Source organism: Euprymna scolopes, chromosome 9 (assembly GCF_053919585.1).
Source record: "Euprymna scolopes isolate OS-2025 chromosome 9, ASM5391958v1, whole genome shotgun sequence".
In the NCBI taxonomy this organism is placed as follows: Eukaryota; Metazoa; Mollusca; class Cephalopoda; order Sepiida; family Sepiolidae; genus Euprymna; species Euprymna scolopes.
The window spans coordinates 146,890,358-146,962,446 of record NC_136490.1 but is presented as its reverse complement, the minus strand read 5'-3'; positions in this window follow the sequence as shown (position 1 = coordinate 146,962,446).

Sequence of the window (72,089 nt, the reverse complement as noted above, 5' to 3'; positions counted from 1 at the left end):
TGTCTGTGTATATTTCCCTACGCAATAACTCTGTCAATTTTAGTCTACAGACTCGAAATTTGATATACAAGGTACTGAGATTTGGAGAAATCAATGTGATCGGTTTTTGGCCAGAAATTTGGCGATTAAGGGGTCAAGGTTCAACGATTTGATCTTTGAGAACTCTACCAAACTCCTCCGACAATTTTGGGTCTACGCACTTGAAATTTTAGATATAGGTTCCTTGGACATGGATGTAACTTAATAATATGATTTGAGCACAAAACAATACATTTTAAGGGGTCATAATAGGGGTCAAAGTTAAAAATAATTGACCTCTGCGGTCTCTTCTAAATTACTCAGACAATTTCTGGTCTAAACATTTGAAATTTTACATAAAGGGTATTCAGAGACAGGGCAAGCTTTTTCATCAGTTTGAGTCGAAAATTTTTAGTTACCAATATATAAATGTATGTATGTATGTATGTATGTATGTTTGCATGTCTGCCTTAAACTTTGAATAGAGGCGACGGATTTTACCAAGATCAGTATCGTTTTAAAGTTCGACCTTTCATACAAAAAATATCGAAATATTGGCTAAAAACATTAATATCTTCCCCTTCAACTAGGCACTTTTCTACAGGGAGGGGGTCACTTTTTCGCCGATATTTTTTAAAGTTATTCTCTCCTTTAGATTGTCTAGCCTTAATTTTAAAAAAAATGTCGCTTCCGGTTTGGCGGTAGTCGTAACAGCATAAACGTTAAGTTTTACCCCGTTCTTTTCCTCCTTTGCGGTACGGGTTCGAGCCTGCCTTCCTACTACCACTTTTTTTTTTTTTTTTGCTCAACATACACATCCAAACATCCGGGCAACGCCGGGCTGAAATGCTAGTAAATAATATAAGTTGTAGTTACAAAGTTATATTGTCACGGATTAAAGAACTCTAAATTGTCATATAATATTAGACACGGGCGTTAGTAGCTATTTGCCCATGTGATGACTAACTCAGATATAAAAACAAATTACTCTCTATTTGTGACGTTTCATGTTTGAAATGGTAACGATTAGCATTAATGATAATTTAGATAAAAAAGCAAGCTTCCTGTCTTCATAACATAAGATAAAAACATTTTAAGTAAACTAATTAAATACTTAATGTCGTTGACATCCATGGTTTGTATAAGCTACGGCGTTGTCTGATTGTGGAAATAATTGTGTTACGTTGTGGGGTACCAAATACTAAAGCGACGAACATTTTGGATAGTGAGGGTTTATATATATATATATATATATATATATATATATATATATATATATATATATATACTAGCAAAAGTACAGTCGTTGACTGGGTTCAAAAGCAGCCTACAGAAAATGGACTCTGATTTATGAAAGTATGACAGGTTATGAAAAGGAAGGGTTGTAAACAGATAGCTTCGAATTTTGGGGGTATCAAAACCAAAGCAAAATATGATGAAAGTAAAAATAAAATAGATAAACCCCATAATTTATTATACCATACCTGTTCACACTGAAACACTTATCACAATATTCTGTGGATCTATATTAAAAAACCTTGTTAAACTTTGTGACATATTTCCATTCTATGGCGGTTAGGCGCGAACGAACACCCCATAATTTTATTATACCATATTTCTTCAAACTGAAACATAGTTATCAAAGTATACTTACGCAGATAGATATGAAAAGTCTTTATTAAAGTTTGTGCCTATTTCTATTCTATGGAGGCCAGGCGCGAACACAGACCTCACAATTTTATTATGCCATCCCTATTTAAGTTGAAACATACTTATCAAAGTATTATGATGTACATCTACATCAAAAAACACTTGTAAACGTTTTTTCTTTTAATTTTAAAATTTTTTATTTCCATACTTTGTGGACAAGGCGCGTACGCAGACCCTACAATTTTAATGAATCATCATTATGCCAGAACAAGCATACCCATTCCTGTGTCTCGATACATCTTCTATCATTATATGTAATCAGTTTTCTACAATAGTCAACCATATAGGAACCTATTCGTGACCAGACACACACACACAGACGTTCAGCTTTATATCATAGATATATATATATCGTGAATCATTTCATAATATATATATATATATATATATATATATATATATATATATATATCGTGAATCATTTAGTAGATCGCTTAGAGTGTGTATTTTATATTTAATCAACAGTTCTACATGAATCGATTGACGTAGACGTATCGAAATAGTTGTAGACAAAATAGTTCTTTTCAACAATTGTAGATAAACACATCACGTACATGATTTATATATGAAACATTTATTCCCTAGACTCCGGTCGGCATCTTCAGAGATGATAACGTCTTCACATCTTGGTTGCCTCGGAAGACGCCGCTCCCCACGTAATGGGGAGAGTCTAACTCCTATTGAGTCGTCCGTTCTCCCCGGCGTTCAGCTAACGATTGATTAAAACTACTCAAATCTCCGTATCATTACGCTGACGTAAACCTAAATCTAATTATTTGTTTACGCAAACCAAAAATTCCTCCAGAACTCTGGTTACCTTTATTTTCTAAATTCACATTCCTTTGTAACCTTTGATTATTCCAGCTGTCACTCACGTTTTTCCAATCTAATTGTTTTTATTTTTCTAATCATAATATCTGACCCAGTGACCCGCCGTCGCTCGAATTAATAATAATAATAATGTTTTTACTCTTGGCACTGCCTCCCATGGTTAACACAGACACTACACTGTGATCACAGCCAAATGGTCACAGAATTAGAATTGCATAATATCTCACATTGAAAATCTAATATCAATTTGCTCGCCGTGTTATCTTCTGTGGTAGCATTTAATTATTACATTGTGTCTTCTCCCACAGAAACAACACAGTAGCCCACAAAAAGGATAGCCCGAAAGACCTAGACTTAAGCGTTGTTCTTCTTAGATATATCCTCACTTATGATTGGAAACTCGAGTTACTCCTATGCTAGCGGATACTGCGTCACATAATCACACCACACAATTCTTACAAGTATCGCAGTTCATGGAACCTCTAGAACAATTCGTCTGTGGTTTTCGTGTTTTGAGTGAAAATAATTGTCTCACATTCAATTTAATATAAGGTTTGCTCACTTGTTTCTTTAACCGAAGGCATTGGCATAGCGAGTATAATTCCTACTTATGAGATATCAGTATGGGTATTTTGTTGTAGCTAGATTTTTTTTACATAAGCATCACCACTTATCAAGACCCAGAGGCCACTCGAGGATAAGTGCGATAAGAGTGTACAGTAGATTATTACACTCTTAGTTGAGAAAAGAAGGTACATTCCCTAGTGGTCCATTCAGCGTAGATTGCATAGTATGTGTAAGCTAATAGAATTTATCGCAGATGCCGTGATGGTTTAGTTGCCAGAGTTCTCACTTCATGTACAAGTGCCTCTGGTTTCAAATCCTGAGTCTAGATGTGTGCTACTCGGGAACCCACAAATACGGCAAAAGTCGAGCTTCCTAGTCTGTGGCTTTCATGATTTGTGTAGGCTGCGGCTTTTTCTTTTGTGGAATTAAATATCTATATATAATCTCTCGTCTAAAATACCCTATAGTTTAGATAATAAAAACAAAATAAATAAAAGATATGAGTTGCATTTAAATATCTGACGCTGTAATTAATCGAAAATTGTGATTTTAAACATAAGCGTGTATAGCTATTTTATAATGTCCATATCCCTGTAACATTTTAAATGATTACTAGTTTAGACAGAAAAACATATAACGAAACTGAAAAAAAAAAACAAAAAAAAAAAAAAACGAAATAAATTCTACTCATTATCCGGGAACTTTCATATTTTAAACAGGAACACGCAGTATTTAGATAAAAATGACCAACCCTGTAATTTATTCAATGTAAGAATTCATGCATTTCAAATTCAATCTCTCTCTCTCTATTTCTACTATTATATAAAAGTCACTTTGTGTGTGTGTGTGTGTGTTCCTTGCTCATAGGTTCCAAAACGACTGAGCCTATATTTTGAAAATTTCACACAAAGCTAATTTATATGTCTGGCAGTGTTCTTAGATATGTTTTGCATAGAAATTCATTCGATAAGTATCGAAAAATTGAAAAAATCCGATACTAAACATAGTGTTTCTTTCTTATAGATAAAAAAGAAAATCTTTTACAGGGGAATATTTTATGTATCACTGGCCAAGGGAGATAATAAAATTTCAGCAAATCATTTCTTCTTAAAAAACAGATTTCTTGTCATCTGGAGATACATTAGAGTGGTAGAACATTCGACTACAGATCGAATGATTCTCTGTTCACGCTCGAATGTACCTCATCATTTATTTTTTTATTATTATTAATGAGTTTAATTTATGATAAAAGAAGAGATATTATTTAAAATAACCGCAAATCATTTCTTCACTTGCATATTTTAAATCTAACCATTGATCAGAAGCGACTTTTCCAGAGCATTCATCGCCAAGCCCAAATATCAGCTGACGTAATGTTGTAAACACAGACGGAATTTGATGAACGACATTATCATTAATATTTCTTTTCTTCTTTTTGCGAATTAGTCCACCGGGTAAATTATTCTTCGCAATATATAATATTCAATAGAGGATTGATTCTATAATAATACATACACAATCTGCATAAATTAAATTAAAATATCATGTTTAAGCGTATTATTACGACCGAGTTTAAGAATAATTTTGGGCCGCAAGTGTAGATTTTTCCGTGATGAAACGTAATGCCAAATATGTTTGCAACAAAATATTTGATTTGCATTGAAAAGTATACATACTCGTCGAATTATATTTCTTTTAATCTATCTGTTTATCTGTCTGTCAGTTTTACTTTTTCTCAGAAACTACAGACCGATCTTGTTGATATTTTGTATCGATCTTTGTTATGAAGCGGATTAAGTATCATGGCACCGTTATGAATTAATAGGGATTAATCACCAGTTATTATGAGTATAGAGGCTTTTTCGGAAACTACAGGATCGATCTGGTTGCAAATTTTATGGGTCTTTAGATAATCCTAATATTCTACTCTAACTCGGGGGGTGATGGTACCTGTTATGGTCCTACCTATTGAGTAAATATATTGTGTATGCTAAGAAATGAAACTATAGTTGCCTACTTGACTGGAATGTAAGGGAGGGCGTCACTACTGTCTATAGATTACTCTAATTGCCTAAATTCTTATAATGCTTATTTACCAAGGAGGCATCACTTATAGAATGAACTGGTAACCAGTTAATACGATGAATCAATATTTGATGATATTAACACTTGACGCATAAATTATTCAATTTGGCCTTAAATAGTACGAAAGGGTTGATATGCCATAAATTGAAACGAAAGTTATGTCGAGTTGAATCATCATTTTCACTATTTTTACAGGGCCATAAGATCAATGGAGTTTTGTTAATTTGTGTAAGCCAATCCTATTACAGATCCTGGTTTGAACGAAATCCTTAATTAGCGTCGATAAGTAAACACTATATATATATATATATATATATATATATATATATATATATATAAAATCGTTTTTTTTCTTATTGTTATAATGATACTTCTAATGTGTTTATAATCAAAGAAGTGTACTGTTACAGCTGAGACAGCATCCTGTATATGTCTGTAAACAGGACTGATAAAATGTCCTATTCCGTGTAAGTGTAAGTTCCGTGTGCCCCCATCCCTATTATCAAATTTCCTGAACGTAGTTGACATTAACTGACTCATAGTGTATCCTTAAAGTTTATCAGATGTAGAATGCTAAATATTCATTACGCTCGTCAAAAAAATTGAGTCTACTGAAAAGAGTATTGCTTTTTTTTTTATTAATGCTGAACTTCCACAAAAATTTAGAGTGGCGAATGTCAGAATCTTTGTTTAGTTTTGAATATTTCTTAACAGTGATTATTCTCGTCATTCAAGGTTGCAACCTCTTAACTGTTATTGATCTCGTTTTTCAAGGTAACGGGTTTTTAGCAGTTATTAGTTTTGCTATTAAAGAGTGAAACTTCTTAACAGTTACTGATCTCGTTTTTAAAGGTTGCAGACTTTTAGCAGTTATTAATCTCATCATTAAAGGTTGCAACTTCATTACAGTTATTGATTTTGTAATTAAAGGGTGAAATTTCCTAACAGTTATTGATCTCATCATTTAAGGCTGTGACTTCTTAGCAGTTATTAATCTCGTTATTATTGGTGTCAATTATTTAACAGTTATTGATTTCGTCAGTTAAGGTTTTAAATTCTTAACAGTTTGTTATATCCTTACTTTAAATAAGAATACAGCAAGAAACACGGGGTGATGGGTGAAAGACAAAGGAATTTATTTACAGGGAATACATGTGACATAAGAGTTACTCGACATATTTTCTTATTCTCTTCCTGTCTTTTTTCCTTCTGCCTCAGTCACGTGAGAGGGTCAATATACCCATAGTTCATTTCATCTATGAAGGGATGTTAGGTTATTCCATTATATCACCTTCCTCTCAAGCTAAATTCTTCCATAGAATTTTGCTTCTACCATTTTTTCCTTTTTAAACTTTGTCCAAAAAATTTGGTCCTTTTCCTTTTCCTTTCACTTCTCCTCACTATTTGTATTTTCCGATTTTTTACTTTTGGAGAGTGACTGGATTTCTGAGTTACTAGTACTTCCTTGTTTGGAGGTTGCATATAGAAAGTGTCATATAGCACTTCCATTGGTAACTCTTTGTTTCTGACTGTTTCTATGTATCGGAGTCTCAGGTGGTTAATATGTAATGTTTTATGGTCCGTTTCCAAGACGAAAGATCTTCCATGAATGAATCAATGAAACTTTCTCACGGCATACACAATCGCCAGACCCTCTTTTTTTCGATCTGACTACTTTCGTTAAGCGGGTAATAAAACCCTCGAGGCGTGAGAAATTGGTTTAGTAGAGCCATCTTCCGTTCTGTGTAGAAGCACCGCTCCTAAACCGTATTCGCTCGCATCTGCCGCTACAATTAAATCCTTTTTCGGATTGTAATGTGCTAACGCTAGATTCGATAACAAACATCTTTCAATTTTTTGGAATGCTTCCTCACATTCTTTTGTCCAGAGCCATTTCTTATTCTCCTTCAATAATTCATTTAATGGGGCTCTTAGGTCGTGCATATTTGGGATTTAAGAATTATAGTAGTTTGCTAGACCCAAGAATGACTGTAACTTAACTACATTGTCTGATCTAGGCATGTCTCTAATTGCTTCTGCCCTATTTGAGTTAGGTCTTCTACCTTTCAAATCAACTATTTTTCCCAAATATTCAATCTTGGCCATACCAAAATTACATTTTTCGAGAGCCACTTTAAATCCGTAGTATTCTATTTTCTCGAATATCTTCCGAATATGGTTTTTATGTTCTTCAACATTTTTGCTTCTTATCAAAATGTCGTCTAAATAAGCCATTGCAAAATCCAAGCCTGCTAGCATGGCATCCATAGTTTGTTGGACTAAATTTGGTGTTACTCACAACCCAAACGGCAATCGTTTTAGGGAAAATAATCCTTTATGAGTATTCATTGTCAGGTATTTAGAACAATCTTCGACGACTTTGACCTGCAAATATGCTTCTGATAAGTCAATTTTCGTGAAAACTTTTCCTCCATTAAACTTTTAACTTAGAAAATATTTCATCAGGGGTAGGGAGTGGATAGTTATGATCCTTTAAGCAATCATTCAGTCCCATCGAAAAATCCCCACAATTTAATTTTTCGCATAAACTGTGTGTGATACCAATTCAGAGTAGTCCACTTTTTTATTACTCCGATTTCTTCGAGTCTATTTAATTCTTTCTCGATTGTTTCTAATGCTGAATATGGAACCTTCCTTTTGGGTTTAAACACCGGTTTCGCTTCATCTTTCAGTTCAATTTTCACTTCCGTTTTAGTGCAGCAACTCAGACCTTCAGAAAATACATTTTTAAAACCCTTTTTCAAATCTCCAACAAATCTTCTTGGCAGTTTGGGACTTTCAGATCCTGTCAAATTTACTCTTTTGCAAAATGAGTTCATTGGTTTCTCCTATAAATTGAAAAGTATCATCAAATCTATACCGAATAGATTAGCATTTTTTCCGGGTATCACATAAATTTTAGTTTTTACAGTATTTTCATTCAGGGTCACATTAGCATAAAATTCACCCTTAAATTTTAATCTATTTCCAGACATTTCTCTGGCAACTTTCTTTGTATTTTGCAGTTTTGGAGAACCAATTTTCTTCCATGTTGTTTCATTAATTAAAGATATGTCACTTCCAGTATCCAAAATACAGTTTACATTCCGGCCATTAATTCTAACTTCAATATATTTCCTTTTTTTACCATACATGGACTCTTTTTTTAAAATCAATGGTATTTATTTCAGGCTTACAGTATTTTGCATACTGTTGACTTGTGTCCTTTACGCCAGCACTTATAGCATATTTTGCTTTTGAAGTAGCACTCTTTTGTGAAGTAATTATTTCCTCCACACGTCTTACAGTATTCTTTTACATAGTGGTCACCTTGCTTTACCCTTTGTATTTTGTCAACATTTTTCTCTTCGATACTAGTATTATCATGTTTTAAATTTAACAGTTTCTGGCATTCTTCAGTAAATTTCTGTAAGATTATTTCTATGTCTTGGTTCATAATGGATAATATCCTAGAAAGAATCTCTTTATCCCTCGAGGATGTTAACCCTTGCACAAATATCAAGCATTTAAACATGTCCTCTTTTAGGTCTTTCAACTTAAATAACTCGCATTGGGCATTTACTCTCCCACCATACGCGATAAAGTCTTCATCATCTCGCTCCAAAATATTTAAACACCTATAACGAGTATAAAATAAGCTATTCCACCGCCCCATAAAATGTTCAATAAAATTTCTATAGTCTCTTTTTGCAACAGTAAAATAATTTTTTCTTCATCCGACCAGGCCTGACATCGTTTGGAAAAAATATTTTCGTATCTACGATAATATGCTTGAAACGTTAAGCCATTAGTTGGTTCATATGAAAATTCTGTCAGGGAATTTGCAATTCCTTCCGGAGTTAACCGACAATCCTTTTTTTCTTCTTGTTTCATTAATATACTAATATACTTAATAATACTTCATTGTGTTTTAACTGTCCTTTTTGTAAAAATCCCATCTAGCTTTGTTGGGCCGCCAGTGATAATTGTATAGTTTTTGTAAACTCGGCTAATTGTTCCATGTTGAAGATTTTTTCTTTTTTTAACACAGTAATAAAACAAAAGGTTAACAGTACCTGCACAAAGCATTAAATAAATTCACTGAATTGTTTTTTTTAACCACAAAAAATTTTCTTTTGTAGACAAGGTTTTTGGCGGGGGTTACACACACAAAATTGACACGGAACCAACACCGTTCCTTTCCGCCGTATTTTTTTCTTCTTATGAAACAAAACAAACATTGAAATGGACAAATTTCTTCCGTTCCGAGCAAAATTGTTCTTTTCAATGCTTCTTAAAATTTCAATTTCTCTCTTTTTTTTTTCAGTATTCAGGCTGAATTAAAAAAAAACTTATTTTTTGTGTGTGTCTTAGCTTTTTTTTTTTTCAGTAGTTGAATTTTTCCGTGCAGTATTTTTTCCATTCGTTGTCCAATATCTTTTTGGCTTAAAGTTTCCTTTTTATGAATTCGAATCCTGTCGCCATTTGTTATATGCTTACTTTAAATAAAAATACAGCAAGAAACACGAGGTTATGGGTGAAAGACAAAGGGGTTTACTTACGAGGGAATACATGTGACATAAGCGTTACCCGACATATTTTCTTATTCTCTTCCTTTTTTTTCCTTCTACCTCAGTCACTTAAGAGGGTCAATATATCCATAGTTGATTTCATATATGAAGGAATGTTAGGTTATTCCATTACATCACAGTTATTGTCTCGTTTTTAAAGGTTAAAACTTCTTAAACGTTACTGATATCGTCATTAAAGATTACAACTACTTTGCAGTTATTGCTGTCGTCATTAAAGGATGCAACTTTTTAACAGATATTGATTTCGTCAGTCGAGAATGCAACTTCATGTCAGTTATTGCTGTCGTCATTCATACTTTAAACCTTTTTCCAGTTCATGTTGTTGTTATTAACTAATGTAACTTCTTATCAGTTATCTTTGTCGTCATTAAAGAATGCATCTATTTATCATTTGTTGCTTTCATCGTTTAAGTATGCAACTATTAAGAAATTATTGCGGTCGTGATTCAAGAATGCAAATCCATAGTACGTGATGCTATCGTCATAATAGTTATTGCTGACATCATTCAAAGACGCAACATTTTAATAATCATTTTATCGTCAATAAAGCATGCATAATTCCTAACAGTTATTGCTTTCATCATTCAAGTATTACGGGTGTAACTTTTTAGCAGTTATTGCTGTCATAATTCAATAATTAAACTTTTTAACAATTATTTCTGTCACAATTCAATAATGTAACTTTTTAGCAGTTATTTCTGTCATAATTCAATAATGTAACTTTTTAGCAGTTATTTCTGTCATAATTCAATAATGCAACTTTTAGCAATTGTTACTGTATCGAATTCAACTTCAATCGCAACCAACGCTCGCAATAGTAACACAATAACCTTGTGACTGTAAACGATACTATCCCTTCCTCTCAGTCAAGCCTGCTTTTTATGCAGTTTTTTACCCTGTCTCCTTTGCATGTGATACCCTCTGTTTTCTCGTGATCTCTCGATCTCGCGAGAACACAGTTTATAAAACACCAGGCGCCATCTTTTTTTTCTATTTTCCCACACAACACTTCCCTGCGGCAAGTCCGCCTTTCCTCCGTCACGCCACCGCTCGCACGCACATCCACACAATGCACAAATACGTGGACGCTTGCTACTCTGGTGAGTATTACAGTTACTGTAACCATTCAAGTAAGTAACATCCTAGTAGTTGTCGCAGGCGTAATTCAATGATACAACTTTATGGCAGTTATTTGGATGTCATTAAAGAATGCTCATTCTTTGCAGTTTTTATATCGTCATTCAAGGATGCAACTTATTAGCAGTTATTACTGTCATTGATAAATATATTAGCAGTTATTTCTGTCAGCATTTAAGAATGGAGCATTTTAAAAGTTATTGTTGTCGTAATTAAATGATGCTATTTCTTAGCAGTTGCTGTAATTATTCACGTATTCAAATTATTATCATTTATTGCTGTCAGTATTCAATGATGGAATGTTTTAGTAGTTATTACTGTCGTCATTAAAGAATGCAACTTCTTAAGAGTTGTCGGAGTTGTCATTCAATGTGCAGCATCTTAGCATTAATTTTCGTCATTCATGAGTATATAATTTTAGCAGTTATTGCTGTCGCCGTTGTAGAAGGTATTGTTCTCATAACTCAAGGTTGTAAATTTTTAACAGTTGTCAATTAAGCATATAAATGAGCAGTTATTCTCTCAATATTTAAGAATGAAACTTTTTCATCATTATTGCTTTCGTAATTCAAGAATACAACTTTCTACCAGCTATTACTATTTATATTTAAAAATGCGTCTTCTTAATAGTTGGCGCTGTTTTTTTTCTGAGGTTTTATCGTTGTCATTCACAAACTGTAATGTCTTAGTAGTTGTCGCTGTTGTACTTCAAGGACACACTTTTAGTAGCATTATTGCTTTCGTCATTCAAGTTGCAACTGCTTAGCAGTTATTTCTGTTAATGTAAGATGCAGCCTTTTAGCCGTTATTACTATCTTCATTTATTTTATCAGTTATTGTTTTCTTTTTTAGTAGTTATTGCTTTAGTCATTTAAGTTGCAACTTAACAACAGTTATTGTCATTCGAAGACGCGTAGACGGATTGAGCCTCCAGGTAACATTCCGTTTAGATTATTTCTACATCGCATCAGAGAGACTGATAAAAAACCTGTATTTGTCTTGTTCGAAAACGTGACGTCATGTCATATTGTGATCGTTCGACTTTTGTTTTTCTACGGAATTTGACCTCATGCACGCTTCAGCTTTGCGTCACCTGTCTCTGGGTACCGTTTTGTTTGCAGCCAGGTTAATGGTGTGTCGTGGAACAACAATGTAAATAACAATCAAGTCGAGGTTCGGTTAAGGAACAAATGTATTAACAATAATGTACAAAGATAGGAAAGCGTGTATATCTGCTGGGCACTCGGCTAGCAGTTAAAGTGCAGTCGAATCTCTCTCACCGGTGTTGGAATTACTAGCGCTATTTATAGCGCTAATCGGTGTAAATTCCTCTGTTCAAGGAAAGCCAGTATAACCCCCCTGAAAATATCCCGTCTGGGATTAATAACGTTTTTATTTTGGTTCACCCTAATCAATTCTGTTGATTTCCGTTTTCTGTTTGATCTTCTGTTCTCCGGAGCTGTCTCTGGTATGGGCACCTGAAAAGTATCAAACACTGTGTCCATGATGTCCTCCTCGGGCGATCTGGTCACCTCACTCTTCGAGTATCTTTTCCGAATTTGGTTAGTGTGACGCTTGTGCACGAAGTCTGGTCCCTTAATCATGTAGACCATGTTGCCTATTTGTTTCTCAACAATGCCGGACTCTCAGAAAGTCTTATTATTTTTGTGAATCTTGTAGAAGACTCTATCGCCAACTTTATACCGTTTTTTTGTTATCGTTTTTTTTTTTTAGATTTGGCCTATCCTGGTTTGGTAACAACTTAAATCGATCTAACCTTGCTTCCGAACATAACCTCATCAGGTGTCTTCGACATTTCGATGTTTGCATTCGAAGTGACTCTGTAGACTTGTAAAAACTCTTGGATTGACTCATCCGTCGGCGACCCACTAACTTTTTTCAGAGCTCTCTTGAATGTGCAAACGAATTTCTCTGCTTGTCCATTACTTCTTGGGTGGTATGACGGAATGGTAATATGCTCGATTAGATGATCCTCTCAAAAATGTTTAAATTCGGTAGACGTAAATTGCGTTCCATTGTCTGTAACAATGCAGTCTACTACTCCAAATCTAGCGAATAGTTCATACAGGAAGTTGATAGTTACTTCGGATGTGGAATTCTTACATTTTAATACTTCCCGCAATTTAGATAGGCTGTCTACAACAATGAGATAGTAGAACCCATCTAGCGGTCCTGCAAAATCTAAATGAATCCTAGACCAAGGTCGGTCCGGTTTTGCCCACGATCCGAATTAAGTCGGAGAAGGTTTAATAGCTAATGCGTATCCTCTACACACCCTGATTTTTCCTTCTATATATCCTTATCTATGTTTGGCCAATAAACGAAAGAGCGCATAAGGCTTTTCATTCTTGCTATACCTGGATGTCCTACATGCAATTCCTTGAGCATTCTTTTCTGTAATGTCGCAGGAATTACGACCCTGTGGCTATATAACAGGACGTTATCGCAAATTGAATAAATTTCTTCATCCAGTTCGTTATTATTGATCCTTTCGTGCGTATAATAAATTCGTCCACCTCTACCTTACTCTTAATCTCATCAAGGGTTACTGAAAGTTCTCTTATTGTGTTACATAACGCATTTTTTACTTCAACTTCTGCTTGAATGGCTGCTATTACCATATCCTCCAATGGTTCTTTCTGCTTAGGTATTAACCTCGATAACCCGTCTGCATGACCAAATTTTTTTAGATGATACATACTCCATTTGAAAATTGTAATTCAGAAGTATGGTACCCCATCTTTGGAGTCTATTCGCCGTATGTTGTGGTAGTCCCTTTTTCGATCCGAAAATCGTTAATAATGGGTTGTGGTCTGTTTGTAACAGAAATTACCTACCGTGCAGTAAACGATGAAATTTCTTTACCGCGAATATAATGCTTAGCGCCTCTTTTTCAATTTGTAAGTAGTTCTTTTCGGCTGTCGGCTGGCAAAAGTGATCGAAATGAATGTGCTGTGGGTTTCACTTTTCCATCATCCATTTTGTGTAAAATGCATGCTCCTATGCCATAGGAGCTGGCATCGCTTGCAACTATAATTTCACGCTTGGGATTATAATGTGCCAGAAACAAGTCCGACGTAAAAGTCTCTTTAATTTCCCGAAATGCTTCTTCGCACTCTTGCGTCCAGACCCATTTTTTGTCTTTCCTTAACAGTTCATTTAAAGGCGAACTTAGTTTATGCATATTTGTCGCAAATACATTGTAGTAATTTGCCAAATATAAGAAACTTTGTAAAGACGCAATATTTTCTGGAGCAGCCATATTCTTTATTGCACTCGATCTATCTGGATCCGGCCTTCTTCCATGTTTATCGATGATTTGCCCCAAGTATTTTATTTTCTCCATGAAAGATGTACATTTTTCTGTTTTACTTTAAATCCATAATCCTGGAACCTTTTGAATACTTGGTTTACATGAGCTTTGTGTTATTCTTTGCTATCGCTTTTCATTAACACATCGTCCAGGTACCATACTGCGAAATCCAACCCATTTAAGATAATGTCCATAATTTGCTGAAAAATCGCAGGGGCGACTTTGACCCCAAAAGGAAGTCTGTTAAAATTGTACAATCTCTTATGGGTATTAATACATAGCAACTTTGAACACTCCTCATCGACTGGAACTTGTAAGTACGCGTCACTGAGGTCGATTTTAGAAAAATATTTCCCTCCACTCAGTTTCGCAAATATCTTTTCAGGGCTCGGAACAGGATAATGGTGATCTTGTAATACCCTGTTTAAGCCTGTCGCAAAGTCGGCGCAAAACCGAATCTCCTTACTCTTCTTTTTGATGTTAACCGTTGGTGCAGCCCACTCACTGTGATCAATTTTTCCAATGAAACCCATGTTTAGGAGTCTTTCTAATTCATTGTCTATCTGTTCTATAGCGGCGTATGGAACATTTTTCTTTCTGAACACTGGCTGTTCATTTACTTTTACATCAAATTTTGCTACCGCTTTTATACACCTTCCACAACCGCCTGAAAATACGACTGGGAAATTCTCTTTTTACTCCCTCTTAAGCTTTTCAGCCTCCACATTCGAATCCTCAACCTTTTCGCAAAATGAGCTTAAAGGCAGATCCCATAGTCTAAACTTTTCGAACAAATCAGTTCCAAAGAGGTTGTTTGATTTTCGCATGACAAAAATTCTTGCTTTTTCGGCCCTGTTCTGGAAAAAAATATTCAATAATTCTTCTTCGAAGGTATTTTTTTCGCCACTGATGCTTCTCGCCGTTTTATGTGATTTAATCATAGTGGGTCTCCCAAGCCTCTTCCATGTATGTACATTAATAATGGAAATGTCAGACCCACTATCAAGCTGCAGCCTTACTTTTTTTTAAAAACATTTAGACCTGTACATATTTTCGGATATTTTGTTCCTCAGGTTCAAATTTCGTAAGTTTAATGGATGTCTTTCTACCAGATTTTTTTCTACAATGCGGTGCTTTATGCCCTTTCTGGTGGCAGTTGTCACATTGTTGTTTTTTTTTTTTTTTTTTTTTTTTTACAAGGGTGTCACCACTTATCAAGGCCCAGAGGCCACTCGAGGATAAGGGTTAATAGGTATACATTAGTCATTGTGATTTTAGCATAGTAAACAGTGGGAATTTTGTAACTTGAATTACTTAGGGGGACGATTCAATTAGAACTTGTTCACATTGGACATTTTCTTTTTTTTTTCATAGGTATCAACTCATTATCAAGGCCAAGAGGCCACTCAAGGATAAGGGTTAAAGAGTGTACAGTAGAAATTGGACAATATAATAATCATTAGTAATGAAAATTTGTTAAATTTGATAACTTATATGGAACGGCCCATCAAGAACTTATTTACGTTAGACTTGAAAACAACCATATTGTAGTCAGCCGGAAAGCAGGAAAACGGAAGACAATTCCACAGGCGTGCAGTTCTAATAAAAAAGCTTTGTTCATGGAATCTACGTTTAGGTTTAGGCACAGATAAAGAGTGGGGGGGAATTATTGATAGTGTTTACAGCTAGACGAGTGTTTCTTGTGAAAGTTTGGCGAGGGGGGACCATAGATTGAAGCTCAGTCGAACACTTTCCATGAAAATAACGATACATCAGAGACAAACTCGCAACATCTCTTCTGTGAGATAGAGGTTGCAAGGAAGAGAAAAGGACATCTCCTACGAGGCTACGAAGTCTATTTTGAACTCTATCAAGGCAGGACAAGTCCTTTCTAGCAGCTCCTGCCCAGATGTGGCAACAGTATTCCATCCTTGGACGTACCTGGCTCTTATATAGATAGAGAATTGCATCAGCAGTGAGATATCTACTGGATCGATAGAAAGATCCCACCATTTTTCCAGCGGCCTTGGCAACAGATTTGATGTACGTGTTCCATTTAAGATCAGGAGTAATGGTCAAGCCCAGAAGCTTGTCAAAACTTGAGGCCTCCTGAAGACGAGAGCCATTCATTTCAATTGATGCCAGATGTGGATCAGAATGTTGATGATGTAAAGAGAGAAGCTTGGTTTTAGATGCATTAAAAGTAACCAGCCACCCCTTTCCCCATTGTACTACATGCTCAAGATCAGAGGAGAGAGAATTGGAGAGAACTTGGTCGTTTACTGTCTTAGATGTGCTACCATAAATGGTAGTGTCGTCAGCATAAATGTCTACAAATGATTTAAGGAGGTGATTTGGAAGATCATTAATGTAGATCAGGAAAAGAGTTGGGCCCAGGATGGACCCCTGAGGGACACCGGCATTAATACTGTGGGCTTCTGATTTTTGCTCCTCAACTACTACTCTTATGAACCTATCAGAAAGAAATGATTTAATAATTGAGAAGACATTTCCAGCTATACCATAGCTAGAGATCTTATGAAGTAAACCTTTATGCCATACCCTATCAAAGGCCTTAGATATGTCAAGAGCAATTGCCCTAGAAAGGTTGCCTCCGTCGAGAGATTTGCTAATCCTATGAGATATAACTGTAAGCACATCTGCTGTAGATCTAGCAGAACGGAAACCATATTGAGTGTCACTAAGAAGGTTATTTTTGTTGAGATGGTTGATTACTTCTGTAATGTTTGAGTTTGTAGGGACACTCATTGTACAATGTTTATTTCCACACCTCCAACATGGTCCAGGTGGATCTTTTCCTGTTTCTTTATCGGATTATTTTTTGAAGTCGAATTCTTCTTTTGATGGATCTTTTTAATATGCGACAGTCCGGTTTCCTCTATGTCACGACTGTCTTGTTTCAACGCAATAAACCGTTAACAGTCTTCCGCTAAGTTTTGTAGTTTTAAATTCGGTTGGTTTTCAAGTTAATTTAAAACACGACGCCTGATTTCAGCGTTTTATTTAAGACCACCCCTTGCACAAATATTAAACATTTAAAATTATCTGATGATAATTCCTCCCGTTTAAAATCGTCGCAATGCTTATTCACTATAATTGCATAAGTAGTGTAGTCGTCTTTCTCTCTTCTAGTAACATTCAGACATTTATATCGCCTATGGAAAAAAGACATTTTTGCAGAAAACAATTCTGTAAGTAGCGTAACTGTTTCTTGGACGCTCAACTCACTGGTCTTTTCTGGCAGAATAAAATTCACGAACTTTGTATGCTCGGCTGTTCCCAATTTTTTTGGCAAAAGCCTAACTGTTTTCGCGTCTGACCAGATACTACAATCCGATATAAAAATATCCTCATATAATCTCCCTTAAAAAAACAAAACAAAACAAAATAAATAACAAATAAAAGATATCAGTTGCATTTAAATATCTAACGCTGTAGTTAATTGAAAATTGTGATTTTAAACATAAGCGTGTATAGCTATTTTGTAATGTCCATATCTATGTAATATTTGAATGTTAAGATAGAAAAAAAATACATAACGAAACTGAAAAAAAAACGAATAAAATTTACTCTTTATTCGTGAAATTTCATATTTTAAGCAGGAACACGCAATATTTAGATAAAAATGAACAACCCTGTAATTTATTCAATGTAAGAATTCATGCATTTCAAATTTAATCATGAATTTCTGTTTCTACTATTATATAAAAGTCACTTTGTGTGTGTGTGTGCGTGAATGTGTGTGTGTGTGTGTGCGCGTGAGTTCCTTGCTCATACGTTTCAAACTGACTGAGACTATATTTTGCAATTTTCACACAAAGCTAATTTATATGTCTGGCAGTGTTCTTAGATATGTTTTGTATAGAAATTTATTCGATAAGTATCGAAAATTGAAAAGAAAATCCGATCCTTAAATTTCTTTCTTATAGATAAAAAAAAACCCACATTTTTTACAGGGAATATTTTACGTTATACTGGTCAAGAGAGATAATAAAATCTCAGCAAATCATTTCTTAAAAAAAACAGATTTCTTGTCATATGGAGATATAGCTGAGTGGTAGAGCATTCGACTACAGAATGATTCAAGCGTGGATGTACCTCACTATTTTATTTTAATTTTTTATCAATGAGTTAAATTTATGATAAAAGAAGAATACTATTTAAAATAGCCGCAAATCATTTCTCCGTTTGCATATTTTAATTCCAGACATTAATCAGAAGTAACTTTGCCAGGGCATTCATCGTCAAGCTCACATATCGGCTGACGTGATATTGTAAACAAACACAGACGGAATATAATGAACGACATTATCATTATTATTTAAAAAAATTTTTTTCGAATTAATCCACCGGGCAAATTATTCCTCGTAATATATACTATTCAATAGAGGATTGCATCTATAATAATACATACGCGATCTGCATAAATTAAAATATCATGTTTAAGCGTATTATACGATCGGACAACGACGGGTGTCCAGCGCGTTTAAGAATAATTTTAAGCCGTGTAATTTTGATGTATTTGAAATATATTGTGTGTGCTAGGAAATGAAACAATAGTTGCCTACTATACTGAAATGTAGGGGAGGGAGCCACCACTGTGTATAGATTACTCTAATTGCTTGAATTCTTATAATGCTGAGTTTTAAGCAAGGAGGCATCACTTACAGAATGACCTGGTTAATACTAACCAGTTAATACGATAAATCTATATTTGATGATATTAAGAACTTGACGCATAAATTACCCATTTTGGCCTTAAATAATTAATGACGCATAACTTACCCAATTTGGCCTTAAATAATTAATGACGCATAAATTCACCAATTTGGCCCTAAATAATTAATGACGCATAAATTCACCAATTTGGCCTAAAATAATTAATGACGCATACATTACCCAATTTGGCCTTAAATAATTAATGACGCATAAATTAACCAATTTGGCCTTAAATAATTAATGGCGCATAAATTACCCAATTTGGCATTAAATAATTAATGACGCATAAATGCACCAATTTGGCCCTAAATAATTAATGACGCATAAATTACCCAATTTGGCCTTAAATAATTAATGACGCATAAATTACCAAATTTGGCCTTAAATAATTAATGACGCATAAATTAATTAATTGGGCCTTAAATAATTAATGACGCATAAATTAACCAATTTGGCCTTAAATAATTAATGACGCATAAATTAACCAATTTGGCCTTAAATAATTAATGACGCATAAATTAACTAATTGGGCCTTAAATAATTAATGACGCATAAATTAACTAATTGGGCCTTAAATAATTAATGACGCATAAATTAACCAATTTGGCCTTAAATAATTAATGACGCATAAATTAACTAATTGGGCCTTAAATAATTAATGACGCATAAATTAACTAATTGGGCCTTAAATAATTAATGACGCATAAATTAACCAATTTGGCCTTAAATAATTAATGACGCATAAATTAACTAATTGGGCCTTAAATAATTAATGACGCATAAATTTACCAATTTGGCCTTAAATAATTAATGACGCATAAATTAACCAATTTGGCCTTAAATAATTAATGACGCATAACTTACCCAATTTGGCCTTAAATAATTAATGACGCATAAATAACCCAATTTGGCTTTAAATAATTAATGACGCATAAATGAACCAATTTGGCCTTAAATAGCATTAAAGGGTTGATATGCCGTAAATTGAACCTAAGTTATGTCAAGTTGAATCATCATTTTCATTATTTTTACAGGACCATAAGATCAGTTGAGCTTTTTTAACTTGTGTAAGCCAATCTTATTACAGATCCTGGTTTGAACGAAATCCTTAATGTGCGTCAATTCGTCGATTATATATATATATATATATATATATATATATATATATATATATATATATATATATATATATATATATATATATATATATAATGTTTTTCCTTACTGTTATAATGATACTTCTAATGTGTCTAAAATCAAAGAAATGTACTGTTACAGCTGAGACAGTATTTTGTATTCGTCTGTAAACAGGACTGATAAAATGTCCTATTCCGTGTAAGTATAAGTTCCGTGTGCTCTCATCCTCTATTATTCAATTCCCTGAACCTAGTTGACATTAACTGACTCATTGTAGTATACACTTAAAATCTATTAGATGTAGAATTCTTAATATTCAGTACGCTCGATAAAATAATTGAGTCTACTGAAAAGAGAATTTTATTAATGCTGAACTTCCACAAAAATTTAGAGTGGCGAATGTCAGAATCTCTGTTTAGTTTTGAATACTTCTTAACAGTGATTATTCTCGTCATTCAAGGTTGCAACCTCTTAACTGTTATTGATCTTGTTATTAAAGGTAACAGCTTTTTAGCAGTTATTAGTTTTGCTATAAAGAGGTGAAACTTCTTAACAGTTACTGATCTCGTTATTAAAAGTTGCAGTTGCTTAGCAGTTATTAGTTTTGCTATTAAAGAGTGAAACTTCTAACCAGTTTCTGATCTCGTTTTTAAAGTTTGACGATTTTTAGCAATTATTGATCTCGTCAATAAAGTTTGCAACTTCTCAGCAGTTATTGATTTTGCAATTAAAGGGTGAAATTTCTTAACAGTTATTGATCTCGACTTCTTAGCAGTTATTCATCTCGTTTTTATTGGTGTCAATTACGTAACAGTTATTGATCTCGACATAAAGGCTTCCAGCTTCTCAGCAGTTATTGATTTCGTCAGTTAAGGTTTTAACTTCGTAACAGTTATTATCGCGTTTTTAAAGATCGTTATTAAAGATTACAACTACTTTGCAGTTATTGCTGTCGTCATTAAAGGATGCAACTTTTTAACAGGTATCGATCTCATCAGTCGAGAATGCAACTTCATGTCAGTTATTGCTGTCGTCATTCATACTTTAAACTTTTTTCCAGTTCATGTTGTTGTTATTAACAAATGCAACTTCTTATCAGTTATCTCTGTCGTCATTAAAGAATGCATCTATTAATCATTTGTTGCTTTCATCGTTTAAGTATGCAACTATTTAGAAATAATTGCGACCGTGATTCAAGAATGTAAATCCATAGTACGTGATGCTATCGTCATAATAGTTATTGCTGACATCATTCAAAGACGCAACATTTTAATAATCATATTATAGCCAATAAAGCATGTATAATTCCTTGCAGTTGTTGCTTTCATCATTCAAGTATTACGGGTGTAAACTTTTAGCAGTTATTTTTGTCATAATTCTATAATGTAACTTTTCAGCAGTTATTGTTGTCATAATTCAATAATGTAACTTTTTAGCAGTTATTTTGTCATAATTCAATAATGTAACTTTTTAGCAGTTATTTCTGTCATAATTCAATGATGTAACTTTTTAGCAGTTATTGCTGTCATAATTCCATAATGAAACTTTTTCGCAGTTATTTCTATCATAATTCAATAATGTAACTTTTTAGCAGTTATTTCTGTCATAATTCAATAATTTAATATTTTAGCAGTTATTGCTGTCATAATTCAATAATGTAACTTTTTAGAAGTTGTTTCTGTCATAATTCAATAATGAAACTTTTTAGCAGTTATTTCTATCATAATTCAATAATGTAACATTTTAGCAGTTATCTCTGTCATAATTCAATAATTTAATATTTTAGCAGTTATTTCTGTCATAAATCAATAATGTAACTTTTTAGAAGTTATTTCTGTCATAATTCAATAATGTAACTTTTTAGTAGTTGTTACTGTAACCATTCAAGTAAGTAACATCTTAGCAGTTGTCGCAGGCGTAATTCAATGATTCAACTTCATGGCAGTTATTTTTATGTCATTAAAGAATGCTCATTCTTTGCAGTTTTGATATCGTTATTCAAGGACGCAACTTCTTCGCAGTTATTACTGTCATTAATAAATATATTAGCAGTTATTTCTGTCAGCATTTAAGAATGGAGCATTTTAAAAGGGCTTGCTGTCGTAATAAAACGATGCTATTTCTTAGCAGTTCCTGTTATTATTCACGTATTCAAATTATTATCATTTATTGCTGTCAGTATTCAATGATGGAATGTTTTAGTAGTTATTACTGTCGTTATTTAAAAATGCAACTTCTTAAGAGTTGTCGGAGTTGTCATTCAATGTGCAGCATCTTAGCATTAATTTTCGTCATTCATGAGTATATAATTTTAGCAATTATTACTGTCACCGTTGTAGAAGGTATTGTTCTCATAACTCAAGGTTATAAATTTTTAACAGTTGTCAATTAAGCATACAAATGAGCAGTTATTCTCTTGATATTTAAGAATGAAACTTTTTCATCATTATTGTTTTCGTAATTCAAGAATCCAACCTTTTACCAGCTAGTACTATTTACATTTAAAAATGCGTCTTCTTAATAGTTGACGCTGTTTTTTTTCTGAGGTTTTATCGTTGTCATTCACAAACTGTAATGTCTTAGTAGTTGTCGCTGTTGTACTTCAAGGACACACTTTTAATAAAATGCTTTCGTCATTCAAGTTGCAACTGCTTAGCAGTTATTGCTGTTAATGTAAGATGCAGCCTTTTAGCCGTTATTACTATCTTCATTTATTTTAGCAGTTATTGCTGTTGTCTTTTTAGTAGTTATTGCTTTAGTCATTTAAGTTGCAGCTTCTGAACAGTTATTTTCGGCATTCTGAGATGTACGTTTTTAGCAGTTACTGTTACATCATTTATTTTAGCAGTTATTGGGATAATCTTTTTAGCAATTATTGCGGTAGTAATTTGAGAATTCAGCTTTTTATCAGTTTTCATTGTAGTCATTCATGTATACAACTTCTTAGCAGTTGTCTCTGTCGTCATTTACGCATGCTATTTTTGGCCAGTTGTTTTTATCATTCAAGACTGCAGTTTTGCCGTCATTCAAATATTTCTCAGCATTTGTCACTAATGTCATTTAAGGATGCCACTTAACAGTGATTACTGTTAGAAGTCGGGAGTGCAATTTCTTAACAGTTTTTGCTGTCGTCATTCAATGATGCAACTTAACACTTGTTATATTCGTTTACGATGAAAAAGACTCCATGTGGAAATTTTACAATTGCAAATGTATTTAAAAACAATGATTTAAATTTTAATCGCCATCAACAATTCATTGTTACTGATTAAATTATTGTACCAACTGGGGCATTTTGTTTATTTTTACTAATAAGTAACTTTTTATTAAAGCAAAAAGCCGATTGAACACAAAAGTTGAGATGGATGAATTGTTATGTGAATGATGAAGAATATTATGATAAGACTGAAAATATCTAATAGAGAGAACGAAGATTATTTACTGATGGGCGTGATTTATGACAAGCATTTATTGACATTGTATTTGAAGACGGGCATATTTTAGTCTTCAGGAACGCAACATTATCGCAATGTGTTAAACAGATAAGACGTTCTTAATAACAAATTATATTCATGGAAATTCTGCCTAATGCTAGGTGCATGGAAGAAGAATGAAGTATTATTTTTAGTTGTGGTTTGTGGTGGAAGACTAGTTTTTGTTGCGAATATCTTATGGCAAAAAACAAACAAACAAACAAAAAACAAACAAAAAAAACAGAAATTAGAGTCCAGTCGAGCACTTTATATGGAAATAATGACAGAATAGAGGAGGACTAGCAGCGACGTTTTTTTGAGAGAGAGATTATAGAGAACAGAATAATTTTGTTTGCATTCATTATTTATAAAAATATTTTACACATATTATATGCATATATTTTTGTGAAAACAAGTCTACCATTTCAATGAATTACTGCTATTGAATTCATATTTACAAACAATTACTTATTCTCAAAACTAATATAGCGATAACATTAGATCCACTATTCAGTCTTTTCAATGAATCATTCGAAAAATAAAAAAGGCTTATTTATTAAAAATTATAATAAAATCTTATTTAATTTACAATACAATTGTTCACCATAATCTTTGTGTAGATCAATTGATCTCTCAAGCAGTTGACAATGTTAACATTGAGATTAAGCTTATTTTCAGCAGATGCCGTGGTTATAAGCGTCAACTATCGTTTAGACGGCTGAGGTTTCACCTACGAATAACCAATAAACTAAATAAAAGTCTTTATACATATATGTTCGAAGTGTCTATCCGTGTTGCTTTTTTATTCCCTGCATTGCCGCTGTTTCTTTACAGTTTCATGAGTGACTGTTTTCTTCTAGTGGCTCTTCATCATCTCGTCTGTTAAACTGAGACGAATAAAATTCTCATGACATAAAGACGAATAAACAAACATAAAACTAAGACGAATAAATTTTTCATGGCATACGGAGACTTTTGCTGAATTTTCTTCAAGATTTTATTAGAGAAAATGGACATGAAAGGAAGAGAGACTGAATAACTAAAATTATTTACTTCTTAATTTCCTAACTTACTAACATAAGAAGTGTGTGAAGCACAGACGGATTGAGCCTCGAGGTAACATTCAGTTTATATTATTTTACATCGCGTCAGAGAGACTGATTAGAAAACCTGTGTTTATCTCGTTCGAAAACGTGACACCATGTCATATCGTGATCGTTCGACTTTTGTTTTTTTACGGAATTTGCCCTCATGCACGCTTCAACTTTGCGTCACCTGTCTCTGGGTACCGTTCTGCTTGCAACTAGGTTAATCTGACATGTACTAATATGATCCTTGTCAGAATTTACACTCGCTACTTACTGGTGTAAGGCCCCCCACTATGTGACACCATAAGTATCTTATGAGGAAAATATACTCCAATACTAGATTGCAGGAATAAATCTTCACTTTTAATGTTGGCATGGATTTCATCGAAACTTTGTCCATAAAACCGACATTTGAGTCTCTGGCTGCGTTTACATAATTTGTCTTTTCGTGTCCAAATTTTAACCAAAAATATTCTGCATCTGTAAAAAAAAGCAAACAAAAACAGTTTTCTATTTTTCATTATAATTGGCTTTTATCCGCCACTGTTAAACTGACAAAAAATCCTCAATCCCAAACATCGAGCAAAATCTTCATTAATTACCGTAACGGTCTCTAAATGCCAGAAGATATGTTTTTTTACTCTAATAACTTCTTTTCTCGGGCCACTTCCTGCTGTAATGCCCTCTTTGGTCCCAGTTTTCCTGACTGTATCAGCATGCATAAAGTTGAATTAGGAAACATCTAGCTGCTCAACTCCCCAACCAGGTTGCTGCTATAAATCTATTCCTTATCATAGTAGTCATTTATGCTTCACTGACAATATGTCTTGTCAATATATGGGATGATTAAATGTAAAAAAACATCGCGTGTACATTTTCTCAACTATGAACAGAAGATGCTCGGTAAAAATGGCAATGAATAAATCAGACATGAACTCCGTACAGTTAAGCGGTCGTTTATTTCCCTTATGTGATAAATGCAGTTTTTAAACATTGAAAACAAGCAAACAAACAAAACGCAACAACAAAAACAAAGCAAAATACAATAAACTTTTAAGCAGTTTTAACGCGTTAAAAGTATCCGCGTCAGTAGATAATTAAAATCTACTGCGTTTGTTATAAAATATTTGCAATTTTTTGTTTAGGATTTTTCCAATGTTAACTATTCTGCATTTTTCACTATTTACTCTGTTGTTCCTATTTATGTGTCTTCCCTAAAATAGTATAGTTATACACGATGTCGAGTGTTAATGTGGGGAATATCCGACTTTCTCAAATTAGATTGGGAATAACATTAAAAGTTTAGAAGAATTTTTCTTTTGCTGGCTGATGAGAGAAAATACGAAATATAGTATCTGAACAGGTACTACATTTTAAGGTGAACGTTGAAATTCGCACCGCGAACAATTTATGCTAAAAAAATTGTTTATAGGCGATATTCTTATTTTTATCAATTATGGCACGTTGAAAGCTTTTAAATAAAAATCTATTTAATATTACACATAGCAACGATAATCACGTTGACACTCCAGTTATCGTGCGATTAACGAAGTTAAACAACGTTGATCCTGATCAGTACCAGATGGGTGACCATTTAAGAATATCAAGCGTTGTATGTAGAAGAATATCGACGCCGCTCTGCAAGAACTACACAAATATAACACCGTCATCTCTCCTAACCAGGATATACAGGGTGGAACGATAAAATTGTCGCCCTAGAAAAGACGATACGATTCTATTTCCGTTTAATGAAAACCGTTATTCTTTTTTTGTTGCTGACCATCTACTAGCTGGCCAGTTGTGTACAAATCTCCAAAGCAATAGGAGCCTTCTATCATGTCTGAAAGTGACACAATGTTTAAGGAACGAGATCGGAGATGCGCATCTGTGCAACTCATGCTGTCTACCGAGCCAAGTTATGACAACGGCACCATTGCCAGCGCCCTAAAAATGCATTGCTAGATTGCCACGAACAGCGGGAATGTACCCAGGATGATAAAAACAGTTTCCGGCCACGGTTATGATCTTTGGTGTGGTTACAAGTGAGGGCCATAGTATGCCACTTCACACCTTCGAAGTCGACTTAAAAGTCAACACTAAAGTGTACCTCGATGTGCTGAAGGGTGTGAGTTATCCCCTGATGCAATCACAAGTCCAAAGAGACCCAGACTTGGCTTCAGAAGGAGTGTTACGACTTTGTACCCTTCTCTCACTGACCCCCTCCTCCATCGACCTGAACCCGCTGGACAACTTCGTTTAGTCATATGTCAAGAACATCACCAACATGACCTCCCAGACACTAAAGCCAGCCTGATCGCCGGCATCCGCTGAGTATTCGCCGAGCTCCCGTCAGCGCTTGTGGAAAAGGCATGTTCTCAGTTCCGGAACCGTATCGAAGCGGTGATCGAAACTGAAAGCGGCTACATTGAATAGGTGTCAGCTCTACTAGAATTGATGTTTTCAATAAAAGTTTTAAAATAAAGCTGTAGTGTTGTTTTCTTTAGGGCGACACTTTTATCGTTCTACTCTATATAAGACTGGCGGCTGCTTGGATAATCCCTTAGACACTTCCATCTTCCGGAGAAGCCGACTCAACCTACCTAGAGTCAATACTGCTTGATAACGACGACAATAGACGTTTTCTTTTTAATTTAAATAAGAGAAACGTAAATAGCACTTTATGATTATAGTGTTTAATGATCTGTCTTTAGATAAGTTGAACACCTTGTCATGGGTTCTGTGTCGCCATCTCAACCGAAGAAAGGCAGTATTCTCCATCCGTGTTTCTTCTCCATGGAACGGCCTACCAGAGGAGCTCGTGATGATGCAAAAAATATTCATGTTTAAATTGCATTCGTCAATTCTCCTTCTCTCCATCTGAAGTTTTTTTTTCCAGAACTGTCCGCCCCTGGAACTCTGTACAGCAGCTTTGCTTACCAGCTGGCTATAACATTCAAGCTCAATGTAAACAAGTTCTTATTGAGCCCCTATCTATAATGATCAAATTGCCCCCAATTCCACCACTAGCGAACTTTACGCCGTTGCCTCACAAGCCACCTCATACTCATTAACCTTTATCCTCGAGTGAACTCCAGGGCTTGATAAGTGGTGACTCCCTTGCAGAAAACACTTTCAAACGGTATATAAATTCAGTATCTTCTAATTGTATTTTTTATATTGCATACTGAACTTTTGCTATTTTTCCCAATAAAATTGATTGATTAGTTTGAAAGAAAGGTTAAAGAATGAAGTTTTAGCTTAAGTGATGGCTTAGAAAAATAAAATTTATACGTAAACATATTGTTTTTGCCTTTTTATTTATAGATGGCCGTGTGCTGTACAGTGATTACATAAACTAGTGTTAATATTGACAACGGTCGAATAAAGTACACGTCGAAATAACACGAAGTTTAGGAAATGAACCAATTCCCGCGGAAGATGAACAAGAAAAAAAAGTCGTGTAAGTCTAGACCAGATCCAACAGGCTCAAATAAAATAAAAACAAAGGATGTCAGTCGACATATCATGGCATCAGGGATATCGGGGTTGACAGAGAAAGAGAAGTTCCAGTATAGTTTGCCTCTAAAACGAGCGCGAAACATATCGAGAATAATGCTTTAATAACGAAAGGAAAACTTTAGTAATCAAAATGTAAAGTGCAAAAAGCTCAACCCCAAGATTTCGATTCTCTCTATCCAACTATTTATCTTGTATACCAAATTCCAAACGAACGTTTTACTCTCCTTTTTTAGGCAAGTATAACCCTTTTAATGAAAACGTTACAGATGCACAGACATAAAATTACGACATTGTATACTATACTTTCGTTCCTAATGTTATATAGTATAAACCCTATGTAAGTGACGATTAATTAGCTAGTTTGAATGTTGTCAAGGATAACATTGAGTGCATAATAATCTAGATATCTAGATATCTATAAAAGTGAACGTGTCTGTGTATCTGTGTGTGTGTGTGTGTCTTTGTGTATATTTCCCTACGCAATAACTCTGTCAATTTTTAGTCTACAGACTCGAAATTTGATATACAAGGTACTGAGATTTGGGAAAATCGAGGTGATCGGTTTTTGGCCAGAAATTTAGCGATTAAGGGGTCAAAGTTCAACGATTTGACCTTTGAGAACGCTACCAAACTCCTCCGACAATTTTGGGTCTACGCACTTGAAATTTTAGATATAGGTTCCTTGGACATGGATTTAACTTAATAACTTGATTTGAGCCCAAAGCAATAAATTTTAAAGGTTCATAATAGGGGTCAAAGTTAAAAAAAATTGACATCTGCGATCTCTTCTAAATTACTCAGACAATTTCTGGTCTAAATATTTGAAATTTTACATAAAGGGTATTCAGAGATAGGGCAAGCTTGTTCATCATTTTGGGTCGAAAATTTTTAGTTGCCAATATATAAATGTATGTATGTATGTACGTTTGCATGTCTGCCTTAAACTTTGAATAGAGGCGACGGATTTTACCAAGATCAGTATCATTTTAAAGTTCGACCTTTCATACGACAAATATAAAAAAATGGCTAAAAACATTAATATCTTCCCCTTCAACTAGCCACTTTTCTACAGGGGGGGGTAACCTTTTTCGCCGATATTTTTTAAAGTTATCCTCTCCTTTAGATTGTCTAACCTTAATTAAAAAAAAAAGGCGCTTTCGGTTTGTCGGTGGTCGTAACAGCATAAACGTTAGGTCTTACCCCGTTCTTTCTCTCCTTTGCGTACGGGTTCGAGCCTGCCTTCCTACTACCACTTTTTTTTGTTCAACATACACATCCAAAAACCCGGGTAATGCCTGGCTGAAATGCTAGTATGAAATAAAATAGTTTTCTGGGTTAAATATAAGATGTGTAATGTAAAGGTTAGTTAAGGAAAAATATCAAACCCCGTAGACAAAATAAGAAACGATAAAGAATGGCGTAATTTTTTCGAGCAGAGACGTTTTCCAAATTAATCTCTCCACAGGAGCTGTTCGAACAAACCGCTGGCAATCTATATATCTACAAAAGTGAACGTGTCTGTGTGTGTATCTGTGTGTCTGTGCACATTTCCCTTCGCAATAACTCTTTCAATTTTCAGTCTAAAGACTCGAAATTTGATATACAGGATACTGAGATTTGGGAAAATCTTTGTAATCCGTTTTCGGACAGAAATTTGGCTGTTAAGTGATCAAAGTTCAACGATTTGACCTTTGAGAAGTCTACCCAACTCCTCCGACAATTTTGGGTCTAAACACTTGAAATTTTAGATATAGGTTCCTTGGACATGGATCTTAATAACTTGATTTGATCTCAAAACAATAAATGTTAAGGGGCCATATTAGGAGTCAAATTTAAAAAAAATTACCGCATTCTTTTTTGCTCAACATACACCTCCAAACACCCGGGCAACGCCGGGGTGAAATACTAGTCTATATATATAAATGAATGTGTGTGTCTGTTTGTGTGTGTCTGTGTGTCTGTGTGTCTGTGTGTGTACATTTCCCTACGCAATAACTCTGTCAATTTTCAGTCTACAGACGCGAAATTTAATATACAGGATACTGAGATTTGGGAAAATCTTTCTGATCCGTTTTCGGCCAGAAATTTGATATAAGTTCCTTGGATATGGATCTAACTTAACAACTTGATTTGAGCCCAAAACAATAAGTATTAAGGGGTCATAATAATGGTCAAAGTTAAAAATATTTGACCTCTGCGGTCTCTACCAAAGTACTCAGAAAATTTCTCGTCTAAACATTTTAAATTTTACATAAAAGGTATTCAGAGATAGAGAAGCTTTTTAATCGGTTTGGGTCGAAAATTTTTTAGTTACAAATATATAAATGTATGTATGTATGTATGCATGTCTGCCTAAAACTTTTGACAGAGGCGACGGATTTTACTAAGATCAGTATCGTTTTGAAGTTCGACCTCTCAGACGACAGATATCGAAAAATTAGCTGCAAACATTAATTTCTTCAACTTCAACTGGGCACTTTTCTACAGGGTGGGGTCGCTTTTTCGCCCACATTTCTGAAAGTCATCCTCTGCTTTCGATTGTGTAGCCTTAATTTAAACATAAATCAGTTCCGTTTTAGCGGTGGTCGTAACAGCAAGACGTCACTTTTTCTCCCCATTCTTTTCTTCCTTCGCGGTACGGGTTCGAGCCTGCCTTGCTATTACAACTTTTTTTTTTTTTTTTGCTCAACATATACTTCCAAAAACCCGGGCAACGCCGAGCTGAAATGCTAGTATATATATATATATATATATACTAGCAAAAGTACCTGTCGTTGACTGGGTTCAAAAACAGCCTACAGAAAATGGACTCTGATTTATGAAAGTATGATAGGTTATGAAAAGGAAGGGTTGTAAAGAGATAGGTTCGAATTCGGGAGTGTCAAAACCAAAGCAAAATATGATGAAAGTAAAAATAAAATAGATAAACTCCATAATTTATTATACCATACCTGTTCACACTGAAACACTTATCACAATATTCTGTGGATATATATTAAAAAACCTTGTTAAACTTTGTGAAATATTTCCATTCTATGGAGGCCAGGTGCGAACGAACACCCCATAATTTTATTATACCATATATTTTCAAACTGAAACATAATTAGCAAAGTATACTTACGCAGATAGATATGAAAAGTCTTTATTAAAGTTTGTGCCTATTTCCATTCTATGGAGGCCAGGTGCGAACGCAGACCCACAATTTTATTATACCATCCCTATTTAAGCTAAAACATACTTATCAAAGTATTCTTATGTACATCTATATCAAAAACACTTGTAGACGTTTCTTTTAATTTTTAAATTTTATATTTCCATACTTTGTGGATCAGGGTCAAACGCAGACCCCACAATTTTTATGAACCACCGTTCTGCAGGCTCAAACATACCCATTCCTGTGTCTGGATCTATCATTATATGTAATCAGTTTTTTAAAATAGTCAACCATATAGGAACCTATTCGTGACCACACACACACACACACACACACACACACACACACACACACACACACACAGCTTTATATATATATATATATATATATATATATATATATATATATATATTTGTAAAAGGCTAAGAGACAAAGGCTAAGAGAAAAAATCCGCACTGCAACAGCTTTCTAGCAAATCCTACAGCTGCACTGGCTCCGACCGTATTGGTTTCCCTTTCTGTTGAACTTTGCAACGCTAACTGGGGAACCCTGGTATATGGGCAAACTTATGTCTCCTTGTCACTCGCCCAAAAATTTAGTACAAAAAATAAATACGCCGAAAATGGACTTAGTTAAACTAAACTATAGAACGGAAATCACTAAGCATGAAAACGAAATACGAAACCATATGGAAACACCTCTTTTTTATGAGGAAACAATAAAATATATTAAACTTTTATTTTTTACATTTTTATAAATACATTTTTTTAATATTTAAAATCTATTTATATGGAAATATGTAAAATATTATTTTTTACATTTCTGTAAATAAAGTTTTCTTTAATATATATTTTAATTCTTAGATAGATTGTCTTTCATAAAGTTTATTGTATAGGTTTTTTATGAATATATTATAAAGGAAGGTAGCTAATTTCCACTGAATTACGAAACCAAAACCGAAGTTTATTATTTTTTTTATTGTTTCATGGCTGAATAAGAAGTTTTAAAACTAGAATAGTTTTTTAAAATAAATTATTACCATATGATTTCGTATTTCGTTTCATGCTTAGTGAATTCCGTTCTGTTCCATATTTCAGCTAAACCGAGTCCACTTTCGACGTTTTAACTTTGTGTACTGGATTTTTTTACCTAAATTTTTCATTATTATCGGTTTCTTAAGTAATCACCAAGACATCAACTCCTGTGTTTTGTATCTGAAGGAGTCCTGATTCTCTGTTTCTTTTAAGCCAATAATGAACGTAAACAGGAAGTCATATTGTTACTTCTTTTAGAATAAACCGAACACTGCTGCTAACCTGATTTTTCAGTCAACAGTTTCGACTTCACGAAAAAAACAAAAAAACAAAACAAAACAAAACAAAAACAAACTGCATTCATTTTATGCAAGTTTAGTAAAAGAAACACTTTTGTACACAACTTTTCTCAACTATTACGTATTTCCTGTAAACATAAAAACAAAACAACTCAAACAGGAAGTGATTTGCTTACTTCCTTTATTTACTTTGAATGAAACATTTTAATGAGTAAAATAAAGAACTAAATGTGCACGGATGTATTATGTTTTTTTCTAAACATTTCACTTCTGTTAACTGAAAAGAAAAATACTCGAACTGAGAGCAAAACCAAAACCTAAAGGCAGTTAGTCACACAGGATAATCATTAGACCAGCTTGATACGATATTTAAAATGTTTTCAAACCTTCTTCTTTACACAATGTGAATGATTCGCGCGCGCGCAGTTGTGAAAGAGTTAACAGTAAAAATCTGCCCTTTTTTTCAGATTAAAAAGCTTTTCAGATGTCTGAATACCATATATACCAAATTTCAAGTCTGTAGATCAAAAATTCTTTGAGACGTGTCCTCACATACACATTCTCACTTATATATATACTAGCCTGGGTGCTCGGCGTTGCCCGGGTGTTTGTATGAGTGTGCTGAGCAAAAAAAAAAAAGTGGTAATAGGCAGGAGACAGGCTCGAATCTGTACCGCGAAGGAGGAAAAGAACGTGAATAAAAAAACATGACGCCTTTGCTGTTGCGTCCATCGCCAAACCGGAAGTGGCGAAGGTTTGAATAAAGGCTAGTCAATCGAAAAGAGGGGTTGACTTTCGAAAATACCAACGAAAAAGCGACCCCTCCCTGTAGAAAAGTGCCTAGTTGAGGGTGAAGAAATTAATGTTTTTGGCCAATTTTTCGATATTTGTTGTTCGAAAGGTCGGGGGTAAAACGATATCGGTTTCTTCACGTTCCTCTGCGCCTGTCAAAAGTTTTAGGCATACATACATGATGCAACGTCTTGTCAGACGAGTGCCACTCCCTCAGTAACTGAAAGTTCATGGTCCCGAAGATGACTTTTTCGTCCTGCTAGCGACTTGCACACTCTGAAGCAGACAAACCACTAAAGACAGTCATCTGTATACACACAAACATATATATATATATATATATATATATATATATATATGCATACACATATACATACATATAAGCACATACATACACATACACATATATACACATACATATATGTACATACACACATATATACATACATACACATATGCACATACATACACGCATACAAATACGCACATACATATACATAAACACATACAAGCATACACACATACATACATACACACATATATACACATATATAATACATACATACACATATAACACATATATACATTCACACATACATATACACACATACATATACATACATGTACATGCATGCATGGACATACACATACATACATATACACACAAGCATATACATATGCACATATACATACACGCACATACATATATATACACACACATATGCACATATATATACATACACACAGACATGCAAACACACATACATATACATACATATACATACACATATATACACATATCTTTTTTAAATGAAATTGTTAGTTGAAAGTACAGACTAGTTAAAACACTTTCTCCATGTTAAGAATGGCTTTTTAAATAGAAAATGAAATAAAATGTAATTTTTAAAAATTTATTTTAAACAAACATTCATGATCCATTGGGTCAAATATTTAATTTATATGTTAATAATCAGGTCAATAAAATTAATTAAGACAATGCGGAAATGAACAATGTAAAAAAAGCAGAAAGTATTTACAATCGTTTATTTGGATAATTTAAACGCGAAATAAAAAAAAACAAAAACAATTAGGACGCTGAAAACGTACACAGTAAAACAATACGTTTTATTTTCGCGTTGATTATTTATTTGTAACGCATATTAAAAACATATTTTTGGGGTTATTTATTGGTTGGTAGTGTAGAAGAAAATGTATGAATGTTTTTTTTTAAAGAAAGTTGTATTAAAAAATGGAGAATAAATAAAAAAGAAATGAAGGCGGTGGGTAAATCGCTATTGTAAAATGCTCTTATGGTTGTCAACGGGTTAAAGTAGATTTATTTGTAAGAAAAATGCGTTAAAATAACTTAAATGTAATACGAAAATGAACAATGTAAAAAAACGCAGAAAGTATTAACAATTGTTTATTTGAATCAGTTAAACGCGAAAAATAACAACTGGTACGCTGAAAACGTACACAGTAAAACAATACATTTTATTGTCGCGTTGATTATTTATTTGTAACACAATTAAAAAAAACACATTTCGGGGTTATTTATTCATGTTGTTAGTGTAGAAGAAAATGTATAAATGTTTTTTTTAAGAAAGTTGTATTAAAAAATGGAGAATAAATTAAATAAAAAAGAAAGGCGGTGGGGAAATCGCCATTGTAAATTGTTCTTATGGGTGTCATGAGTCAAAGTTGATTTATTTGTAAGAAAATTGCGATAGTATAGCTGTAATACAGAATAGTTGAAAAACAACCACACCCTTCCTATGTTAAATAATAATTTCTAAATAATAGCGTTAATATTTCAGTGCGTAGGTCAAATTCTGCAAAAAGTAGCGATTTGTGTTTATTTGTTTACGCTGTTAGAAATTTATGTTTTTGTACGCATGCGACACCGGAAGTCGTAAACCGAATGTGTGGTTACAACACCAATTACAAGGTCATTTGAGTTATATATATATATATATATATATATATATATATATATATATATATATATATATATAGTACCGGCAAAAAGAAAGTCCGCGCGTGTAATTTTTTCAAAAATTACAAATTTAAGCTAATTTTAATGTAACTGTTTAAACAACCTATACCTCATTTGATTCGCCTTTTATTCCTCTATATTTTACCTTTTCATATTTGACCTTTAATTGAAATATTCTCGTATTCAAGTCAATTTAAAAAAAATATCTTCAAATTGAGGAGGCAAAAAGAAAGTCCATAGCAACACATTCACTTAAAACCAGCTTAAATTATCGCCCCTAAATCAGTTTAAAATATCCACCAACAGGCAACAAAGCATCTCTAATCGTAATTGTTGTTGTTCCAGGTTATACACCGTAACATTTAGTCCATATGCCACGACTTTCTCTTAGTGATATTCAGGAGCTCATTAATCTCCGCCTTTCATACTAAATTCATTCCAATATTCAAAATAATTAATTGTCATACTAAAAGTTGTTTCTTATTTTTCAGGTAATATTTCGTTCCTGTAAGTGCTATAATAGTATATTTCATTGAAAATACCCACAAAGAACCAGATTTTAGAGATTAAAAATTTGTTACGTTATCCGGTGAAGGATATTCTCAGGTAGAAATTATCAATGAGATGGAATAGTGGTCTGGGGCCGCATGGCTTCTGCGGGTACAGGACTGCTGTACACATGTGAGGGCAGAATGAACTCCACAAGTTATACTAACATGCTGGACCAGGTTTACCAAACCTCTTAGACTTAAATATTTAATAATGGCATTTCAAGTGATATAATCTTTCAACAAGACAATACTCCATGTCATTCGTCAAAAGTTTCAATAGATTGGTCTGAAAAAAAAGTGTTACAGTGATTAAGTGACCCCTCACTCCCAGAGCTAAATCCCATTGAAACTTTGTGGACCCATCTAGAGAAAAAGAGTCAGAATGCAAAAATGTTTATAAAAAAAACTGATAAATAAAAAGAATTAGAAGTCAAATTTCATGAAGAGTAGCAGAAAATAAATCCTACCATCTGCAAAATTTTAGCCAATAATATGCAAAAACGAATAAAAGCTGTAATAAAGCCTAAATGAGGGCATGTCAAATATTGATTGTTGTTAAAATAGCTTTTTTAATAATGAGGATAGGTTTTTTCATCCGTGTTAGACTGAAATTTGAATTTACAATACGCACAAGTACATGTATTTGGTGACTTCAATATCCACCACAGTAATTGGCTTGGATTATCTACTTACACAGACACAGCTGGTAGCATAACATATAGCTTCTCTATATATCATTCCCTATCACAGACGGTAAGGTTTCTGACACGTTTTCAAGTTCAGCAAGATCAACACGCGTAACTTCTAGATCTATTTCTGACCACAGTTCCTGATGATTGTGTAAGGTATGTCTATAGCCCACTCGGGAATGCTGATCACGCTGCGATAATGGTATAAACCGCCCTTAATTCTCGACCCAAAACTGAAGAGCCATTGCTCAAAACAACAAGGTATTATAAAAAGACTGACTGGGAAGCCATCAGGGATCTCATCAGAGATACCCCATGAGGAAAAATATTTTCTCTTTCTGCTGAACAGTGTGCAAAAGAGACAACTGAATGTTTCAAAACGGCAATTGAAGCACATATTCCCACGCTGAAATTTTTATTAAATTCTTTAACAAACCCCATTCTCCCAAATGATTTACTTCTACGTGTGCAGCTGCTATTGCTCAAAGGCAACATGCACGCCGCAGATTTAGCCAACATAATTCCAGTACAAACAGACAGAAGTTTATAGAAGCTAGAAATAATTGTAAGACAGAAATAGCGACAAACTCCACACTGGACCCAGCAAATCACTCCCTTCCTGCCTTTCCTTTGCGGACAGAGGCCACACTAGATGATCTGAAAATCACCTCTTTTCAGGTGCATGATATCATAAAAAACGTAAACACCTCAAAAGTACGTGGGCCCGATCTCATCCCGACTGTGCTATCAAAAAAATGCTTCGCTGAGGTTGCACCAATTCTCTCCAAACTATACAACAAATGCCTTAACGAATCTTGCTTTCCAGACTGCTGGAAAACTGTTTTTGTGGTACCAGTTGACAAGAATTCTGGTGAAACCCATTAAATTCTCCCCCCATTAGTCTTCTCCTGCTTTTCGCCAAAATATTTGAGTCCTTAATTAACCAAGCTCTAGTTTATCACCTTATAGCTGCTACACTTCTAACTCCCAAACAATATGGGTTTAGACAAACCCGTTCTACAGCCGATATCCTAACTGTAATCTCTGAACGTATATAACATACATTGGACAAAACAGGTGAGGATAGAGTGGTAGCCCGAGATATATCTAAGGTTTTTGGCAGGGTATGGTACGATGATCTTCTCAGCAAAACCATATCTTACGGTATTACTGGACGAATACTTAACATAATTAAATCTTTCCTAAATAAGAGAAAACATCAGGTTGTTTCTCCTTTAATAATTTATTCCCCAGAACTGCTAGACCTTGGAACTCCCTTCTGGGTTCCTGTTTTTCCAACTGTACTGACATGCAGAAGTTCAACTGTAATGTGAATGGACATATTGCTGCTCAACTCCCTATATAGTATCCCTGCAACTTATGCCCTGATAGTAGCACCTATATCAAACTGGCACTCTGCCTTGGAGGTGAAAATGGAATAAAAAAGTATAAGTATCGAATACGTTTGAAACCAAATTACCAAGTAAAATTATGAAAATAAACAAGAGAGCGAGAAATTAGAAAGGGTCAAAAAGAGACAGCGAAAAAGATAGATAGAGAGAAAGAAAGAGAGAGAAAAAGAAAGAGCAAGAATAGGAGAGTTCATGACAAAGACAGATAAAGAGATATATAGCGTACAACACGTCAATTCTGGAGAGAGATTAAAACAGTCTGAAGAGAATCCGACATAGGCGCCAAGATGTTGGTCCCATTTGTTTGGATTGTCAAAATATTTAAACGATAAACTTTGAAACTATTGGTCATATAACACTGAAATTAACAGGAAATAGTAATCATACAGTATGGATGGCTTACAACAAGTAAAAAATTTGTATGGATAGATGAATAACGCGTGCAGAAATATGTTGGCAAACTGAAATGTTCATTTCAACTTGATGACGTATTTCTATTACTTTTGCGCATGCGCAAATTCATTAATAATTAAAGTGGTTTAATTTAAAATCTTTTTTATTTCTCTGTCGATAGCTCAAACGGTAGGGAAGGCAGCTGGTGGGCTAAATGTTTTAATTTCGATTCTAGCTGATGGCACCCACGTCATTTTTAAACCCTTTTGAAATTAGTATTATATATATTTCATAGCTTTATATATATATATATATATATATATATATATATATATATATATATATATATATATATATAGTCTAAAGAAGCTTTGAACAACAAAAAATGCAAAAATAAAAATAAAGAATGCAGTTTAAATTCCCGGAAGAAAAAAAACTTTAACCTAGTGCAGACTAAGCACCTACATAATTCGATTTCTAAAACGTTTTTAATGACAAAAGAGAATTCAGTTATGTATGGATGAAAAAAAAGGCATTAACTAAAGTTGTTAAATAGAAATAGACTTAGCATTTACATAAGCCGATTTCGCAAAAGTCTTCAATTTTAAAACAGAATTTTACTACATAAGGATGAAAAGAGAAAACCTTAACTAAAATTTTGTAAACAGAAAACAGGGATCATATATTATCAAATAGAAAATTGTCTCCGTAATAATAAATATGAAATTTGAATGAGTTAAAATATGTTTTAATATATTTTACGACCGGCAAGTCGCCACCTCCCCCACTAGTATATAAATAAATATTATGCTATTATTTTTGAAATTATCTTAAAAATGGTCACTTAGCTGGAGTTCTCTCTCACAAATTTTAGATAGATAGATAGATAGATAGATAGATAGTTAGATAAATAGATAGACAAACGTGTGTAGGTGTATAAGAAAGAAAGAGGCTTATATTGACATTACTTTCTACAATTAAAACAGAAAATAGTATCGAGCGACCCCTTCTCTCTCCTTCTTTTTTCTTTTTTATTTTTTTATTAAGGTCATGCGTTCTAAAAATAAATTTTCTGTGCTGATCTTTACAATAAAAAATCATGAATTTACTAGATTATTAAAGAAAAATGGAATTCGCGGAATTTTTACGAAAAAATATTCGGTTCGTTTATACACATTTGACGAATTCGTTTATATCTTTACTAATATGTACACGACGAGCATCGAAAATAGTAAAACTGTATCCATTACTATGTAAATCGTTGATGAAATAAAACTCCATAACCGTCATGTGGTTAAGTAATAAAATCGTTAATCTTTAATTAACGATTTAGAGGCGGGCTCTCTTTATCATCCTAGAAAGTTACTTATGCATGAAAGCATCTACAAAACTACCATTCGCCCATGTATGGAGCACTGCTGTCACATTTGGGCTGGTGCATCTGCTACTAATCTCTCACTCCTGGACAGGGCCCAAAAGAGAGTCGCCAACCTAATAGGACACGAACTGTCATCTAAGCTTCAACCTCTGTCCCATCGACGAAATGTTGCATCCATCTGCCTGTTTTACAAGTATTTTAATGGTAGATGCTCTGACGGACTACAAGCACTTGTACCCCCTCGGCGGAAATACAATCGACAAACCCGACCAGCAGCAAAGTCTCACCCCTACACAGTTGAGATCCCTAGATGTAAGAAACCCTTTAACTCTAATAGCTTCTTTCCCAGAACTGCAGGACTTTGGAATTCTCTTCCGGTTTCCTGCTTCCCCAACTGTACAGACATGCAGAAGTTTAAGTGTAATGTGAACAGACATCTTGCTGCTAAACTCTCTAAATAGTACCCCTGGGACTTAGGTCCCTGATAGTAGCCCCCTATATCAAAGTGGCAATATGCCTTTTTTGGGGTGAAAATGTAATAAAAATAATGAAAATATTTAATTTTTTGGTCAGTCAAAATTGAATGCTTTTAAAAAAATATCGTTTCATTTCAAGTCGTCCAAGTAAGGAAAATGATCTGACATATTTGCAAGTTTAAATAAAACCAAATTAGAATAAATAATGGAAAAGTATTATTTTTGCAAAGGTACATATGGCGCCATTTTGTTTTATGATGTATGAATTGTAACAATATCTATAATTATAAAATCTACATATCATTTCGTTTTATGTTGTTTGAATAATGAAAAAAAAAAGCACTTTTATGTTCCAAATCTACATATGGTGCTATTTTGTTTCATGTCGCATGAATAATATATAATGTTCTATATTTACCAATGCATATATAATGCTATACCTTTTAATGTTTTTTGAATAGTGGGACATATTTAAATTTACCAATGTATATGTATACTGTCATTTTTATTTTGTTTAAATAATGAAAAATAGTTTTAATAATCAAATGTACACATGACGCCATTTTGATTTATGTTACATGAATAATAAAAAAATGATAGTTTGTTTACTAATGTATATATAATGCCATTTCGTTTTGTGTTGTTGATTAATGAAAATACTTTTCATTGTACAAATGTACATATAATGCATTTTTATGTTGTTTGAATAATGAAAATATTTTTATTTACCAAATGTACATATAATGTCATCTTGTTTTATGCGTTTTAATAATGAAAAAATTACTTTTTTTTTCGAAATGTACATATGATGTCATTTTTTAATAGTTTGTTTATGTTACCCATAAATTGGACAGGCCAGCATCGCGTTTTTATTAGGACATCATGCGTATGGAGAAGTGGTGGTGGCTGAGTGGGTAACCACCTGAACTGACAATCTAGGTGTGCCAAGTTCGAATCAAGTTCGTTCCATAGAAACAGTTTCATTTAGTATGTTGGAAACTTTCACGAATTCCCTTCTAAGTACCCGATGTCTTTCTAGAAATAATTCTAGTTTGAAAAATATCATTGAAAACAAAAGAATCATCTGAGTTACACAAACGGATTGATTTACACATTTCGAAAATACACACATATTATGTTTATACTACTGTTGCCTTCTTGAGTGTTCTTTTCACAACGTTTCGGTCGATGGAACCTCCAACTTTTTTTCAGATGTAACTTGACAAACTCGGCGAGTTGGACAAAATTTAAAACGGAACCCTCTATTTAATTCACACGGGTAGCATGTTCTCGTTCCGTCAGCCATGAATGTAGAACTAAGTAGTTTGTAGGTACGGGCAATTCTAATGGCTGCTTAGGTAGGACACCTGGTTTTGAACGCCTGCTAATCATAATATTTTTTTTTAATTTTCGGTTACTTTTGATTATGTTCAAAAGATTACAGCTTAAAATTGATTTCTCAAAGAAAAAATACATGGAATAATTTTATCTCAGATCTGAAAAACCGTATATTTCACGTAAAATTCAATGGCAAGAGAAATATAAGTTTTCTGGAATTATTTCCACATGAAGTATTAAGTTAAAGTCTTAAAATAATGAATTAATAAAATAAACGTAATTAACTTTTGCTAAAAAGGGTAATAATTATCCAAAAATGTGAACATGGTAGCAACAAGATTAGTTTCATGTCAAAAAAAAATAAATAAATAAACATGGCGGCGAAATTCAAAGAAGCACGGAAGCACATTAAGGGCATAATTTCATTATTATTTAACAATCTTCCGACATATCGAGCATTTGTTTTTGTTTGCAGTTGCAAACCCCTCCCTTCACTTAAAAATTCATAAAAATTCAGAAAATCAACCAATTTTTATGAAAATTTCAGCATTTATTAATTAATGATCATATAATACAATGAATCCATTGTGGTGTTCCAGAATATTGACCGACTCTGTTTTAGAATCGAAAAGTTATGAAACTCCAAAACAGTCGGCCGATATGATGCAAATTACTTTTTAATAAAACTACAAAAGTATCTTAAGTGTTGGAAGGTCAATTTAATTGACATCAACTTAGTCAATTTAAGTGACTCAATTAAATTCAGTGAATTTAATTCACTAAGTTACAATGATAATTTATTCATTAAAAAAGTTAAAGAATTATTAACAGAATTTAAACTTGCATAAACTTTAAACGGCAACAATGTAAATTAAATTCATTAATTATACTGACAATTTATTCATTGAAAAAAAGTTAACATTATTAATTATTAATATCTATACAGAATTCAAAGTGAAAGAGAAACAATTTATAATTATTGAAACAATTAACACTTAAAAAAATACAAACTTACGTTTTAATTAATCGGAATGTTTACGTGAAATTTAAAGTCGACTTACACAATTTGAAACGAATCTGAAAATAACATCGGGTAGTTGGAGGAAAAAGGTGGGGGAAGAGGTGGAGGGGGCAAAACCGACGGGTTTCCTTTTCTTTTCGAGAATATGCATCCGTACTTACCGAAATGGAACGTTTGTATAATTCTTTCCATTTTTTAATTGAATTATTTTTGTATGTTCCTCTTTTTCAATCTAATTTTTTTTACTTTATTTTCCAAGATTATATGAAAATTATCCTACATGGATGATTATACGTTGTTGCGAGCAATGAAAATATTAGAATCTCACATATAAAGATTAGCTTAAAACTGTAACTGAAAAAAAAATTTTTGCAATTAAATTTTTTTGAGGGAAAATAACCGATGCTTAATTCAATTATAATATCGATAGTTCGAGAAATTAATTTTTCTTCAAGTTATATTAATTTCGTTAATACGAACTTTAAGTGCTTTTTTCCTTATATTCCTGTAAAAATTAATTAATTTTTTTAATTGTTATTATTTACGATGCTTTATTTTCATAAAAAAGCCGAAATAAATTCTGGCATTTTTTTTTACTACAAAAAAAAAAAACATAACTTTAGTAAAGGTGTTTTTGTTTAAAAAATACATTTCCACTCGGATTCAAATAAAAATAATGTATTCATTATATTTCGCGATCATTATTTGATAAATACTGAAATTTTCATTAAAATTGGTTAATTTCCTGATTTTTGGTGGATTTTTAAGTAAAAGTAAGGGTAAAAATGTTTATACATTTTGAGCATCGGCATTCATTTTGCCCGTACCTAGTAGTTTGCAATTGAATTTTGAGTGCCGCGTGCAGTGAAGATTGAACATTCAGCCCTCAGAAGAGTGCAACTTACAACGTAATTTTATCAAGTATATACTGGAAGAATGCAACTTACAACCGAATTTATCAAGTATTTTATCCATTGCGTCACGGGTTCTTGCGACATAAAGATACCGGAGTTCGACGAGGACTTTTGACCAGTCATGGCTGACGGAAGGGGAACATGTTACACTCGTGGGTTCCGTACCAAATTCCTTGTAGATTCCTGAGTTCAACAGAAAGATTCCCGAATTCGCTAAGATACGTCTGAAGAAGGTAGGACATTACTTCGACCAAAACGTTTTGCTTATCACACTTAAGGTGAGAATAATAGTCAGAATAATCCATATAGTACGAAACAGCATGCTATCAATCGGATAGCTAAGTCCATAAGCGTTAGTCCTTGTTCAGTTCGTGTTGTTTTAACCGAGATCTTGGAAATGAATAAGCTTACTAAAAGATAGATCCCAAGAAGGCAAAGAATGAAAAACTAACCTTGTGAATTTCTGTCACAGATTTTGGTATACAATACGAAAGCTAGATTCACCTCTTTGAACCTTATTTAAAGATGCAAAGCAATTTGGTTATCCTTCCTTAACAAATGTCAAGCAGATAACGTCCATTCGCAAGATAATAGTTCTTAGTTTTGTAAGATTGTGAAATCATAGTCATGATGAACTCTTCAAATGTAGAAAATTCTGAATGGATAAAAATTAAAATATCTGAATGAAGTCGAACCGAATCTGGTAGCTAAGACTGGTATGCGATTGTTCAAATTTGTGTTAGAGAGGATACATAATCAGGTATATACATTGTGTTATTTTAACGAAATCAAAGTAATCGCCCCCCCCACGTCAGTATGCGTATGACTGTTTCATTTTTACTACTGTACAAATGCTAAAAGAAAAAGAGTGGACCTAGAATCAACCTGTGGAGAGATATGTTACAAGACTCCTTCAAAGTTTCTTCCATAAAACAGTTGGGGATTATTTAGACTGTAATACGAAGTGAGTCCGTTTATATTACGTTGGTGCAAAAATAATGTCGTTCTTTGACACTTTGACGTTGAACACTTAACGTAAAAACGACATTACTTTTGCACCAACCTAATAAATTCGGAGCAGTACCTACCAGACTTTGTACTACGTTACCACATCATTTAAAATTAGCAAAACAAATTCATTCCTGTGCAGGAGTGGTCTATGCAAAGGTGATAGGAATGTATGATGAATCTACAAATGGACAGATCTTCGAACCTTTAAAATATCCGAATGAAGGTGAGCCGGACACCGAAGCTAAGGACTGATATTCTCTTGTTTAAATTTGTTTAGAATGAAAGCAATCACTGATATATACACTGTGTTATTTGAATGCAACCCGAATGATCGCCCCCACCTCAGTGTATATGTGTACGTGATTGTTTAATTTTTCCTTCTGTACTAGTGCTACGGGAAAAAGATTGGTTCTAGAATTTACTTTAAAACCAGTGAATCCGCCGAGAGATATATTACCAGACTCCATCACAGCTTCTGCCACAAAATAAAGGGGAATTATAAATAGTCGGAAGAAATAGATAACTCAGTATTTATTAGACCCGTATATTGTGAACAGAAACGAAAACACATCAAATAGTGTAATTATTAGTCAGTTTGACTGCCGAGTATACACGACTTACGGATAATGCCGAGAGATATATTCCCACGTAAGAGGAAGAGTTCATTGCAATCCGCAGGGTGGACACGACAACAATTTTTTGAATAGGGTTTTAAAAGTTAAACGAAATTATTGTGGTATCATTTGGAAAGAGCGCGATCTTTAATTCACACTAAAATATGTTAACTGTAATTGTATACTGTTTCGACCTTGTATAACACATAAAGAAAACCAAGCTGCCATGACGGTTAGTGATTTTTTTTTAAACCATTCCTGTAATGATCCGGTCCCTATTGATTTTGCGGTGGGTGTAAAAGTTCTGTGCAGTTCTAGGAGATCTAGCCTCCTAGGCTTTGCTTTCTCTTTGAGAAGGGGTTAGTTTATTGCTAATCGCCTGAGGCGCCCTCACCGGGGAATGCCGGAGAGGCTGTCCAGGCACTTTTTGTAGGTCAGTGTCCCTCCTCTGGGACATTGACGTCTCAATTCCACTTTCCGACCCTGGTGTCACCGTTCTTGCAGTGGGAGAGAACAAACTACTGTTAAAATCCAGATATTGTAGTCATTTGTTGGTAGCTGTATGTTCTTCTTGTACACACCCATGCGTAATTTTTCCGGATTTATAATCCTCAATTCAAAGTTCTTTATTTATATTTTTAAACAAAGTCGAAATAAATCTAATGGAAGACAGAAAGGGATGTATTCTATTTGATCTTCGTTCAAAATCACTGATCAGTGGATGAGAGAGAGAAAGAGAGAGAGAGAGAGAGAGAGGGGGGGCAAGATCTATAAACATTGCTCTGTAAGTTGTTGAATAATTCTTTTAATGATTCATCTTCGTGCTCTGCTATTTTTTGAGTTGGTATTACACCGACACGATTTAGAATACGAAAATCTAATCATAAATAAAAATAGGCTGATGATAAATTTATAGAAAACTCCTTGAAAAATCCGTTGTTGTAGGAACTCCAGCGTTAAACCTAACCAGAGCAAAACGATACCTGAGATTCGTGTTCGATATTTGGCAAGTAGACCCACTAGCATATAACATGATTAGTTGAGAATTACAGACAATGAGAGGTCATCCGTGTCCAACTTGATGAGGCCGCGATGATGATTGCTAGACCACGGGAGTTAACAGAAACGGTAAAACGTAGCCCAAGAGAGAACATGAGAGAGAAGAAGAGATTCCGTTTGGGAGCACACAACGCGTGGACGTGAAAAATGTGATGGGCTGAGAAAATATAATTATAGGTCTGTTTGTATAATTACATAATTATGTATATTTTTTGTATTTTTTTAACAAACTATAGTCGTTAGAATTAAAAAATGTGTGGTATATTTATGAAATAGAAAAAAGTGCCGAGTTGTTCCCATTTTCGCATTAATCTGAAACTGTATATATTTCATATGTTTCTGAATTTTGTAGATGAGGATTGATGATATAATGCCGAATATATAACGTTGAAGTACATGTGCGGTTTTACTTTTGCACGAGTAATAATTTGGTAAAAGTGTCGTAGTCGCAGGTAGTGTTTCTAGCATGTGGCTTGCGTACCTTTCGACATCTCTCCCTAGATGGCTCCATAAGTCGGTACTTGTGTGTTAATCAACCAATCACAATCTTGTAAGGAAGAAAGACCCGGATATACATATATTCATTGCATCACCTCCACCCTGAGCTAAATGTTTCCGTGAAAGTCGTCAGCCCGAAAAGGCTACAAAGTATGGTAAACAAGGAAAATATACAGCTTTCATAAGATGAATAAGGTGTACACGCAACATAGATTAAACCGAAACTCGTTGTTGGTGCAATCTAACACCATCAAATACTTCAAACTCTTTTTAAAATGAAAGACTATTAAATAATTATCAAATTTATATTCATATAAAGTTAGGTATCCGTGTAAGGATATTCCCGCAAAAGAAATATATATCGTTTTAAGTAGCTGTATAGAGAGAATGTCGAGTTGGAAAATTTTTTTCGGCTTTATATAATCATGCCTAATTCTTTTTTCTTTTCTTTTCAAAGTTAAAAAAGTCCCATCTTTCTGATGAGTCAAAGCGGAAAAATTCAGTATTGACATTATATTAACGATTGTTTCTGCGTTACAAAAAAGGTGCTGTTAAAAAATTTGGAAATTTTTACATATTGAAAGCAATATATATATATAGTAAGTTATAAAATATATATGGCGATTAAGCTACACTGAATATTCAGCGTTTCATCCACTCTAGGACTCTTCAGGCTTATGCGCGAATTTTGTGGTTGTCTGTCGTTTTTTTATACGCACCTTCTATTGAGATTTTAGTTAGCCAATCAGCTTTCTAGTATCTACCGCACCCTTCCTATTAGCCAATGAACATGCACTTACCGAACAAAGGCCTATTTGACCTCTGGTTGACCTGTTCCTTTGTGTGTGCTCTATTTAGCCTGGATATCTAGTTTCTTGACCTGTTTTAAATCTAGGCTAGGGTTTTTTATGTTAGTTTATATATATATATATATATATATATATATATATATATATATATATATATATATATATATATATCAGCCATGATTAGATTAGCGTTCTAAGTAATTTGCAATTGTATTTTGAGTTTCGCCTGCATTGAGGATTTGAACTTCAACTTCCCGAACAGTGTAATTTTCAAATAAATTTTACCAAGTACTTTATCTACTGTGTCACGGCCCTTTGCCTCAATGCAGACAAGATAAAAAAAATTTCGATTGACTGATGGAAGGAGAGCATGTAGATTAGCATCCCTACAACTTATGGCCCCAATAGTGCCCCCATACATCAAAAAAACTCAAGATACACCTGAAGAAGGTCGGAGGTTACATTGACTGAAACGTTGTGAAAATAACACTCACGATGAGAACAATAGTCCGAATAATACAGATAATACGAATCAATGATCCCCATTTCAAAAATTCAGAAATGTAAACAAACAATCATGCAAACAAAAAGAAAAAAAACAGCTTTATACATAGACAATATAGAGTTGCATAAATGCAAAAGTGCAATAGTATTGCTATTCAAATAGGAATAAGAGTTCATACTTCGCAGAATGTGAGTAAATACCGAAAAAATGAACTATACCGAGAAGCATAGCAACTACGACAATGCTCGCCTCGAGGAGTACAACGGGATCTGAGTACAGCCAGATCATTTCCCGTATGCATTACAAACAAATTACCCAGCTTAATACTATCTGTTGCTTTGTTCACTTAGACTCTAAGTCTTAAAGTAAAAAAACATGTTCTATTTATTGTTCGGGTCATTCTTAAATGCTTTCAGATAACAGAACAAAAGTGTTAATGACGTCTTATTTTCCTCGATGTAAGTGTTGTTTAAATTTAATTTTAAATTCGCAAGTGCAACGGAAGATTTAAAAATAAACACCCATTTATTTGCTTAAAGAATAATTTCGGCTATATAACGCCATCATCAGGTACACAATCAGTTTGTGTTTTTTTCTTTCCTCGTGGCATTGTGTCACTAGAAAAATAAAGTTCGTGTGACCTTCAAGTGCAATATTTTCAGATGTTCTAAATAAAGAGGAACGCGTGAAATGAATTAATGATTTTTTCTCAACGTTTGATTGCCGAGACTAAGTTGATTTTAAACCAATAAATGTTTGTTTATTTAGAAAAAAAACTGCATTGCATTGACTTTCTTAGTTAACGAATTGTAATCACAAAATGACGTTTGTTCATCCAAGAAAATGTCGGTCAATTTTAACGCGTTGTTATATAATTATATGCCAACCATCTTCTATAATATGAATCTCACCTGTCTGTTTAAATGTATGTATGTATGTCAGGTCATGTCATATGCTACTGGTACCATGTAACCCAGTACTACCTGCCTCATGGTCGGGTCACCGGCGACTAAACTGGTTACCTCACCAGATTTGTTTGGTGAGGAGGGTGGCTAGTCTCTCTGAAGGATTAAAAACAAGACCTTCCAAAGGGCGAATGAACCCTATTTCGGGGTCAACGGCCAACTAGCACCGTGTGTGTTTGTATGTATTTATGTGTGTGTTAGGGTGGAGAGGGCTCCCGTAAGCCATGGTGAAGGCAACCTTTCTAGGAGAAGCAAATCTCTGATTTAAAATACCATAAAGCGTGAGACCAGTACCCGCATAAAGCTGGTCTGTAGTTTAACTTGTTGCTGGCTATCTTGCTCTTGCTTGTTGCTGGATCTCAACATTTTGAACCGAGAGAGAGAGAGACTTAGCTGTCGTACAAAGCTAAGACTCTGTAACATCATCTGTGTATAGATACTCCCTCAGGCATTTGTCTATTAAAATGGTCCTGTGTCATTTTTGGGCTCATGGGCTTTAAGTGTCTGAGGGAGTGGCACTCGTCTGACAAGACGTTGAAATCATGTATGCATGTATGTATGTATGCCTACCTAAAACTTTCGACAGAGACGACGGGTTTTCACGAGATCGGTATCGTTTTGAAGCTCGACCCTTCAGACGACAAACATCGAAAAATTGGCTAAAACATTAATTACTTCACCTGGGAACTTTTCTACAGGGAGGGGTCGCTTTTTTCGCTGATATTTTCGAAAGTAACCCCCCTTTTCGATTGACTGGCCCGGTTTGGAAGCAAAGACTTCGCGTTTTTTTTTTTCACATTCTTATTCTCCTTTGCGGTACGGTTTCGAGCCTGCCTGCCTGCCTGCCTACTACCACTTTTTTTTTTTGCTCAACACACACCTGAAAACACTTGAGCAACGCCGAGCACCCAGGCTAATAATATATAATGCAATTATATAACTGAAATTAGACAATGATAACATAAAAAATGTACCGATATTCTAAAGATTGATCGAGTTCATAAACAAACGAATTTGTCCAATATTAAACAGAAACTTTGACATGAAAGTAAGTTTGATCCTCGTGTGAATTTGGTCGATAATATGCGTTATACGACATACAATCTCGCCACCTTCATCTTGATGGTAACCCGCATACTGAACAATCGCTCTCTCACTATTGGAAACTGCAAAAGCCTCAAACACATTTCAAAGGAAGCCAATTTAAAATAACAAACGAATAAAGCGAATCTTGTTAATTAAATATTGATAATCTATTAATTTTTCTTCTTTATTTTCTTTCAGTTAATTGTATTATAAAACATCTGCGCATCATCTTTGTTTATAACATAATAACATACGCTTTGTATCTGCTTAATATCTCTCTCTATATAAGTAGTCGACAACAATACATACCTAGTGAAATCAGATACGGAGCTTTCCGACGAACGGACGAGCTAAACAATATTTATGGTTCCTCTTTTACGGACCATTTGCTTAAAAACCCATCATATTCAACGAATTTTAGCATTAACTCATTTTTTATTATTAGTCATGTTCAGGGGATATATCACTTGAAGATCTTAGGGACTATTCACGTTCGTTTAAAACGACACCCTGTTTGTAAACAGAAGGGTTGTCTTTTAGGTCTAGATGCAATTAGTCTCTCAGATATTTCTTCACTGCATATATAAAATCGTGTTGGGTTTGTTTTAAATATACAGAGGAACTTTGTATTTTCCCTATAAAAACCTCTCGATACAAATCCTGTTAAGTGAAAACGAAACTGGTCAGCTGACTTTTTCCCCTCTCACATTTTACTTTCCACATGAATATTAAAAAATAGTCTTCTCTTCATAATTGCGATGATAAAATTTTGTATCCTCCAAAACCATGATATTTAAATAGATATTATTTTGTGTAACACAAACGGAGGTAATTTAATATATATTTATTTTAACGGAAGTTGCTGCAACTGACTGAAATATTAGTAATATTATAATATAAATAAGACGACAAATATACTTAATTCTTTTCTAATATAAGAATACTTATTGTGTGAATCTTATTTACATTCGTAAATAGCTATAGTTTTACATTCATCACTAGACTGATTTCAGTATATTTTCAAGTGAAAGCAATAAACGTCGGCCAACGAAAGTATTAGTATTATTTTAATGTAGAAAAAAACTATTGTATATAACGATCTCTAAAATAATGTGGACTAACAAAACATGTCAATTCTACGGAATGATAAATATATTAATCAATTAATATGCTTTGATAAAGCTGATATTTTTCTTTATAGCGCAACAATTAATTTTCTGAACAGTAAAAAAAGATAACACGCACTAAATGACGTTATTAGCATTTCTATGAAAATAGTGTTCATTGCATTTTAAATATAGAACTGACCCAAATGAGATAAATTAATAAGTACTAATATAAATACACAGAAATAAATATTGTACTACATAGTTTAATACAAACAATCTTTAATTTACTCCTTCAGTCTCGGGAGACGATATCCTTCTTTTTCTGTTCTGTTTTTTTATAATGTTCCCTTTTTACGTAAAATTAAGTTAACTTTTCATTGGTGAAGAATAACTACATGTCAAAATTACTACAAGTTTTTTCTCACACCATTAAAACAATGATCATATGTTATCATAATGATATTCGAAAACGAGGCAATATCAAAGGGAGATCACTCTAATATTATTGTCCAGGGTTGCTAGCAAAATTTCGTGAATGTGACTTTTATTTGACGCAGTTTAGCCATCAAAAATTGTACTTGACTTTTTCAAAGCGTAATGTACGGACTAACAAAACACAAACATAATATTAAATAGATAATATGCAAGCTCTCATAAAAATACAGTATGGAAATTCCGAGTAGTTATAATAACAGAAACACCAATGCCAACAGCCAAGGCAGAAGTTGTAACAATAATAAAAAGTTCCCCTAATGAATAGGTAATAAATATTGTATACAAAATCACCAATAATCCTGAAAAATATGTGCTATTATAAACACATTCAAAACTAAGTACCTCTATCATATGATGGCCATCAGAAATAAATCATACAAACACAAGACGCACCCCTATAAAACTGTTCAAAATAAACGAGATAAAAAAAATTGATAGAGATAGATTTTTACTGCATCACATTTTTAGTTATATAATCCCTATTATTATTATTATTATTATTATTATTATTATTATTATTATTATTATTATTATTATTATTATTATTATCATATATAATAATTTGATTGAAAAAATTCCCCTCTGGACTAAAATACCGTAGGTTTACAACAACAGATGCCACACACAAATTTATTATGTCTAAATTTTTACCCACTATCTTATGTAACTATAGAACGATATTTTAGACACATTAATTCGTTATAATAAAACCCTAGATTTAATCCTAGCAGAGACATCATCACTATCGCAAAGATCTACAATGGAAGTAGCTGTTATTTTTCCTATAAAAATAGTGATACTTCCGCTCTCAATGATGACCAGGTGAAAGTATACACAGTACTGCTCTATTGTCTTGCCACCCCTATGAACTGCATGATACTTACAAGTACCTTTACACTTCCCTATTCGAAAATAATGATTTATCCCTATTTACAGTTCGAGTATTCTCATTGGCTGAAAATGTAAAAATTGGTTATTCTGGATTACACATACTGATACTTAAAACGAACACTACAAATCTCCACCAACATGTCCTCTATATCTACGTGAATCGCTCTCTTTTTGTATGTTAAAGCAAGTAAACAATATTCTAGAACTCTCATAATCATAAATATACGAAGTTACAGCTCTACATTAAAATACACAATCATTATCTCCGCACATTTTTTATTCACGAAAATGCTTTCCTATCGTCGCATTTTCACGATGTTAAAAAACGATTGCTTACCTTTCCATGACTTTTAACTCTTTTTCCCAAAACTTTTCTGAATATTAAAGCAAATAAAAATTTTTCTGAATATTAAAGCAAATAAAACTATTCTAGAAATCTCATAATCATAACTATACGCAGTTACAGCCTCACATTTAACTATACACACATTATCGTTGCACATTGTTTGCAAAAGAAAGAAAAAAAATTTTTTCTTATCATCACATTTTCTGAATATTAAAGCAAATAAAACTATTCCAGAAATTTCATAATCATAACTATGCGAAGGGACACCCCCAAATTTAACTACACACACATTATCGCCGCACATTGTTTGCAAAAAAAATAATACTTTCTTATCGTCGCATTTTCACGATGTTAAAGACTAATGTTTATCTTTCCGTAACATTTACTTTTTCCTTTCCCAAAAAAGTATTCGTAATAAAACTTCGGAAATAAGTTGGCCGATCTTCTTTCTTAACTATTTACATCTCTTTTTTATTGCTTGGTTTCAGCGTCCAATTTTATTATCTGACTTAATGAACGCATCTTAGTAAACTAGACGAACTTTCATTTTTTTTATATCTGGTTTCAGCCTCCTAAATTATGATGACAAACTGAACGAATCTTAGTAAACAAAAACTTTCTTTTTCTTATGTCGCGTTTCAGCATCCTAAATTTTAAATCATCCAGTTATATCAATAAATATTGTCAAATTTTGTAAATAAATTTTGTAAATAAATTTTGTAAAAAATGATTATTTATTAAATTGTATTATTTTTTTTTAATAAAAAAAAACGATTGAAATATTTTAAATCAGTAAATTGTCAATATATTTTTATATAAAAAAAATTATTGGATTCTTTTTAAATTGCAAAACAAAACGATAATGAAAAAATTAAAAAACAGTAAATAATTAATAAATTTTGTCATTATAAAAAATTTCTTCAAATACTACAGGCATAATTTATGTATGATTGATTATCAAGTAAAACATGTTTTCTTAGCAATATTAATAAAACGATCGTTTTTTTATGACAAAATTGAATAAATTCGCTGATTTTGGATTTTTTAATGTCGTTTTTTTTACTTTTACAAATTAAAATTAATCTAATAAACGTATTTATATTATGACAAAATTTATTGATAATTTACTGATTTTAGATTTTTCTTATGATTTAAATATTTTCTTCTAATGTTTTATATGCAATTCATTTTATTTCTGTCAAAAGATTATAATCAATATAATAATCGTTTTTTATAATGAGAAAATTTATAAATATTTAAAATCTTAAAAAGTGCAACAAAATGCCAATTCCATTTTTATTAGTGCATAAGGCACATCTGATTGAGTGTAAATAAAATTTTATTTCTTTTTAATTCTAGTATTTTCCTTTTTATAGTTCAATATCAATAGTTTTCTGTAAAATATTTTCCAGTTAAACATTTTGTTGGACATTTTTCTGTTGAGGCAGACATCTTTTTCAAGAAAATACCTAACTTTTTTAAATTATATTTATCAACAACATTAACAACAATAGAAATAATAGCATTATATTTATTAATAAAACGTGCTAAGGATCACATGAAAAGTATCACATAATGCAATATTTACAAAAAATATTAAACATTTCTGAGTTTAAATCATTCATTGGAGTGCCATCGTTCGCCTGCGGAGATGAAGTTACAAAACCATAATATGCTGAGGTAGTGGTTTAATGTTAAGGGAGAAGGTCAGAACTAATGTTCTTGCTATTTCTATTGGATATATGACCTGATTTTTCTCAAATATTTGTTCCTTTTATATTTTTCAGAAGAAATGCCAATATTGTTGGACATTTTGGAATGAAAATTGAAATTATGGGAAATATTAGTGTCACTGATAATATTCCACTTGTTATTATTATTCCTAACAATTCAAGTATAATGCCCCAAATAAACTTTAATAAAAGTGTGCACAATAGCTGTTTTTACATTGAAATTTATGCAATTTTTTTTGTATTGAAATTCATGATACTCTAGCATAATTTGACCCGAATTATCGTGATTTCCCGTCAAACCCGGATCGAGCGAGACCGGCAATCATCGGTGTGAGCCGAGCGTTGTTCAAATGTTGAAACGCTAATTCAACTTTAAAAAGTTATATTTTTATGTTTTTAGTAATTTTGTAATTTATGAATAGTTATTTTTAATGATTTATTTATTAAAAAATTTTTTTTTGTACTTCAATTTCTGGGAGTTTGATTAGCCAATGAAAAAACGATATGTAAATGAAAGCAGACGACATTCGAATTGGAAGAAATCGACTGACCCCCCCCCCAAAAAAAAGCTGACAAACAAATTTTCAGACTCGCCAAACAGGAAAAAATTACAGGCAAGGAAATAAATCTGTGCATGCTAGAAAAACAACGAACCACGCCGAGAGGATGTGGAAGGAAGCAAAACAGCGTAACAAGCAAGAATGCGGGACCAGCCGGGAGCTTCAGGGTACATATTGACTTGAATTTATGTGGAGAAAAAAATTTGGAAACGATCCTTTTGTCTCCATCATAAATCACATTTCCGAATGCAACCCATTTCCCTCTACCCCATCACCTCCCTCTTTGTTGTCGATGGTCGATCAACAGTCGACCGAAGATTCCTAAGGAAATATCCTCATCTCAAGAAAGTTCTTCCGTTGGCAATTAACAACCGTTAAAATTTGTTTTTAATAAATTAAAAAAAAAATTCACGAGTTTTTGAAAAAAACAAACAAACATGTTTTTCTATTTCTGTGTAATCCCCCCCACTTAACCCCCCCCCCAAAAAACAACCTGACTGAACAAAAAGTCTTGAAAATAAAATAAAAAACAAGAAAAAAATATGGTAAAAGAAAAACAAAAAATTGTACTTACACCTAACACTTATACGAATAAACAACCTTTTCTTGAAGATATCATTTTTTCAATAACTTGCTGTTGATAAATATTTTACAAAAAAAAAATAAAAAATAAAATAAATACTAAAATGAATTAAATAAACATATTTGCTTTTTTCAAGGTAGTTTTTTTTGTTATTTTTTGATAATTTGCATTTGTATGTTTTCGGGTTGTTTTGCTTTTTTTCCTTAGTCGGCGCCTGTTACGCCGCTCGGCTATCACCGATGATTGCCGGTCTCGCCCGATCCGGGCTTGACGGAAAATCACGAGAATTTGGGTCAAATTATGCAAGAGTACCAAATTCATAATTTCAGAACTAATTCGCTGAGGATTGTAATTTTCAAATATAAATCTATTTATTTGAACACGCAAATATTTCGTTGCAGTAGAAAAAGTTCTAGTGACTTTTTCCAAGTGCTCAGTATTTTATTGACATTCATTACAATGTTGGAGAATTGAAGAGTCAGTTTTGAGCAAATTTTTGAATTGTTTGAGTGTAAATAGTTTTTTTTTTTTTTAACTCTAGTATCTTCCTTTTTAAAGTGTAATATTGATCAATAGTTTCAGTAAAATAATTTTCCGGTAAAGATTTTATTGCACATTTATCTGTTGAAGCAGAAATCTTATTTTCCAATTGAGTTATAATGATTCATAACAGTATCATTGTTTGCCTGCAGGGATGCAGTTACAGCCCCATGCACGACAAGGTGATGGTTGAATATTAAAGAACAAAGTCACCACTATTTCCTTTTCTATTTAGATTGGATATATGTTTTTTTGTCAAATTTTTATTTCCTTCATAAATTTTCAAAAAAAAAAAAAATGCCAACAATGTTGGACATTTCGGAACGAAAATTGACATTAAAAATGTTGGTGTGACTGACAATATTCCATTTATTATTATTATTTCTAACAATGCAAGTATAATGCCCGAAATCGATTTTATTCAAAGTGTGCAGAATAGCTGATTTTACTTTGAACTTCTGCATGTCAGTTGGGAAAGCAGAATCCCGGAAGCAAGTTCCAAAGTCTAGCAGTTCTGGGGAAGAAACTATTGGAGTAGAAGGCTTTCTTACACCTAGAGATCTACTGTGAAGGGGTGGGATTTAGCTGCTTGTCGGGTTTGCCGGGGGTGTTGACATCGAGGGGGTACAAATGCTTGTAGTTCATCAGAGCATTCACCATTAAAGTATTTGTAGAACAGACAGAGGGATGCAACATTTCATCGATGGGACAGAGACTGAAGCCTAGATGACAGTTCAGGACCTATCAGGTTGGCGACTCTCTTTTGAATCCTGTCAATAAGAGAGAGACAAGTAGCAGATGCACCAGCCCAAATGTGACAACAGTACTCCATACATGGGCGAATGGTGGCCTTATAGAGGTATAGGATACTTTGAGGCGTAAGTAGTTTTCTAGTGCAGTAGAGAGAGCTCACCTTCGCAGCAGCCTTGGCAATGCTCTCAATGTATCTATTCCAGTTCATGTTCCCTGTAAACGTTATGCCGAAGAGTTTAAAAGAAGTACATTCGGGTAATGTGTTCTTGACCATTGGTATGGTGGTAGAGCAGGTTTCTTGTAATTATTGAAGGAAACAAGCTTAATCTTGGCAGCATTGAATGTGACCATCCATTTTTTCACCATTCCACTACAGATTAGAGATCATCCTCTAGTGTTTCTGCCACTTTCTTAGATATGTGTTCATTTATTTTCCCCTATAGAGTGTGGTGTCATCAGCAAATATACCCATCTCAGAAATAATTTTATCAGGGATTTTATCATTTATGAATATCAAGAATAATAAAGGTCCAAGGATAGACCCCTGAGGTACTTCTGCATTTATATTTTATTGTTTAGATGTACGACCATCAAGGACAACCTGGATTTTTCTCTTACTTAAGAAGGATTTAATTACATTATGTATTCTTCCACTTCTAATTTTTCTTAAAAGACCATAGTGCCATACCCTGTCAAAAGCCTTAGATATATTAAGGGCTACAACTCTACCCTCCCCTATTTTGTCTAGTGAACGGTATATATGTTCAAAGATTACAGTTAGGATATCTGCTGTGGAACGGGCTTGCCTAAATCCATATTGATTGTCGGTCAGGAGTTTAGCAGCTGTAAGGTGATGGACTAGAGCTTGATTATTTAAGGACTCAAATATTTTGACGAAAAGCGGGAGAATGCTAATGGGACGATAATTTAATGGGTCAGTTCTTTCACCAGAATTCTTAAAAACTAGTACCACAGAAGCGGTTTTCCAGCAGTCAGGAAAACAAGATTCGTTGAGGCATTTGTTGTAAAGTTTGGAGAGAACTGGAGCAACCTCAGCGAAGCATTTTTTTAATAGCACAGCCAGGATGAGATCGGGTCCACATGCTTTTGAGGTGTCTAGGTTTGTTATGATACCTTGTACCTGAGAAGGGGGGGATTTTCAAATCATCTACTGTCTGCAAAGGAAAGTCAGGGAGGGAATAGTGTGTCGGGTCCAATGTAGAGTTAGAGGCTAACCGACTGGCAAGTAGGTTAACCTTCTTGTGCAAACAACCTCATGATTATTTGATAGTGGAGGAATCGTTGATGCCCATTATTTACTACTCTGTTGTAGATTTTCAAAAATCACGGGTTCCTAATTTCTGTGCTTTGATGCATTTTCTGGTTGTTTCAGTGTATTCTGGCTTAGCTGTCGCCATTTCTCTCTTACAAATAGCTTCTATGTACTTCTGTCTGTTTGAACTGGACATGCCGATTGAATTTGCATACTACCTTTGAGCAATGGCAGCTGCACAAGTCAAAGTAAACCATTGGGGAGAGTGGGGCTTGCTATAGAATTTCCGTGTGGGAACATGTGCTTCAATTGCTGTTTTGAACCATTCAATGGTTTCATTTGCGCACTGTTCAGTTGGAAGAGAAAAGATATTTCCCCATGTGACATCTCTGATGAGATCCCTGATGGCTTCCCAGCCAGCCTTTTTGTAATACCTCGTTATTTTGAGTAGTGGGTCTTCAGTTTTGGGTCGAGAATTTAGGGCGATTTCTACCATTATGATCAGCATTCCCAAGTGGCCTGTGGGCATTCTTTGTACAATCATAGGGGACTGTAGTCAGAAACAGATCTAAAAGTGAGGCATGTTGATGTTGCTGGTCTGGGAAACGTGTCGGAAATGTAACCGTCTCTGATAGGGAATGAGATATAGAGAAGCTATGTGTTGTGCTACCAGCTACGTCTGTGTAAGTAGAGAACCCACGCCAGTTACTATGGTGGACATTAAAGTCACCAAATACATGTACTTGTGCGCTAGTATCGAGGGAGATTGATATATCTATGCTGTCAGAGACTTTGTTTATTAGGGTGCAGTATCGAGGGAGAGCAGTAGAGAAAATACAAGTAGGCCTGGTCGTCTGATTCTAGTTTAGTTTATCTAGTCAGGGGGAAGGAATTACGTAAACTCCAAGTCCGTGCATACGTCTGTCTTAGTCCTTGCGGCAGAGTGGGAGATAACCAGGCATGTTAAAATGGTTAGAGGGAATGGAGAAGTGTAGGTTATTTCAACTTAATGCTAAGATATCCGGGGTGTTTACTAGGAGAAATGATTCAACGTCATCTAAGTTAGTTCTAAGCCTGTGGATATTCGTAAATGCAAGCCTCACGGAGGGAGGCTGTTTTTGTTTTTTTTTTAGTTTGGTCCTGGTCTAAACGTAATTTTTGATTGAACTGTCATTCGATTTTATTTAATTTTAAAGTTTTAGTTAAAGTGAGTGAGGGGTGCTGGACGACTGGTTGTGCAGAATATCAGACATGCAATACAAGTAGACCATCAGCTGTCTTTGCCTACATGATTGTGGCCTCAGGAAAGGCCACTGGGAATGCGTCTAGGGTCCCTTTCCATGCGCGACATGGCACTACAAACATCCTGATATTGTACAACAGTAGCCAGGAACTGTCAAACCGGTACTCACAACCCATCAGACAAAAGTCAGCCCAATCCAACCGTACCGGCATATTTGGTATTGAAGCACCCCCGGTGTCCAGTTTAGGGGGATGGGATGTGGCGGGAGGGGGGAAACGGCGTTAGTTGCTCTAGTCAGGAAACAAGGTCGACCACTGGGTGATTCTGTCGAGTTCCTGTGATAGCGCCTCTACGCCTGGCTAATAGGCAAAGAAGGAGTATGAAAGCCGGGCGATAGACAGAGCCTATCTCCTCCAGTTTAGGTTTGCCAACCGGCAATTTGTTTGAGTCACCAGCTCTAGGAAGGTTGTCGCCCAGGACTGAAGAGGCCTCCCTCCCCTAGATTTAGCTTTCGAGTTTTCCTTCTCCTGGGAAGATCTACGATCTGGACCCTAAACCAGGTATTTCTGCGACCCCGCATTGGTAGTTAATGTTAATTGGTTATTTAGTAGGTTATATATCTACTGGAAAGTTACACTCCTCGAAGTGATTAAAAAGGACATCGCGAAGGAGGAAAAGAACGTGAAAAAAAGCGTGACGTCTTTGCTGTTGCGTCCATCGCCAAACCTAAGTTACGGACGTTTAAATTAAATTATTTTTGTTTCTCTCGCTCTTAGTGATTTAATAATAGCTTTTTTACTCTTGCTTTACGCACACGCGCGCACACACATGTTTATATGTAAATTAACTACTTGGGACAATGATTTCACATATGAATACATAACAAAGTACTTATTTAGGTAGCACAATAATGATACCACGTTAATAAGAGTAGACACCCAATTATTTACTAATTTTCAGAAACTTTCTACCTATTTCTATTAACGTAGTATCTTTAAAGGAAAGTACACACGCACGCACACACACATGCACATATGTGGCATTTATTTGGGCAGCCTTGCGGTTAAGCCCGGCAAACTCGAAAGTAAGATCGAATCCTCTAGAAGGGTCACATCAGCATTTACACCGTCAAATCACGATATTACGAATTATTAATTTTAAAACATAAAATAAAAAATATTTCATTAATATTTTATACAAAATAATAAAAATTATTTAAATATTTGGCCGACGGACACGAGCGCTACCCTACTAGCGAAATATACATCGGCTCCGATGGTGAACGTTGTTCGATTGATGGAGACATCCTTATTTTTACATGGAAATAAATTTTGCGTGTGTGACCGAGCTTTATTTATTTATTTTGGTTTGAAATTTGCGCATGATTTTTGTTGTGATTTTATCTGGTTTTTTTTTTTTGTTTTTTGGGGATGGATATTTTTTTGCCGGAATTTCTGTCATTATTAACAGCAAAATTGGTGAAAAAACTTTACTTGGGAGGGGGGTGCGGATTTAATAAACAAACCAAATGAAAGTAAAACAAAACAAAAAATACCTGTTATTAAATTGTTAGGTGAAAGTACCCGCGCTATTTTTAATAGTATTTTTCAAGTTTAATTAGAGTTTTACGATTTTTTCATTAAATTGTCAGGTGAAAGTACAGCATAGGTACACAACACCCTCCCGTCCCATGTTTTATATGTTTTTTTTTGGGGGGGGGATATTTTTTTGCTGGAGTTTATGTAATTATTGACAGGAAAATTGGCGAAAAAAAACTTGACTTTTTTTTGGCTGGATTTAATAAACAAATAAAATAAAAGCAAAGCAAAACAAAACAAAACAAAAATTTGGTGCTTATGCACTTATGTTACCGTTATTTTTTTATGGTTAAAGCGCCTCTCCCAATGTTTGAAGAGATTCTAATTGTTTTTAAATATTTGGAATTTGTGCCCATACCCCCACCAAAATTGAAAAATGCTGACAGTTACAAGTCTGAAATTTCGACCCTATCCAGTCAGGTCACCCGGTCACATACATATTAGAGACACTAAGTAGAACCCCACCACTCCCGTTAATAAATACAGTAGCTGATATGGATTTAACATGTACTTTCACCTAACAATTTAATTAGAAAGGTATCGTAAAACTTTAATTAAACTTGAAAGTACTATTTAAAAATAGCGCGGATCAATACGTGCACTAGCATCAAATAACATTTCATTGTGTTTCGATCTACGGCATTCCATGAGAGGTACGTGCGCGCTAAAGCTTTTTGTTTATTTTTGTTTATCGCCACAAGTGTTAATTTTGACTTTCACCAATTTTCCTTTAAAAAGCAATTCAAACATTAGGAGAGGCGCTTAAAACATTTAAAAATAAAGGTAACATAAGTGCACAAGCACCAAACTTTCATTTTGTTTGTTTATTAAATCCGGCAAAAAAATATAAAGTTAAAAAAATTACCATATCGTAAAACTTTACTTAAACTTGAACATAATATTCACCAATTTTCCTGTTAATAATTACATAAACTCCGGCAAAAAGAAACACACACACACACACACACACACACACACACACACACACACACACACACACACACACACACACACACACACACACACACACACACACACACACACACACACGGTACAACATCGTCAAACAAACAAAAAAAGAAAGAACGAAAGAAAAAACACGCTGTAATGATCGCGTGTGTGCGTTTAGTATTAGTACAAATAATCCCATATCAAAAATTACGTTGTCGCGCCGTTTTTTTCTTGTCCCTAAGCGACGACCTGGCAAAATGGCTGATCATTTTAAAAAAACACAATAATACATAGCTTTATCAGTTGCCGATAAATTTCGATACATTTCAATGCACTAAAACATATATATATATATATATATATATATATATATATATATATATATATAGAGAGAGAGAGAGAGAGAGAGAGAGAGAGAAAGAGAGAGAGAGAGAGAGTATAATAACATACTGCCTTTTTTCCTCGCTTACCTCTCTTTCTCTTTCTTTCTCTCTCTTTCTCTTTAATTCTAGCAAGCAGTCAGTGACGCTGTTATAGAGATAAAGAATAGTAGTAGTAGTAGTAGTAGTAGTAGTAGTAGTTTTAGCAGACAGTTAAATGTTATATTATGGTAGTATAAATAGTCGTTCGGAAAACCCTTAAGGATCGATTTTGTAAAAAAGATTTTTTTAATCGATATTATATCGAATTATATAAAATAATATCTGAAATGAAACAGAAGAACATGAAGATTATTATTATTACTATTCGAAAGGAATTCATTAAATATTTGGCAAGGAAATTAAAAATTTGTTTTTTTTCAAGCAGTACCTACGGCGTCATTACTCAATAGTAGTCTGCAAGTAACATTTTGTTGTCGAGCAGTTACTTGCTCGACTAATTTTTTACTAGAATATTTTGTCTTTTTATTTCCCAGTTTTAATAACTAGTCCTTTTATTTTTCTAAGTTTAATGTTAATTATATTACTTTTCATGGTCGCATTTTTCTATGTAATATGTATATTCTTAAAGATACCAGATTTAACAGGAATAGACACACAAGTATTCACTAATTTTCAAAATCTGTGTCTTTTATTGGTAACATCTTGCGTACAGTTGTTTCGTCCCCCACTGTTGGCATATAAGAATACAATAGTTCGTCAATTATAATTATTCACAACGAGGCTTTGTCAGCGCGTTGAAAAAACAATTTGGCAAGAGTTTCACAGCCCAAATTGTTTTTCAATGCGCTGATGAATAATCAGTTCTATGAAGTTTAGTTTATTAGACTAAGTGTTTTTTTTAACTTATAGAAGCTTAAATAGTACGTGTTATTTCATAGTTTGTTGGTTATTCAAGCAAGAAAAATTAAATTAACATTACAATTAGAAAAATAACTATTTTTCCCGTCCAAAATAGTTACATCGGTATCGACTGATGTTACACTACATAATCATAAAGCAACAAGGAGGACGGAAACACCGAGTACAGAAAGCACCACCCAGACCTTCATTGAATGAGTCCGAAGAGTGTTATATAGCTGATCTATATAACTGGTGTTTCTTTAACGTTGTAACATGTCGATATGTAGTTGTATTATTTTTGGAAAAAAGGACTCCAGCAGTGCTCTATTATAAGAAAAAATACCGAAAATAAGAGCGTATTATTTATATTTTTTATTTACAGAAAGTTTAGATGGGATAAGTCATCGGTACCGTCGGTTTCAAATCTGATAATAGGGAACCGTTTTAGATAACCATATCAAGCTCTCTTCAGCCGATTCTCGCCTGTTTTATAACCGAAATAGGAATTACATAGAAATATTACAAGATCACGTTAAAATCTCGTATACAAAATTCCAATAAAAATAAAGTTTTAAAAATTGTCCGTTTAATATTTTGTAACCTACGAAAAACAAAGAAAAAAGAAAAAGAACATGGAAACCGAGAGAGAAAAAAGAAAAGAAAAGGAGGAATTTAATATTTTTTAAATTCTTCCGTTATATATTATTTTAATATATTTGAAATGTTTATTGCGTCCTTTATGAAAATTGTTTATTTCATTCTATCAATGTTAACCTCCTTTTTGTCCTAAGCAATCTAAGGTAGATAATTTTGCAAGTTCTGAAAGCCATTTCAAATTTTATAATAATTATTTGATTATATATATATATATATATATATATATATATATATATATATATATATATATATATATAACTTTATTACTTTGATTATATATATATGATGTTTATATTCCTTCACCCTCCCAATTTAATATGGTTAAAATGTGAACTTAAAATAAGCCCGAAGAGATCTATTTTATATAAATTGTAATAATAAAATCCTATTTCATCAGATAAGACAATATTATTAAATTAAAATTAATTAAATTTTTAAAAAACTTTTACATCAATTTTAAATTTAAATTTAAATTCAATTTTAAAATTAAAACTTTCCGATTTTAATTTCAAATTTAAAGAACAATACAAAAACAAATTAAATTTCTATTTAATCTATATTAAAATATATTTAAACTTTAAACATTTCAGTCTTTTTTAGACTTAAATATAGTATAAAAACTCCTTAAACTAGAAGAGAACTCTTCTAGTTAAGGGAGTTTTGATACTATATTTTACTCTTACAAATTTTATTCCTGGATATAATCATTCATTTCCATGCTGGGCCTCTTCACTGACGTTGGACACTCTTTGGACAAGTCTACACGTTGCTCTATCATCCCTTTCACGGGCGTCAAATCCACAAAGTGGAGCACAAGACCTTCGTCTGTTCTATGTATCGAACTAATATCTCTTCACTGACCAAGTAGATATCTATGTAAATCCTTCCTTTCTTTGATTCTCTGGCATCAGCAAAAATTCATCTTTATTGTTCAATAGATACCTGTTTATATTCGATAACATTCTTTCTATTATTTCAAGATTTCTTTATGTTATCGAAATATTTCTATTAACCAAACATCGACAATTGCCTACAATCATGCCATCTGGCATTTTTCGGAGAACCAATGAGGCAATAAGAGGACTGGGACCTTCGAGAGGCTTGTTGTCATGCCTATTACAAGGAAGACCAATAGTTGCTGCCAATCAATAACAAGCGGCTGTTGCGATAAGGTTTTCGGAAGAGGTGGAGAGTACTAGAAATCTGGCCAAAGTTTTGTCACTCAGACTCCTTGGAATACCACCGGTTACTGTCAATGATTATTCTGTGTTCACCTCTGTAGAAACGCCTAGTGAGTACAAATAATAATAATAACTAAAACATCCAAAAGTTGAAACTACTATATAATAGTAATAATAATAATAATAATAATAATAATAATAATAATAGTAATAATAATAATAATAATAATAATAATAATAATAATAATAATAATAATAATAATAATAATAATTAGCGGAACCTGTGGAAATTCCACAGGGGACTCATTCATATGTAATATATTGATGTTGGCATTCTGTAGATGTTCAACGTAAATGGGTAGCTCTGATATTATTGCAGCTCTTGTTAAAACTGCAAAAGTATTTATCTAAGCTAGCAATGACGCCCGGCGTAGCCCAGTCGTAAAGTACGCTTAAAAATGAGATTTTAATTCTTGCAGACTTAATATATATTATTATAGTGTTCATGTTCTATCAATTTTTATATATTATAATGGTTCAAAACTGCAATCGAAGCGCATGTTCCCATGCGGAAATTCTATAGCAAGCCCCACTCTCCACAATGGTTTACTTCGACTTGCGCAACTGCCATTGCTCAAAGGCAGCATGCATTCCGAAGGTTTAACCGACATAAGTCCAGTTCAAACAGACAAAAGTACATAGAAGCTAGAAGTAACGTTAAGAAAGAAATAGCGACAGCTAAGAGGGAATTTACGGAAACCACTAAAAAACGCATCGAAGCACAAAAATTAGGAACTCGTGACTTCTGGAAAATCTACAATAGTGTAGTAAATAATGGGCAATCAACGATTCCCCCACTAACCAACAATCACGAGGTTCTTTGCTCAGCAACCGAGAAGGCTAACATGCTTGCCAGTCGGTTTGCCTCCAACTCTACACTGGACCCTTTAAACCACCCCCTACCCGACTTTCCTATGCGGACAGATGCCAAGCTAGACGATCTAGAAATCACCCCTGCTCAGGTGCATGCTATCATAAAAAACCTTGACACTTCCAAAGCATGTGGACCCGACCTCATCCCAGCTGTGCTATTAAAAAAGTGCTCAGCCGAAGTAGCTCCAGTTCTCTCCAAACTCTACAACAAATGCCTTAATGAATCTTGCTTTCCGAGCTGCTGGAAAACTGCTTCTGTGGTACCAGTATTCAAGAATTCTGGCGAAAGAACTGACCCATTAAATTATCGCCCTATTAGCCTCCTCCCACTTTTTGCCAAAATATTTGAGACCTTAATTAACCATGCTCTAGTCCAGCACCTTACAGATGCTAAACTTCTGACCGACCATCAATATGGATTTAGACAAGCCCGTTCCACGGCAGACATCCTCACTGTAATCTCTGAACGCATATACCATTCACTGGACAAAGCGGGAGAGGGCAGAGCGGTAGCTCTAGATATATCTAAGGCTTTTGACAGGGTATGGCATGAGGGTCTCCTCAGGAAGATTAGATCTTACGGTATCACTGGTAGAATACTTAACATAATTAAATCCTTCTTAGATAAGAGAAAAATCCAGGTTGTCCTCGACGGTCGTACGTCTAAACAATATAATATAAATGCCGGAGTGCCCCAGGGATCTATCCTTGGTCCTCTGCTGTTCCTGATATTCATAAATGACCTCCCCGATAAAATTGCCTCTGAGATGGGTATATATGCTGATGACACCACACTCTATAGCAGGCACGACAGGAAAACAAATGAACATATATCTAAAGTAATGGCAGAAACACTGGAGGATGACCTCAATTCAGTAGTGGAATGGGGACAAAAATGGATGGTAACGTTCAATGCCACCAAGACAAAACTGGTTTCATTCAATAATTACAGGAAACCTTCTCTACCACCTATAGCAATGGCCAACAACTCTTTAGCTGAGAGTACGTCTTTCAAGCTCCTTGGCCTAACGTTCACAGGAAACATGAGCTGGAACAATTACATCGAGGGCATTGCCAGGGCCGCTGCGAGGAAGGTGGGCTCTCTCTACCGTGCTAGAAAACTTCTAACACCCGAAAGTATCCTGTACCTCTATAAGGCCACTATTCGCCCATGTATGGAGTATTGCTGTCATATTTGGGCCGGTGCATCGGCTACTAGTCTCTCTCTCCTTGACAGGGTTCAAAAGAGAGTCGAAAATCTGATAGGCCCTAAACTGGCATCAAAACTTCAGCCTCTGTCCCATCGTCGAAACGTTGCATCCCTCTGCCTGTTCTACAAGTATTATAATGGTGAATGCTCTGAAGAACTGCAAGCACTTGTTCCCCCACGACGTGAACACCCTCGACAGACCCGACAAGCTGCAAAATCCCACCCCCACACTGTAGTGATCCCTAGATGTAAAAGATCGTTCTACTCCAGTAGTTTCTTCCCCAGAACTGCTAGACTTTGGAATTCCATTCCAGGTCACTGCTTCCCCAACTGTACTGACATGCATAAGTTCAAGTGCAACGTGAACCAACATCTCGCTGCCCTAATCCCTACATAGTGCCCCAGTAGATGTTTCCCCTGATAGTAGCCCCCTACACCAAAGTGGCAATGTGCCTTGTTTGGGGTGAAAATATAATTAAAAAAAAAAAAAAAAAATAAATAAAGTTGCGATTTAAAAAAAATATCCATATGAGTTGAGTGCATCAGCTTGAATCTAAACTGAAATCAAAACTTATGGAATATATATATATATATATATATATATATATATATATATATATATATATATATATATATATATATAACTTAAGTTCCCTCAGCTATAATCGAAACCGAAACCAAAACTTATGAAAAATTCTTGGTAAAATTATTTATTACAAAAAATTGGAAGTCCATAACAATTAAACGACAGTCACTCGGATGTAAGCGTGACACACACAATAAATAACACACACGCTATCCTATTAATATATCGATAATAATCCTGATTTCATTTAATAACATCTCCCTGAAAAGAGATGATATTCATTTTAGAGTACTCTCCCTCAATCCTGGTTCCAAACCAAGAGTTTCAAAGATCAAGGGTTTTCCACAATAGCAAAGGTTTGAAGGTCACCCAACATATCAAGGATTCGTAGTATTTTCAAATGTCCTTTTATACGAATTGATACCACTCCTAGTGTACCTAGTACCGCCGAAATTACTTGGGTTTAAACCCGATGCATAAGTCTTACCTCCAAGTTCAACAGAGATTAATTGCTACACTTTTCGTTCCTTAATTATATTTCAAGTCTCAGGGCACGGAAAAGTCAACGATTTGCCACCTCTTTGATACCTTATCAATGATTACCAAATCTTGACGATTATGTTCCAATTGCTTTGTTGTCAATACGCTTTTGTCACACCATACCTCCTTATTGCCATCCTCACTTACTTATTTTTACATTATCAAGTACCTCCTTAAACCACTTCCTAGCACACTTCACCACAAACTTTCTACAAATTTCCCAGTAAATCTGATGACTCACGCGGACATGCCTTCTGCTGTACTCACTCTAAGCCAATCCGCTATATCCTATTGCAAGGTGCACAACTAACTCAGAAAACTTTTTTTAAATTCGGCATTCTGCAGTAACATCCTTTCGGACTACTTTCTTAAACAGTTGTGTTTTTAGTGCATATTCTTGTGTTGTGTAAATAAAAGTTTCAGTGTTATTAGTCAGATACCTAGTTCTAAGCCATTGTTACTATCCGCCACATTTATTACATCCTTGAAAAACTTTCCATATGTCTTCTTCCCAGACAATTCATCTGCCCTTTTTCTGTCCGCACGCTTCACATTCTCAGCCTTGGTTTTATCCATTTCAACTTCACTGGGCACAAAGCTGAGCATCCACTCCTCACTTCTAACCACTCCTCCCTTCTAGGTTCTGGATATGACCTTAAACTATATCTAGTGGTGCGGGCTTTGGGGAGTGTGGAGCCACCCTTTAATTGCCATTGCTCCCAGGTTCACTCTGACCCGGAGTGGTAGTACCTGTTAGGGTTCAAACTATGGGTTAAATAAAAATTGACTTGAAAATAACAAATATATTCTATTAAAATTTTTTTCTTCCGAATCTATGGATTCGACATTAAATAATCTGAAAAGGGTTGATATGCCGTAAAACAAAAACAACCAACCAACTTCCCTCTAACCACATACTCCTTCAACAACTCTAAAACAATCTTTCACACTCATGAACTCTCTCCCATCATCTTTCCTCTTCTCATACGACTTAGCTACGCTACTCCTAATGTGGAATATACCAAACATTGCCAAAAATTTTATTGTGTTGATGTTCATGGCATGAACAACAACAACAACAACAACAACAACAACAACAACAACAACAACAACAATAATAATAATAATAATAATAATAATAATAATGTTGCTGTTGTTTAGGGGGGGGTCCATAACGGAGTACACAGCGAAGATGGCGACTCAGTTATTTGGGGAGTTCACATTTATAATAGACTAACATGAGTGCCTGGCGTTGCCCGGATGTTTGGAGGTGTGTTTTGAGCAAGAAAAAAGTGGTAGTAGGTAGGCAGGCTCGAACCCGTGACGCGAAGGCGGAAAAGAAAGTGAAAGATAATCTGATGACTTACCCTTATTCCATGACGCGAACAAAAGTTCGGAACGTTAACATTAGGCAAAGTCAATCCAACCCATACGATGACTTGCAAAAATGGCTGGCTAAAAACACCTCTCCTTGTAAAAAAACTGCCCAGTTTAGAATGAACGAATTAATGTTTTGGCCAATTTTTCGATATTTGTCGTCCGATCTCGTGAAAATCCGTCGCCTCTGACGAAAGTTTTAGGCAGCTATAAAAACATACATACATACATACATACACACATACATACATACATTTAAACAGACAGATGAGATATATATTATAGAAGGCTGATATAGGTGAAGGCTGATATAGGTGAAGAGATGTGTAATGAACAGTTTATTTTTACACGGAGGGGAGATACATTATTGATGAGGGAAATACAGTCACCACTTTGGAAGGGGTTTCATTATACAAGACGATGAAGACAAAAACACACTACTTTTCAGTTGACGACAAACGAAGACAAAGGTTGATGACAATAAGAAAACATTTATTTCCAACTGGTGATGAAAATTATGAGAATCCGATGCCATGTTAGATTTCTCTCCTCCCCACTTCGCTTCCTGAAAGAGCTCAGGCTAACTTTCTCTCCTCTCTCAACTGCCAACTTGCCAACTCTAACTCTAAACGTTTTCGAACCCTAACTTAACTGTATATTTTGAATCTATATTTCTTTGCTACGTCAGAAAGTGGCCAACGTGTGCATCCCATGCACACGTACATGCACATGCTGTTAAAACGTGTTCCGGTGACACAATGGATATTCCTTAGTTTGATTGTTCATTATTCCTCTGACCTAACTTTGTTTTCATAGTTATTTCTAACTACAATCGATAATTCCACTGCATTCCTGGATTCCTATCTAATGACAATATGTATTTATTTTTACTTTTGATGCTGAGTTCGATTCCAGCATTCTTCTTCAATAATAATTATCTTCGACCCTAATTACTTCGTTTCTAACAAAAAACTGGAAGTTTTCTCCTTCAATATACAACACCACCACCACCACCACCACCACCACTAACAACAACAGCAACAACAACAACAACAACAACAACAATATTACTACTACTACTACTACTACTACTACTACTACTACTACTACTACTACTACTAATAATAATAATAATAAATCTAGAGAACACTGTTAATCTGGGGATACTTGTTATCGCCCAGACCTTAGAGAACACCATCGGTCTTTATCAATAGGAATTCTCCGATGATGGCCTGTGTGAGAACTCCGAGTGAGTACAAATGATAGAAACAAACACTTCGTCTCTTGAAACATGTTGTTTTACAGTTACACTCAAGATCAGTTTTTCGTGTGTGGAAATTGCCTCGGTCTAGAAGGATTTCTTCTTAGGCTAAATAAAAATAGTTTCGTTACTATTATTCTGCATTGAATACATTATTAAATCAATGATTTTCATATATAATACTTAGAATGAATTTTCAAGCACACACACACAACATTTTTATCGAAACAAAAGATACATTATCTTAGTCTAGAACAGTGGTTTACAAATAGTAGTTCATGATAAAATTCTTGGTTGTCTACGGGACTTCCACTATATTTAGTAATAAAATAAAAACAAGTGCATATAATTCATTGTCATTTTGTAATTCATGTGTTTTATAGTTGCTGCTGTTTTATGACACATCATTCTTTATTTGTGTGTATTATTAGGATTTATATTTTATTTTTATCATTATTTTTGCCAAACTCAATTTATAGCTGATATATTTTTTGCCCTTGGCTCTAAAAAAATAAAAATGGCGGGAAGGATTGTTAAGCGCAAGTATTCAGAGTATAGCACTGAATTTAGCTTTACTTGTCAAGAAAAAGATGGTATGAGGTTACCGCAGTGTATTATTTATTACAAAGTCTTGGAGAATAAGTCAATAAAGTTAGTTAAGCTATAGCTGCATCTCGAAAAGTGCTATTCCAGTTTACAGCAAAACAATAAAAATTACTTCGAACAAATATTATTTATTTATATTAAAAGTTGCACAGGCA